Source organism: Lagenorhynchus albirostris, chromosome 8 (genome assembly GCF_949774975.1).
Source record: "Lagenorhynchus albirostris chromosome 8, mLagAlb1.1, whole genome shotgun sequence".
Lineage (NCBI taxonomy): Eukaryota > Metazoa > Chordata > Mammalia > Artiodactyla > Delphinidae > Lagenorhynchus > Lagenorhynchus albirostris.
In genome coordinates this window covers 82,550,630-82,609,143 of record NC_083102.1, presented here as the reverse complement: position 1 = coordinate 82,609,143, position 58,514 = coordinate 82,550,630, and the positions used below count along the sequence as shown (strand labels likewise).

The following is a 58,514-nucleotide window of genomic DNA, read 5'->3' as shown; positions in this document are numbered from 1 at the left end:
CATGCAGGAAAATGAGACTGATAATTCTCTTTAATTATTCACTTTAATTCCTCAGACCCAGTTTATCATCTGGAGTAATGACTGTGTAGTAAAACAGAGTATATTAGAGGCTACTCAGCAAGTTAGTTCCTTTTGTCTCTCTGGCATCTGATATACTTAGATAGAAAATGCCCCCCCCCCCAAAAAAAAAAAAGTGCTGCAGAGGATCTCAGATATAGGTAATGGGTCCTTACCAGAACATAAAAATAGACCCATAGGAGTCATATCAGTGGTGGGATGTGTGTGGGTTTTGTTTTTTTTAAATTCCTCTTCTACCAAACCAGTCACTGGGATCTGACATCTTCATTTTTTTTTCTGAAAGCATATTTAAACTCTCACACTTTATGTAATGAGGATTTCAGTGTAGGGTTTTTCTGCAGAATACCATTTGGTCCTACTAAGAATTGACTGTTCAGATGTTGGAGCATTTGACTGAAAAATCCTTCTTAGCCTTTTTAAAAGTGAATCATAATGGTTTTTTTTAATCAAAAGATTTCTATTTCCCAAATTAATAGGAGATGACACTACTATATAAACACTCTTAAGAAGTTATAGAACAACAACAGCAAGCAGGAATTGTTTTCTTGAAGTTATTAGGCTTTTTTAAAAAATTAGGTTTCTGTTGTTTTCCAAGTTAAGTAATCTTCTTACCTTTTATGTTTAAAAAAATATTAAAACCTTGTCCACTAGTCTATGGCATTTTGCTTCTTGATGTTTAAAATCTTATGTTTATCTGTACATATTTATCAATATTTAAAACGAGGTACTATCCAGTTTGATTACTGCAGAACTTTCATTGTCTACTTAGGCTATTTATACATAATTTCTAATTTAAATTATGAATAAAAGTCAACATTAATAAAAATTAGTATAGTAGAATTAGTTCTTATAAATGATTTGACACTCTTATGCCAACATGCTTCCTAATATGCAATTATTAACTAATTATTTTAGAGAGTTATTAGTTTAACTTTCTATCTGAATTTCACAACTTTTGGTGAAACTTTGTCTACATGGCTAAATGCAATGTCTTCTTTGGATATGTTCTTTTTAAGTGAACAAAGATACTGTAGTTGCTACTGGGAATGGTAAATTATATTAATTCCAAATAAGGATTCTAGATTTAATAATTTTGTATAAATTATATAAAATTCGGTAGCAGAATAAAAACAACTCAGAATTAATGATTTTGGCTATTTAGGAAGCTTATTACAAATATCAGTGAATTATTTTCCTGAATGATGATACCAAGTTTAGATAACAAAAATAATTCTGAAGAAATTTAAAGTTTTAATTTAATTAGTAAGTGAATTCATACATAAATGTAAATGGCATAAATTTTCTATATCTCAGTTTCTGGAATTATCAAGTTACATATTGAAAGATATTTTCTAAAATCTTTTGCATGCACTTTTCAGTCCTTTCTTTACTATGTAGTTTTAAATTAGTACAAGAAACATTGTTTTTAATATTTGTTCAAAAAATAATCCAAAAAATTTACAAAAATTGTTATGTAGATAGTCCAGTAGTTGACTGGATTTTATGAGAGAAAAAATACATAGAGTTTTTTTTTTCATTTATCAGAATCATTAAGAGACTGGAAAAATAAATCCAATACATAATCATCAGATAGCAGGTTAACCTGGGAAGAATCTCAAAATTACAATTGGAAAGGTACTTGGACAGAGCATACTGAAAATTTTGAAATTTACCTTGAAAGTTATAGTTGCTACCCATATTTTTTACGAAAATATTTGGTGAAGTTTACTCAAACATATTTGAATCTTGTGGATTTTTTGGTCCTGAAGGAACTGATTCTGTAACTATTATCTGATTTAATCACAAGGTGTTTTAGTTCAAGTGGGTGTTTTAGGCCCAAGTCATAGCTGAAAATTTCAAGGAGTACTGTTCTAAGCCAGAAGCTTCCTTTTTATTTGCATGATAGTCTTAGTTCCTGTATACATATATAACAAATCATCTCATCAGATTTTATGGTAATCTAAGTGTTTTGCAAATAATCATTCCTACTTGTATAAACTATATATATTTATTAGATTTTTTAAAAATAATACTTGGCCAGTATGCGATAATATTTTACTGTTATGATTTTTCAAAATAACACATCATAATAACATTTGAAATAAAAATAACATGTGCTATGATAGGAATCTTTATTCATTATCTCATTTAATTTGATCTGACATTTGCAATCTTATATGATGTATCCTATCTCCAGTTAGAGAAAATTGAGCCACAGAGAAATTATAATATTAAGACCCAGAATTGACCTAAATTACTTAACTTCAAAGCCCAGAATCATAACTCTTGAAAATTGTATAGTACTTATTATTTACAGTAAAACTTGAGTTAGAAAAAAAACAGAGAATAGCATTTCTGTCTTGGATTCATCAAGGATGGCTCTAGATAATCCTATTTGAACCAACATGACTCTAAGAGAATAATTTCAAACTTATAGTAATCCCTGTAAATCAAGTACTGCAAAAAGTACTCTAAAAGATAGGCTTATTTCTAGAAGAATCCTTAGTACAATATAACAATAAATATAGTATTTATTGTTTTAATTTTTTAAGACTGTGACCAAAACAAGTTGTAATATTTGAGAGGCATAATTTAGTGAAGTGTATTATTTTATATTATAGATGTCTATAAATGTTTTTCTATTATATATTTTTAGCTCCACATATTCTGATAGGATGGAAATGCAGAAGTAAATTAGAAGGATTATGGTAACTTCAATAAGAAAAGGTGTTGGAGATCTCCTAATCTAATTATTTAAATATTTTCTACAGAGCCCTTGGGTTCTGTGGGGATGACTCAGAGCGCAAATGAGATGTGACTGGAAAGGGCAAGGGCCACAGTTCTTGCTAACTTTGACCATAATAGCTGTTCTTTTAACTATCTTCATGTATTGAAATTGTACGTAAAATAAGTACTAGTCTAATGAACTTTTGTTTCCACATAATGAAACACAACCAGATTTAAGTGATTGATTTAACTAGGTTGAATGTGAATCTGCATATTACTCATGTCTGGGGAATCATGGCTTTGTAAACACACCTAGATATCGTGTAAAGTAAGAGTGTGAAAAGGAACTTAATTTTAAAAGTTAACTTTCATCATTCATATTCTACCTGTTGTTGCATTAATCATAACCAAAACTCTAAAACTGGGTTTTGTGGGTAGATACTGTATTTATCAGGTGAGGAAGACTGTGTATCAAAAGAATCACAGCATGTGTCTAGTGGAAAACAGAGGTATGTGATCTGGCTTCCTAGTCCAAGGAAAAGTGGAAGGAAGGTTTATGGATAGAATAGGAAATCTGAGATACTCACTCATGAGTACAAAAATGTCATACAGGTCCTGGCATTCATTTGTGGTACAAGTATGTACTCTTGTCATCTGAAACTGTTTTAAAGTTTTGTAGTTCACATCCCAGGAAATTTTACCTCTGGCCAAGCCTTTCCTTCGGGGGGCTTTCCCAGGGAACACAGCTTTATCCACACATCTGAATAATTACAGATTCTCTGGGAAAGTTCTCTGATTTTCTGACCTGTTTACTGGACATACATCTTATAGCTCAGTCTCAGTTCCTACCACCAGGTTTCCAACATAGTGGAAAGGCATAACGCTCATAAGTTCATCCTAGAAACACTCCGTAGATATGACAGCAAAAAAAGAAACAGAAAAATTCTATTTCCTCTTTCAAAGATAGCCCACATGTAGATATACTCATGAGTTCTACAAATGAGAATAATCTATGAGCTGACACAGCTAATCTCCCTATAGACTCAAGAAAGATATGCAATTAGTGGTATCTTAAAACATGCTTTCTTATTTTCTCTTCTTGACCTAAGTACCAATAATTAGTTTTCTTTCCTGTACCTGTGATTATTCTTTGTTTTCTAAATTTAAGTACTTTAAGCAAGCAGTAAATTACTATAGATATCAATGTCTTATCTATTTTTTATGATGAAGAAATAACAATAAAATATAAAATTTAATCTAATTAGTAGGTAAAATAGATTTTAATATGTAAGAAGCTACACTATTAAGAAAACCAAGCATGCAAGGCAAAAATTTTATATGCTCTAAATAGCTGCATTTGAGAGAAGAGTGGGGACAAACAACACTGGTTTCCAAAGATAAACATAAGTGGAAAAGCTAAGTAAAACATACTGAGTAACCTGAACTTTTCTCTTATGTACTCAGTGCATGTCTTACATAATGTGTTTGTCCCTCTTTTGCTTCAGGTGAATAAAGCTACAGTTGACCCTTGAACAAAACAGTATTGAACTTTGTGAGTCCACTTTTACACAGAATTTTTTTCAATAAGTACTACAGTACTACCCGATCCACAATGTGTAGTTGGTTGGATCCATGGATGCAGAATCAAAGATAAGGAGGACTTACTGTATAGTTAGTTACATATGGTTCTTCCACTGTGCACAGTGTCCATGCCTGTAATCCCTCTGTGTTGTTCAAGGGTCAAATGTATTTGGAATTTTGTAGTGTGAAGCATAAGGTTAAAGCACGATTATAATAGCAATACTTAATCATGCTGACAAGACACTGAAGCATAATTAATGGACTCACAGTCCCCCCTTATCCACAGGTGTTAGGGGATACCTTTTAAGACCCTCAGCGTGTGCCTGAAACCATGGATAGCAGGATAGCACCAAACCCTAAGTAGTCCCCCCTTATACATGATTTTGCTTTCTACATGTTCAGTTACCCTCAGTTGGCCTTGTTTGACCATGGGTAAGTAAAACTATAGAAAGCAAAGCTGCTGATAAAGCAGGACTACACTCATGTGAAATATCTTGCCTGTTCTTACAGGAAAACGTGGAAATTTACATCAAGGTAATGAAAGTGAGTCAGGCAGTTCAAAATTTGAAAAAGGAGGTAAAGTCAATCTTTTTCTGTTGAAAATATCAGTACACGTATGCAGGAATGTTAGAGTAACTCTTATATCTTTGCTTATGCATCATCCAGACAGTGTTAGACTAAGAACTGTCTAGCCATGCAATTCAACACAATAAATTATTGACACTTCTGTTTTCTGATGAGCTTGACTCAACAGCAGTGGGCTGTGTAAACTATCTCACTTCAGTTTTAAGTTCAAAGCAGACAGAGCCTAGGCAGTACCTAGGTCTGCCCATAACTTGACACCTTTGGACTCAGGGTCCTTGCAAGTCATAATAATGAGTTTTAAGGTTTAGAGAGTAAAGCACTGAAGAATATCTTGCCCCCTGGGTTTTCTAATGTACTTTCTTGGGACTCTTTGCCCTTTGGGACCCTTCCCTGTAGTCCATGGGGCTGCCTGAATAAAGGAGAATGATTCTGGGAAAGGTCAGGTAAATTCTAAACTTAGTGATGGCACAGAATCTGAAAAATGGCACATATACACACATATACCCATTTTAGAAACAGTAGTTCTGTAAATTTTAGAACAATTTGGTACAGTCTCCCAAGACTGAACTAGGATGAAATAGAAAACATGAACAGACCAAGCACTGAAATTGAAACTGTAATTTTAAAACTCTCAACAAACAAAAGTCCAGGACCCGATGGCTTCACAGGCAAATTCTATCAAACATTTAGAGAAGAGCTAACATCTATCCTTCTGAAACTATTCCAAAAAATTGCAGAGTAAGGAAAACTCCCAAACTCATTCTATGAGGCCACAATTACCTTGATACCAAAACCAGACAAAGATACCACAAAAAAAGAAAATTACAGGCCAATATCACTGATGAACATAGATGCAAAAATCCTCAACAAAATACTAGCAATACGAATCCAACAATACATTAAACAAATTATACGCCATGATCAAGTGGGATATACCCCAGGGATGCAAGTATTTTTCAATATCCACAAATCAACTGGTGTGATATACCACATCAACAAATTTAAGAATAAAAACCATATGATCATCTCAATAGATGCAGAAAAAGCTTTTGACAAAATTCAGCACTCATTTATGATAAAAACTCTCCAGAAAGGGGGCACAGAGGGAACCTACCTCAACATAATAAAGGCCATATATGACAAACCCACAGTGAACGTCATAATGGTGAAAAGCTGAAAACATTTCCTCTACGATCAGGAGCAAGACAAGGATGTCCACTCTTGCCACTTTTATTCAACATAGTTTTGGAAGTCCTAGCTACGGCAATCAGAAAAGAAAAAGAAATAAAATGAATCCAAATTGGAAAAGAAGTTAAACTGTCACTGTTTGCAGGTGACATGGTACTATACACAGAAAATCCTAAAGATGCTACCAGAAAACTACTAAGCTCATCAATGAATTTGGTAAAGTTGCAGGTTACGAAATTAATACACAAAAATCTGTTGCATTTCTATACATTAACAATGGAAGATCAGAAAGAGAAATTCAAGAAATAATCCCACCTACCATCGCATCAAAAAGAATAAAATAGCTATGAATAAACCTACCTAAGGAGACAAAAGACCTGTACTCAGAAAACTATAAGGTGCTGATGAAAGAAATCAAAGATGACACAAACAGATGGAAACATATACCATGTTCCTGGATTGGATGAATCAATATTGTCAAAATGACTATACTGGGCTTCCCTGGTGGCGCAAGTGGTCGGAAGTCCGCCTGCCGATGCAGGGGACACGTGTTCGTGCCCCGGTCCGGGAGGATCCCGCATGCCGCGGAGCGGCTGCGCCCGTGGGCCATGGCCGCTGGGCCTGCGCGTCCGGAGCCTGTTGCTCCGCAGCGGGAGAGGCCACAACAGTGAGAGGCCCGCGTACCACAAAAAAAAAAAAAAAATGACTATACTACCCACGGCAATCTACAGATTCATTGGAATCCCTATCAAATTATCAATGCCATTTTTCACAGAACCAGCACAAAAAAAATCTTAAAATTTGTATGGAGAAACAAAAGACCCTGAATAGCCATGGCAATCTTGAGAAAGAAAAAAGGAGCTGGAGGAATCAGGCTCCCTGACTTCAGACTATACTACAAAGGTATAGTTATCAAAACAGTATGGTACTGGCACAAAAATAGAAATATAGATCAATGGAACAGGATTGAAAGTCCAGAGATAAACTCACACACCTATGCTCAATTAATCTATGACAAAGGAGGCAAGACTGTACAATGGAGAAAAGACAGTCTCTTCAATAAATGGTGCTGGAAAACTGGACAGCTACATGTAGAAAAATAAAATTAGATCATTCTTTAACACCATATAAAAAAAATAAGTTCAAAATGGATTAAAGACCTAAATGTGAGACTGAACACTATAAAACTCCTAGAGGAAAACACAGGCAGAACACTCTCTGACATAAATTGCAGCAATATCTTTTTCAATCCATCTCCCACAGTAATGGAAATAAGAACAAAAATAAACAAATGGTACCTAGTTAAAATCAAAAGCTTTTGCACAGCAAAGGAAACCATAAACAAAATGAATAGAACAATTTTTATTTCACCTGTCAGAATTGCAAAGGACATTGATATTGAATAATTTTTAGTGGTGCTTATACAGAAAATAAAATATCTTTCTAAAAGAGATGACTTTATCTTTGAGTTATATTTTTTTTGTTATGTAAACAAAACTGGAATTTGACCCTGGGGATTTTCTGTCCCAACTTTTTAATGAGTTGGAACCATAGGTTTCTACAGAGATTCTCCTTTAGTTTCCTAAAGATGGGACAGGATAGTGTTAGCTGGGAGGTGGGAGATCAAGTTAGGAATTGGGGTCAGGGTTCCCACCACTGTTGTAATCATAGTCACTCTGCCTGGTCTTCCATGTAAGAAACTGAGTGAAAAACTGGTTCAGCTGCTTAAAATAAAAACTGCTTAAATTAAAAAATGCAGACCTCATCTTAGCATCTTATTTTATACATGAGGAAATTGAGGAAAAGAGTGATTAAGGGGCTTGCCCATGGTCACCTGGCAAGAGAGTGGCAAGACTTTGGTTTAATCTCCAGTCTACCAGACTCAATTACACCAGGTTGGATCCCTGTATTCTGATAACCTGCAGGTGAGAATTGGGGAATGGTCTATGACAGCTGTCCCCAACCTTTTGGCACCAGGGACCAGTTTCGTGGAAGACAATTTTTCCATGGGTCGGGGAGGGGGGATGGTTTTGGGATGATTCAAGGGCATTACATTTATTGTGCACTTTATTTCTATTATTACATTGTAATATATAATGAAATAATTATACAACTAACCATAATGCAGTATCAGTGGGAGCCCTGAGCTTGTTTTCACTTGCCACTCACTGAGAGGGTTTTGATATGAGTCTGCAAGCAATTGATTTATTATGGTCTCTCTGCAGTCAAACCTCTCTGCCAATGATAATCTGTATTTGCAGCAACTCCCTAGTGCTAGCATCACCACCTTAGCTACACCTCAGATCATCAGGCATTAGATTCTCATAAGGAGCATGCAATCTAGATCCCTTGCATGTGCAGTTCATGAACAGTAGGGTTCGTGCTCCTATGAGAATCTAATGCCGCCACTGATCTGACAGGAGGTGGAGCTCAGGCAGTAATGCGAGCGATAGGGAGCGAATATAAATACAGATGAAGCTTTGCTTGCTTACCCGCCACTCACCTCTTGCTGTGAAGCCCAGTTCATAAGAGGCCATGGACCAGTACTTGTCCATGGCCTGGCGGTTGGGGACCTCTGGCCTATGAAATGGGCACTCAGTAAAATATTACTTAATCAGCTCACCTGAATAAGATCACTTGTATATACTACAGAACACCTGGATGATAGTTTCTACTTAGCAATTACAATGATCGTTTAACAGATGATGTTTCACAAAATTTTTAAGGGGCTGTGCAATTATCCTTTGCATAGGAGATCCTACTTGAGACTATCTAGTCATTACTATCAGGTTTAAATAACTTGTTCCATTGCATTATGACAACCTTGGTCAAAGCCATAGGAGGTAGTATGTTATTTTTCACCCTCCATCCCCAAGCAATTAATAAAAATCCTATCCTACTTGCTCAGGGACATATAAAATTCCATAGGAAAAGTAAATCACTTGTTTAGGCTTCTGATTTCTCCAATATAAACATTTTGTTTACATTGGAAAATCATGTGACACTAATGACTATACAAGTTACCTAGCCACCAAGACCTCAGTGTGAATCAGTTAGTTCATCCTGATTTACAGTGGAAGTATCCTAGGTATTAGGCATAGGTAAAGGGAAATCCTAAAGGATATAAAACAAATAAACTGCCATGAAAGGAGGAACCAAGATGGCAGAGTAGAAGGACAGGCTCTCACTCCCTCCTGCGAGAACACCAGAATCACGACTAGCTTCTGGACAATCATCAACAGGAAGACACTGGAACTCACCAAAAAAGATACCCAACATCCAAAGACAAAGGAGAAGCCACAATGAGATGGTAGGAGGGGTGCAATCACAGTAAAATCAAATACCTCAACTGCTAGGTGGGTGACTCACAGACTGGAGAACACTTATACCACAGAACTCCACTCACTGAAGTGCAAGTTCTGAGCCCCACGTCAGGCTCCCAACCTGGGGGTCCAGCAACAGAAGGAGGAATTCCTAGCGAATCAGACTTTGAGGCGTACTGGGAGTTGATTGCAGGACTTTGACAGGACTGGGGGAAACAAAGACTCCACTCTTAGAGGGCACACACAAAGTAGTGTGCGCATCGGGACCCACGGTAAGGAGCAGTGACCCCAGGGGAGACTGAACCAGACCTACCTGTTAGTGTTGTAGGGTCTCCTGCAGAGGCAGGGTGTAGCTGTGGCTCACCGTGGGGACAAGGACACTGGCAGTAGAAGTTCTGGGAAGTACTCCTTGGTGTGAGCATTCCCAGAGTCTGTCATTAGAGGCAACAAAGAGCCCAGGAAGGCTACAGTGTTGGGTTGCCTCTGGCCAAGAAACCAACAGGGAAGGAACCCAGCCCCATCCATCAACAGTCAAGAGGATTAAAGTTTAACTGAGCTCTGCCCACCAGAGCAACAGTCAGCTCTACCCACCACCAGTCCCTCCAATCAGGAAACTTACACAAACCTCTTAGATAGACTCATCCACCAGAGGGCAGACAGCAGAAGCAAGAAGAACTATAATCCTGCAGCCTCTGGAACAAAAACCACATTCACAGAGACATAGACAATATGAAAAGGCAGAGGGCTATGTACCAGATGAAGGAACAAGGTAAAACCCCAGAAAAACAACAAAATGAAGTGGAGATAGGCAACCTTCAAGAAAAAGAATTCAGAATAATGATAGTGAAGATGATCCAGGACCTCGGAAAAAGAATGGAGGCAAAGATTGAGAAGATGCAAAGAATGTTTAACAAAGACCTAGAAGAATTAAAGAACAAAAAAACAGAGATGTAGAATACAATAACTGAAATGAAAACTATACTAGAAGAAATCAATAGCAGAATACCTGAGGCAGAAGAACGGATAAGTGACCTGGAAGACAGAATGGTGGAACTCACTGCTGCGGAAAAGAATAAAGGAAAAAGCATGAAAAGAAATGAAGACAGCCTAAGAAACCACTGGGACAACATTAAAAGCAACAACATTCACATTATAGGGGTCCCAGAAGGAGAAGAGACAGAGAAAGGAACAGAGAAAATATTTGAAGAGATTATAGTCAAAAACTTCCCTAACATGGGAAAGGAAATAGCCACCCAAGTCCAGGAAGTGCAGCAAGGGCCATACAGGATAAACCCAAGTAGAAACATGCTGAGACACATAGTAATCAAATTGGCAAAAGTTAAAGACAAAGAAAAATTATTGAAAGCAGCAAGGGAAAAATGACAAATAACATTCAAGGGAACTCCCATAAGGTTAACAGCTGATTTGTCAGCAGAAACGCTACAAGCCAGAAGGGAGTGGCATGATACACTTAAAGTGATGAAAGGGAAGAACTACAACCAAGAGTACTCTACCCAGCAAGGATCTCATTCAGATTCGATGGAGAAACCAAAAGCTTTACAGACAAGCAAAACCTAAGAGAATTCAGCACCACAAAACCAGCTCTACAACGAATGCTAAAGAAATTTCTCTAAGTGGGAAACACAAGAGAAGAAAAGGACCTACAAAAACAAACCCAAAACAATTAAGAAAATGGTCATAGGAACATACATATCAATAATTACCTTAAACGTGAACGGATTAAATGCTCCAACCAAAAGACACAGGCTTACTGAATGGATACAAAAACAAGACGCATATATATGCTGGCTACAAGAGGCCCACTTCAGACCTAGGGATACATACAGAGTGAAAGTGAGGGGATGGAAAAAGATATTCCATGCAAATGGAAATCAAAAGAAAGCTGGAGTAGCTATACTCATATTAGATAAAATAGACTTTAAAATAAAGAATGTTACAAGAGACAAGGAAGGACACTACATAATGATCAAGGGATCAATCCAAGAAGAAGATATAACAATTATAAATACATACACACCCAACATAGGAGCACCTCAATACATAAGGCAACTGCTAACAGCTATAAAAGAGGAAATAGACAGTAACACAATAATAGTGGAGGATTTTAACACCCTTACACCAATGGACAGATCATTCAAAATGAAAATAAATAAGGAAACAGAAGCTTTAAATGACACAACAGACCAGATAGATTTAATTGATATTTATAGGACATTGCATCCAAAAACAACAGATTACACTTCCTTCTCAAGTGCGCACAGAATGTTCTCCAGGATAGATCACATCTTGGGTCACAAATCAAGTCTCAGTTAATTTAAGAAAACGGAAATCACATCAAGCATCTTTTCTGACCACAATGCTATGGGATTAGAAATCAATTACAGGGAAAAACACATAAAAAACACAAACAAATGGAGGCTAAACAATATGTTACTAAATAACCAAGAGATCACTGAAGAAATCAAAGAGGAAATAAAAAAATACTTAGAGACAAATGACAATTAAAACACGATGATTCAAAACCGATAGGATGCAAAAAAGCAGTTCTAAGAGGGAAGTTTATAGCTATACAAGCCTATCTCAAGAAACAAGAAATATCTGAAATAAAAAATCTAACCTTACACCTAAAGGAACTAGAGAAAGAAGAACAAACAAAACCCAAAGTTAGCAGAAGGAAAGAAATCATAACGATCAAGCAGAAATAAATGAAATAGAAACAAAGAAAACAAGAGCAAAGATCAATAAAACTAAAAGCTGGTTCTTTGAGAAGATAAACAAAATTGATAAACCATTAGCCAGATCATCAAGAAAAAGAGGGAGAGGACTCAAATCAATAAAATTTGAAATGAAAAAGGAGAAGTTACAACAGACACCACAGAAATACGAAGCATCCTAAGAGACTGCTACAAGCAATTCTATGCCAATAAAATGGACAACCTGGAAGAAATGGACAAATTCTTAGAAAGGGATAACCTTCCAAGACTGAACCAGGAAGAAATAGAAAACATGAACAGACCAATCACAAGTAAAGAAATTGAAACCATGATTTAAAATCTTCCAGCAAACAAAAATGCAGAACCAGATGGCTTCACAGGTGAATTCTATCAAACATTTAGAGAAGAGCTAACACCCATCCTTCTCAAACTCTTCCAAAAAAGTGTGTACGAAGGAACACTCCCAACCTCATTCTATGAGGCCACCATCACCCTGATTCCAAAACCAGACAAAGATACTACAAAAAAAGAAAATTACAGACCAGTATCACTGATGAATATAGATGCAAAAATCCTCAACAAAATACTAGCAAACAGAATGCAACAACACATTAAAAGGATCATACACCATGATCAAGTGGGATTTATCCCAGGAATTCTTCAATATATGCAAATCAATCAATCTGATATACCACATTAACAAACTGAAGAATGAAAACCATATGGTCATCTCAATAGATGCAGAAAAACCTTTTGAGAGAATTCAACACCAATTTATGATAAAAACTCTCCAGAAAGTGGGCATAAAGGGAGCCTACCTCAACATAATAAAAGCCATATATGACAAACCCACAGCAAACATCATTCTCAGTGGTGAAAAACTGAAAGCATTTCCTCTAAGATCAGGAACAAGACAAGGATATCCACTCTCACCACTATTAATCAACATAGTTTTGGAAGTCCTAGCCACGGTAATCAGAGGAGAAAAAGAAATAAAAGGAATACAAATTGGAAGAAGAAGTAAAACTGTCACTCTTTGCAGATGACATGATTCTATACATACAGAATCCTAAAAATGCCACCAGAAAACTACTAGAGCTAATTAATGAATTTGGTAATGTTGCAGGATACAAAACTAATGCACAGAAATCTCTTGTATTTCTACACACTAATGATGAACTATCTGAAAGAGAAATTAAGGAAACTCTCCCATTTATCATTGCAACAAAAAGAATACAATACCTAGGAATAAACCTACCTAGGGAGACAAAAGACCTGAATGCAGAAAACTATAAGACACTGATGAAAGAAATTAAATATGATACCAACAAGTGGAAAGATATACCATGTTCTTGGATTGGAAGAATCAATATTGTGAAAATGACTATACTACCCAAAGCCATCTACAGATTCAATGCAATCCCTATCAAATTACCAATGGCATTTTTTTACGGAACTAGAACAAATAATCTTAAAATTTTTATGGAGACACAAAAGACCCCCAATAGCCAAAGCAGTCCTGAGGGAAATAAACGGCGCTGGAGGAATCAGACTCCCTGACTTCAGACTATACTACAAAGCAACAGTAATCAAGACAGTATGGTACTGGCACAAAAACAGAAACATTGATCAATGGAGCAAGATAGAAAGCCCAGAGATAAACCCACGCACCTATGGTCAACTAATCTATGACAAAGGAGGCAAAGATATACAATGGAGAAAAGACAGTCTCTTCAATAAGTGGTGCTGGGAAAACTGGACAGCTACATGTAAAAGAATGAAATTAGAACACTCCCTAACACCATACACAAAAATAAACTCAAGATGAATTAGAGACCTAAATGTAAGAGCAGACACTATAAATCTCTTAGAGGAAAACATAGGAAGAACACTCTTTGAAATAAATCACAGCAAGATCTTTTTGATCCACCTCCTAGAGTACTGGAAATAAAGACAAAAATAAACAAATGGGACCTAATGAAACTTCAAAGTTTTTGCACAGCAAAGTAAACCATAAACAAGATGAAAAGACAACCCTCAGAATGGCAGAAAATATTTGCAAATGAATCAATGGACAAAGGATTAATCTCCAAAATATATAAACAGGTCATGCAGCTCAATATTAAAGAAACAAACAACCCAATCCAAAAATGGGCAGAAGACATTTAAATAGACATTTCTCCAAAGAAGACATACAGATGGCCAAGAAGCACATGAAAAGCTGCTCAACATTACTAATAATTAGAGAAATGCAAATCAAAACAACAATGAGGTATCACCTCACACCAGTTAGAATGGGCATCAGCAGAAAATCTACAAACAACAAATGCTGGAGAGGGTGTGGAGAAAAGGGAACCCTCTTGCACGGTTGGTGGGAATATAAATTTATACAGCCACTGGAGAACAGTATGGAGGTTCTTTAAAAAACTAAAAATAGATTTACCATATGATCCAGCAATCCCACTACTGGGCATATTCCAGAGAAAACCATAATTCAAAAAGACACATGCACCCCAATGCTCATTGCAGCACTGTTTACAATAGCCAGGTCATGGAAGCAACCTAAATGCCCATTGACAGATGAATGGTAAAGAAGTTGTGGTACATATATACAATGGATTATTACTCAGCCATAATAAGGAACAAAATTGAGTCATTTGTTGAGACGTGGATGTATCTAGAGACTGTCATACAGAATGAAGTATGTCAGAAGAAGAAAAACAAATATCGTATATTAATGCATGTATGTGGAACCTAGAAAAATGGTATAGATGAACTGGTTTTCAGGGCAGAAGTTGAGACACAGATGTAGAGAACAAATGTATGGACACCAAGGGAGGAAAGCCGCAGTGGGGTGGGGATGGTGGTGTGCTGAATTGGGCGATTGGGATTGACATGTATACACTGATGTGTATAAAATTGATGACTAATAAGAACCTGGTGTATAAAAAAAATGCCATGAAAAATGGTTATAATTTTGTTATACATTTGGGGGGAAACCTAACTTTCCTTATTTTCTTAAAGAATTAATTAATATAAGTTTTATTATTATAGTCACGAGGATGACAAAAATATTGGTTGTGTGTCTTTTCTGTCTATAGCCTCCATTCTGTTGGCATTTTTGTTTTCCTTTGCCAGGGGCATTTTGAAGCAGGGAATAATTTTTTATAAGTACAAAGCACATTCCATTTATCAATGTCAGGTCAACCCCATTTTAAAAAATGCTGCTGCAAACAAAATATCTCAAAGGAACAGGTTTTTGAACACTAGAATAGCAAATTCTTACTAACTTTGTTACAGAAGGATCTACCAATTCCACTAAGAGTTTTCTTTCAATCTTTATGAAAGGAGCATATATTATATGAAGATACCAAAGATAAGACTGACTAGGTGAAATACATACTGACACAATCTACATATTTTAACAGAATTGGCATGAGTCAGCTGTCCATGACAAAATGAACAATATTGCATTTGAATATGTTAAAAAATTCATTTGAGACTAGTAAGAGACCAATGCTGTGACAGAAACTAGGTATCCTCTACCTTACATATTTTCTTCAAATCTTTTTTACCTCACAACTATCTAAAAGTCAGTTACTAAAAATTAAATTGAAAATACTCTTCTTTAAAATATTTCAATGTTTTCAACACTGTGCATAAGAAAGAATTCAGGCATGAACTCAATATTCCTGACAGTGGAATTTTCTTTTAATGGTGCTTATAATTTTGATGATATTAGAGACTATTCTAGTATTATTTTCCCAACTTACCCATGCTTTTCTGTTTTAACAGATAGCTTATAAATGATTAGAAAGAATGATTTCTTCGCAGACTCATCAGATCATTTCCTATAAAATCTCTATCTTTCTATTTGTGAAAAAGGAATAGTAAAGAAAACATCTGTCACTGTATTTGCTTAGCATTTGGATGGAAAAGACATCAGTCCACCCACATGCAGTTTGCAGAACTCCAGGTAGGGTGCAGACAGTTGGTTGTGTTTGAGTGGAGAAGCCAGATAGAGGATAAAGATGCCCGTAAGTGTCCCAAGCTGATGGAAGGTAGGCAGGGGGTGAGAGTACAGTAAGCATATTCTCCTTAGTTAATATTTCAGTGTGTTAATCATCCATAGAAAGAAAATTTAAAAGAGGAGAAATTTAAAGAACTGCTCTATGTGACAATATGTATTACTTCTACCACTGGTAGGTAGTTCAAATTAAGAAAGGACAAAACCTAGAAAGTTTGTATATTAAAAAAAGCATCTGTTTATTTATAACTGGCAAAATGATCTGTTTCAGTTGCATGTTTACTTTGATCTTTTTCTACTGGTATTTAAGTTTCTGCTTTATAATCTCCTTCCAATGATAGAACCAGACCTTCTGGAAACCACGTTCATCAGACCTGGGAGTTTGAAAGAAGCAGGTGCTGAACCTTAGCTGTCCCCCTGAACAAGAAAAATGGGCTGCGATCGAAACTGTGGGCTCATCGCTGGTGCTGTCATTGGTGCACTTATGGCTGTGTTTGGAGGTATTCTAATGCCAGTTGGAGACATGCTTATTGAGAAGACAGTTAAAAAGGTACAAGTATTATCAAGAATGTTTCTTGTCATCCTGATTCATTCTATCTTCCATCCCTTTTTGGCTTAGGGTGCCTGTTTTATATTTCATTGTAACTGGCAATTCTGTGTCTTCGACACAAAGGTGATAATGAACAATTGAAACTCTACATGATAGAGAAATGGTCAAAGCATGATGTATATTCTATATGAATGCACTGTCATCTTAAGTCTAAATATCCAAATTTTGATAAAAATCTATATTAGGTATGCATATTAAAAGAAATAATTGCTTTTAATTATGTCCAAAGAGTATGTTGATATGTTTTTTGCATACATATATACCATTTTTTATTGAAAGAAATATTCTTTAAATTTATTGGCACACAGTTGTTCACAGCAGTCTCTTATGATTTTTTGCATTTCTGTGGTGTTGGTTGTAACTTCTTTTTCATTTCTGATTTTATTGATTTGGGCCATTTCTCTTTTTTTTCTGATGAGTCTGGCTAAAGGTTTATCAATTTTATTTATCTTTTCCAAGAACTAGTTTTTAGTTTTCTTGATGTTTATTTTTTGTATCTATTTCATTTATTTCTGCTCTTATCTTTATGATCTCTTTCCTTCTACTAACTTTGGATTTCTTTTTGTTCTTCTTTCTCTAGTTCCTTTAGGTGTGAGGTTAGGTTGTTTAACTGAGTTTTTTCTTGTTTCCTGAGGTAAACTTGTATAGCTATAAATTACCCTGTTAGAACTACTTTTGCTGCATCCCATAGGTTTTGGATCATCATGTTTTCATTTTCATTTGTCTCTAGGTAATTTTTGATTTCTTCAGAGATCCACTGGCTGTTTAGAAGTACATTATATAGCCTCCACGTGTTTTTCTTTTTCCAGCTTTTTTTTCATGTCGTTTAAGACTCCCTTTTAATAAGATTATTGCACAGTCTGCACATAATAAAAGGCACTCTGGTCTAGTGTGGTGGAGTACATATAACTGATGGGTGATGGGATACAATGGAATAAAAGGACTAAATAGGGAGAGGAGTGAAAGTTGCAAACTGTAAGATAACTAGTTGAGTTACTGAAGGAGATGTATTCCTTAGAAGAATAAAAAACAGAGGTTTTAGAAGTGATTTGATATGAACATCAGATGTATTTCAAAGGTCAGTGCTCAGAGAGATTTGATCATTACTATAGAGATTACAGATAAAACTAAGCAATAGGTTCACTTTCTAGAGAGTCTGAATGTAGAGACAAAAAGACGAGAAACTGGCCAACAGTAGGAGTCACATCTCTGAATTATGTGTAAACCCAGTGAGCCAAGTGTCTTACCCCTACCTCAAGAGCACTTAAGCTAATGCTGTTATTTCACAAATATATACAAGTTTTAGTACTGGTCAGTTTTTGTTTACCATTGAAATCATTGCAGATTACTTGCTTCATTTAATGGACTAATACCAAATTGGGAACGTTATTACCTGCATACAAACACTATTTTTTTTTTAAAAAAAAAGAAGAATTAAAGTGCTTAATTTTAGCAGATCAGAAAATCATCTCATGATGTTATCTAATTTTTAAAGTATAGATTTGGTACTCTACGATACCTTTCAATTCTAAAAGATGGTCCCCAGAATCCAGCATTTGAAATGGCCTAAAATAGTCCATACAGTTTACTTCACATATATATATATATTCATATTTCTTTACTGTTTATTTCCAAGGGATTTTTTTTTTCTTTTTGCGGCACACGGGCCTCTCACCGCTGTGGCCTCTCCCGCCGCGGAGCACAGGCTCCAGACGCGCAGGCCCAGCGGCCACGGCTCACGGGCCCAGCCGCTCCGTGGCATGTGGGATCCTCCCGGACCGGGCCACGAACCCGCATCCCCTGCATCGGCAGGCGGACTCCCAACCACTGCGCCCCACCAGGGAAGCCCCAGGAATGCTTTTTAAGGACTTCATGATTTTTATGCGTTATAGCTGAAAACTTTTTTTTTTTTACCAGTATTTTAGACTATGATTCCTGGTAGATTTTTCTGGACCAGCAGGTTTATGCAATCTTGCTAGACAGACTAAAAGTCAATGGCATGAGCTGCCATGTATGTGGAGAGTAGAAACTACCAAAGGACTTCAGAAAAAGGACAAAGTTTTGCCACTATTTACAAAGGATAATTTGTCACCTTGACATTCTTCATATCACTTGCAAATGCTTAGTGAATACTGTATAACACAGGTAATTTAAAATAAATTTTAATTTAATTTCCTTATGATATTAACTGCAGAACACCAAGAAGCAAATTAAAGATTTCTTTCTCTCAGCCTGTACACACATGCATGTGCATAATGCATACACATATTAGAAAAATTTTTGGACGTGGAAACTGCTTGTAATTGGTCCCAAATAGAACAGATTTTGGTAGTGAGTGGAGAAGATGAAAACTATTTTCAGTATGTTTCTGCTTTTTAAGGAAGTTTTGATTTCACTGGATGGAGAATAAATAAATAATTAAATAGCAGAAAAGGAAGTGCTACAGGATTTTACATGTTATTGCCACATAACTGGTTTAGACAGTAATGCTAAGAGCAAAGTAGTTAAAGCAAGATGGGAAGCAAGTGAGATGAGAGTTCTCCTTCTAAGGGGTGGATAGGATTTGTATAACAGTAGCCAACGTTTATTGAATGCTTGCTATGTGCTAACACTGTTCTAAATGCTCACATTTAATAAATCCTATAACAACGCATGAGGATAAATATTTAATTACACCATGTTCTACTTATTTTGACTTTGAAAAATACTAATTTCGTATAGTTCAACTTAATATTATTATTACCCCATTTTACAGATAAGGAAACTGAGGTACAAAAAAATTAAATAACCTGCCCAAGTTTAAATGGTTAGCACATGACCAAACTGGGGATCAAACTCATAGCATCTTGTTTCATTGTTAACCACTTCACTCTAGGCTTTGAGTAAAGAAGCCAATGGACTTGGTCAGGCTGGAAGTAGGGTAAGGAAATCAACTCATAGATTAAAATATGCTACACATGATACTGTCTCCTGTACACTATAAGAGCCTTGAGAAATGGGACAATATATTTTTGACATATGTGCTCTACATACTTCATGCATAGGACGATATCAAGGACATTTTAATAGTTATACTAAAGTTGCCAGTCATGTGGATGAGTACTGTTTTCCTGTAACAGCAATAATCAAATGACCATGTGACTAGATAAAAACTATTACTCTTCCCAACGTCTGCTTTCAAATTAGCAAATGTAGCAAAATAGAAGTTTCAAGGTAAACAAAATGTAGCAAATGTAGAAGTTTCAAGGTAAATGTCTTTCAACTCAGCTGGAGACCAAGTCATGTGAGAGTCATCAGGCTGGAATCCAGTCATTACTAGGGCTGAATCAGCCAAGTGCGAGGAGCTTAAATTATATTAATTTTTCTATACACATAATTAATACCTTTGTACTTCAAATTTAGCAAAAGATTTGCAAAATAGACAGATAGTCCAAAGTCAATTTAAAATCAAGGCCTCTGAAATTCACAAAGGACATAAAAACTTTTGCTCCCTTTAAAATTAGAGGAACTGATGATAAAATAATCTTAGTAGTCAATGAGGTCTATACAATTTTCTAGTACATATAGTAGTGTTAGGATCAGAAGAAATGCATTCCTATTCTGACTGTTTCAGTATTTTTTTCTTTGTGAACAAATCGTGGTGTTATGCAAACCACACAAAATTGTAGTAAAAGACCTGATTGTCCATTATCTACTACTAAACTGTCATACAATATTGAATCAGACATCTGTTTTCTGTAGGACCTACTTCTACCTCTAAAAAATGGATGGAATTAGATGACCCTAACTCTAATAGCTGATAATTCAATGCATTCATTTCAACTCTTTGCGTTTCAGCTTTCCCAGTTGAAAAAATATCTCCAGATGAACAAATAAGGCAAAGTGATTCATGGCTTTTAGAAAAAAGACATGATATGCTTACAATGCCTTTTGATATTAAATGCATAACCATTAGAATGAGGAAGTTTTCTGTCCTGCCAAGTACGTTCTGTCACAGTCCCTTTTCAATTCTTTAAGTACTTATAGAGTTCCTTTCATTAAGAACTGAAATAAAATATGTGCCTTGAGAGGTACATGGTAAACAATTGATATTATATTAGTCCTTAAGATTCTTATATCACTATTGTGAGAGTAATAATGTGTAGGTTCGTGTGTTTTCTTGAAATGGGTAAATTAACACAGATTTCAACTTCAGTATTGATTTCATCTTCAACACCCTCATAAACACCTTTACATTTAGAGGAACAGCCGTAATACTTTATCTATGTGCAATATTGTCTTAATTTTCAGCTTACTATGGAAATAAGATTTTTAGGAGCACTAAAGCATTTTTTAAGGATAATTGGTTGTAAAAAAGTAAGATCTAACATCACTTTAGCAGCTCCAATGTACCCAGTGTAAAAGGATGGCAACAGCACAGGGTTTTGTGAAGGCATTATACCTGATGCCCTGTTCTTCTCTAAGGAATTCCCTTATTTCTCCACTAAGTAATAAGTAAAGTTTCCTGAAGATATGAAACTTAACTTGACTTCTACCAACTAAGTGCAGAGGTGACAGGAACAAAAAATAGTAAAAACACGGTGTAAAAGAGGACCAGCCTAAGGGTCAGAGACTAGGATCCTCGTCATGATTCTACTTCTAGGTATTTGCCTCGGTTACCCTTGGGCCAGACACCTGGTTTCTCAGAGCCTCAGCACGCTCTCCTAGAAAATGTACTAATGTCCAATGTCCTTTCCTGATCCATCATTCTATGAAAGCAGGTGAAGGAAACAAACAGGTCAGACTGTCCCTGTATTCATGGGTCTTGTTAGGCTCATTTTGTGTGAAATACTTTTCTCCCTCTTCCTCTAGCACTAAGGTAAGTTGGAGCTTTACACCTGGGCATTCCTCCCAAGGTACTTACTTGGAAACACTGCCTGCTACAAAGTCACCTTTGTCTGCGTTAGCTACTAGAGCTTCAGAGGCTTGCTGCTCAGAGAGTGAAAGCCTTGGAAGGAAACCACGAGACCATCTATAATTCCCTCGTTTTACAGATACTGAAATTGACCCAAGGAATCTGGTGACTTTCTCCTCAGTCCCAGCTCCTAAAGCACAGGAGCCAATTTCTAATGTTGGGCTTTCTGATTCTGTCATTGGTATTTTTTCTGTATCTGTCTTTACTACAAGAAGCATCAAAGATTTTTAATGGATTTCACAAAAGAATAATAGGACATGTCCTTTTTTCATTCTTTTATCTAAAATGTAGTAACCTAATAGTAACGAATCAGACTGTTGTAATTTTTGGAAACACGTACTAATAGATTTCTGCAGATGTACTGAGAGTTAGGAAAGCCTCATTGAGCAGGGTTTGGAAGGGGAGAAGCGAAATTTGTGTTTTTCTTAGTCTGACAAATGTTAAGTGATAATCTTCCCTGGAACTGTCCAAGATTTGAAGAAAATGAAAAAGCTTCCAATACTACTACATTTTTCTCTCAGTTTTTCTGTTTTGCCTCCTCAGTCTAACTCACTGAAGGCAGAGGAGAGGTTAATGTTTGACCTGATAAGAATTTTTTGGAAAAAGTTTAATAAAATTTGCTTAATAAATTGTGTTACGAACTGTCGCAATATTGCCATAGGGTCACTCTAAAGCTTGCCAGTGGCTGGCCTTACAATCGACAGACATGTCTACAATATTACACACTGATTCTCTTTGTAAAAGGTTAACTAAAAGAGATTGCTATCGTAACGTGTTGAAAACATTTCTGTTCCAAGCGTGTGGCAGGCTGCAAAGGTTCTCATGAGCAACGTACTTGAGCTTATTGCTTTCGGTGACTAACTAAAGGTTTTCAACTCCCACAAGTGCCCATATTGACTACAAGTAAATAACCCAAACTTGTTTTCTTTTTCACAGGAAGCTGTCCTTGAAGAAGGTACAATTGCTTTTAAAAGTTGGGTTAAAACAGGCACAGACGTTTACAGACAGGTTTGGATCTTTGATGTACAGAATCCAGAGGAGGTGGCAGTGAACAGCAGCAAAATTAAAGTTAAGCAAAGAGGTCCTTACACGTACAGGTGAGCGAGTCCCCATAAAAAGTGGCATTCTTTCCTTGACCATATGTGTTTCTGAAAAAGCTTCCACTTGACAACTGCCATTGTATTGAAATGTACTTATTATTTTCTTGCCATTAACATACATTGAAATATTCTGTTTCTGCCTATATAAAACCCTAATCTAAGGATTTAATGATTATAAGAAATACAGACTTTATTATGAATTTACCAGCATCAATTAACTGCTCTACATTTAAGAAGTTACAGGTGCTTTACACTTGTAGCATATATTCTCAACAACTCTAGCAGTGTGTACATGTCAATCCCGAACTCCCAATCTATCCACACTGCTATATTTAAAATAAACAAGGACCTACTGTACAGCACAGGGAACTCTGCTCAATACTATGTAATAACCTAAATGGGAAAAGAATTTGAAAAAGAATAGATGTGTGTGTGCGTATATAAATATATATATATATATATATCAATCGCTTTGCTGTACACCTGAAACTAACACATTGTTAATCAGCTATGCTCCAATATAAAATAAATATTAAAAAATAATAGTAATAAATAGAATTTAAAAAACAAGTCTAAAATATACATGCTAAATAAAAAACCATCTATCACAATTTTAAAACCAGAGCACTTTAAAATCCTAAAATCGAAAGCGTAGGTTATATGAGTGGTTCTCCAAGGGTGGCTCCTGAACCAGCCACATCAGCATCTCCTGGGAACTAAGTAGAAATGCGAATTCTCAGGCCCCACCTTAGACCAAATGAATCAGAGACTCTTGGTTTAGACCCCAGTAATGAGTTTTACAAGTACTCTGGGGGATTGCAATACACACTCAAATTTGAGAACAACATTAAACTGATTTTATGTAATTACAAGGCTGCTAAGGATTTCTATTCAAACTATTTTCCAGGTCTTAAGGGTGTTTTTATTCATCCAGTAGTTTCATTCTTATATTTTCTCCAGTACTTAGACTGAATAAGCTATACCTTTATCTACATTCCTTAACAGTTTAACACATTCTTGAATAGAATCTTAGACATTAGCACTAGGGGGAAATAATTAGCCAGAACCTTTCATTTTGTAAATTTTGAAAACTCATTCCAGGGGATATGAAGTGATTTACCAAGTTCACACATACCTAGGGACTGGTAACTCTTAGATTTTTGTGTCCATTTTCTCCTATCTAAGTTATAGACTATGTGTCTTTTCTAACTATTAAAGTAAGAAAAAGAGAGACTGAGGTGCTAAAGACACTAAACTTAACCAAGGATTAGAAATACACTTATGGTGCCCATATGGGAACAGAATTAAGTCCTGCTGTATGATTTGTTATAAAAATGTGTGATTTTTCCTCAAGAATAATTACAACTAGTTATATGCCATGATCAAGTATTATCACAAAATTTCATATTTGTAATGATTTCTTCTAACTCATAGTTTTACTTTCTTATCTGTTTCAGATGGTCTATATAATTTCTTTCCTCTCCATTCATTAATATATTTCTAGATTGACAACTCACACTCAAATATAATGAAATAACAGTAGTTGGGAGGGTGATGCCTGCTGCCGCAACACATGAGCACGCCTGTGAGCATAAGCACGCATGCCGAGCGCCTGGGTGCCTATTCTGTCCTAGTAATTATCCCCACGTCTCCTGTCTCCAGGCACATCTGTGACTATTCACAACTCTGTCAAAGACGGCTTGGTTTTCACTGTTACAAAAACAAAAATAACCCTCACCCTGGAAAATATTTTTATTTTTTCATGGTCTATAGTTCTTATGTTATTATCAAAAGCCTATGTGAGTATTATCTTGGTCCAAAAAAAAGTTGTAGCTATGATGTGTACCTATGAAAATCTAGAATTCCCACATGACCAAATAAGAATCTAAGCACGGTTGTTTAAATATTTCCATCCTGGCCTGAGAGGGCAGGGAGCGCAGCTGCGGGGTCCAAGCAGCGGGGGGCGAGCCCGGAGACCCCGGCCCTGGGAGCCTTCACACAGCCTCTGCACAGATAATGCTGTGCAGTTTATCAGTCAATAAATAAATATACTCTAAGAGAACTCAGTATGTGTGAGAATATTTGTTAGAATTTGAGAGCTGATCAAGTTTTTTGTTTAATTTTTTATTTGTTTGGAAGGGGTTATGTTTTTACTTTTAAAGATATTAACTGGAGTATCAGAAAACATAAACATAATATTGAATCCTGTGCTAGTCCTGCTCTGATAGGTGACAGTTAATATAAATTTTATTTTTAGAGGCTTTAACCTATCTCTCTAAGGGATGAAAGGGGGTGGGTTAGATATAATTGATTTACTTGGAGAAGCAATATGGGGAGGATTGGAGAAGAGAAGTTAGAAATCTAACTTCCTTTAGTTTACAGCTAAAGTATGTAAACAATAAACTCCTATTTATATAACAATGTTAAAGGAATTTATGATCAACTGTGAGTCATCTTTTCTCATGATGTCGACAAAACAGAGTCCTTAGTGTCTGCTTGGATGCCTTAAATGATGGGAAAACGACTGGTCACCTTTCAGAAAAAGTTAATAATTTGAGAGTCTTCCATGTGTTGAGTTGAACCTGCCTCCCCATCAATTACACCCTGAACTCAACTGAAATTGGAAGTGGAGGAGGATGTCCCTCCTTAAACAAAATGGCTGCTAATGTGAGCTTGATGAAACTTTGACAAGGTGTGACATGGGTCAAAGCATGAAATTACCTGGATAGACATCTTAATTATTATTCCAACCTACACCATCTCTATGAAGACCCAGTAACTCCTTCTGAATATTCTCAGATCCAACATAAGTCTTTTTTTTTAATTACTTTGCTTTGGCAGGAGTACATAGAATGCAAAACCTGAGGCAGATTCCTCCCTTTGACCTTATTAATACAAATTTTACAATTTGTATGGAAACACTAAAGACCTTGAATAGCCAAAGCAGTCTTGAGAAAGAAAAATGGAGCTGGAGGAATCAGGCTCCCTGACTTCAGACTATACTACAAAGTTACAGTAATCAAAACTGTATGGTACTGGCACCAAAATAGAAATATAGATCAATGGAACAGGATAGAAAGTCCATAGATAAACCCACTCACCTATGGTCACCTAATCTATGACAAAGGAGGCAAGGATATACAATGGAGAAAAGACAGTCTCTTCAATAAATGGTGTTGGGAAAACTGGACAGCTACATGTAAGCAAATGAAATTAGAACACTCCCTAACACCATACAAAAAAATAAACTCAAAATGGATTAAAGACCTAAATATAAGGCCAGAAACTATAAAACTCTTAGAGGAAAACAGGCAGAACACTCTTTGACATAAATTGCAGCAATATCTTTTTTGATCCACCTCCTAGAATAGTGAAAATAAAAACAAAAATAAACAAATGGGACCTAATTAAACTTAAAAACTTTTTGCACAACAAAGTAAACCATAAACAAAATGAAAAGACAACCTTCAGAATGGGAAAAAAATATTTGCAAATGAAGCAAACAACAGGGATTAATCTCCAAATATATAAACAGCTCATGCAGCTCAGTTAAAAAAAAAAAACCACCAACAGCCCAATCAAAAAATGGGCAGAAGATATAAATAGACATTTCTCCAAAGAAGACATACAGATGGCTAAAACGTACACGAAAAGACACTCAACATCACTAATAATTAGAGAAATGCAAATCAAAACTACAATGAGGTATTGCCTCACACCTGTCAGATTGGCCACCATCAAAAAATCTACAGACAATAAATGTTAGAGAGGGTGTGGAAAAAAGGGAACCCTCCTACACTGTTGGTGGGAATGTAAATTGGTGCAGCCACTATGGAGAACAGTACGGAGGTTCCTTAAAAAACTAAAAACAGAGCTACCATATGATCCAGCAATCCCACTCCTGGGCATATATCTGGAGAAAACCATAATTCAAAAAGATACATGCACCCCAGTGTTCACTGCAGCACTATTTACAATAGCTTGGACATGGAAGCAACCTAAATGCCCATCAACAGAGGAATGGATAAAGAAGATATGGTACAGATATACAATTGAATATTACTCACCCATAAAAAAGAATGAAACAGTGCCATTTGCAGAAACATGGATGGACCTAGAGATTGTCATACTGAGTGAAGTAAGTCAGACACAGAAAGACAAATATCGTATGATATCACTTATATGTGGAATCTGTAAAAAGGGTACAAATGAACTTATCTACAAAACAGAAATAGAGTCACAGATATAGAAAACAAAGTTATGGTTACCAGGGGATAAGGGGAGGGGGGAAGGGATAAATTGGGATTGACATATACATACTACTATATATAAAACAGATAACTAATAAGGACCTACTGTATAGCACAGGGAACTCTACCCAATACTCTGTAATGGCCTATAGGGAAAAAGAAGTAAAAAAGATTGGATATATGTATAACTAATTCACTTTGTTGTACACCTGAAACTAACACAACACTGTAAGTCAACTATGCCCCAATAAAAATTTTTTAAAAAAACACCTTTCTAAAACCTGTATATATTCTTCTTTTTTTTTCTTTTGGCTGCACCCTGCATGGCATGCAGGATCTTAGTTCTGCAACCACGGATAGAACCCATGTCCCCGGCAATGGAAGCGTGGGGTCCTAACCACTGGACCGCCAGGAAATTCCTTATACTCTAATTTTTAAACCAAAAATTCAGTGATTATGTTCTCTTTTTAAAAGTACATTCTAAACACAGGCCTCAGTTTAAAGGATTTTTTTTCTCTTAGTGAGTGCCATCTACTGGTATAGTATTGTAAGTACAACTAAGTAAACTAGAATTGGGTCACAATTATTTTGCTGTTATCTCAATTATTATATACACATAAATGTTCCTGAAAATTAGAGCATTTTAATTTTAAATGTTAATAATATGTAATATAAGTTTAAAATACAATTATCTAAGAGGAAATAGTAATTGACTATTAATAGACTGTCCTGGCTGCTGTTTCAGATTTTTATATTCTTTGTATGTCTACAGTACTCCAAGAATAGTAAATAATAATGCTTTGAAGAAATTATATTAAAAGTAAAACATATTTATATCTTTTTTGAATTCTCTTTTGAGATATTAATGTGAGGTATTAATTAATTTATTCATTCAAAATTTTTTGTTGAGAACTTACCAAGTAGCAGGCACTGTGATTGGGAATTAAAAAAACACTCATAATACCAACCCTACAGGTATTGTACCTGATTGAAATGTGTGGCTTTTTTGGTTTGTTATGTTTTATACATTTCAGTCCCATGTTTTTTTCAGTCTTTATCTTAGTTAAATAATAATAGATAACTACTGTAGCCTCAAATAATTGACATTCAAATATATGATAATGCAATGTCTACCTTATTTCATCTCAGTAAATATCTTGTACTGGCAAAAGATTTTTTTTTCCATAATATGACCTTTCACCACATTCCTAAAAAGTAGTTGGTACTTTGCCTAGAGATTTTAGAGCCAGGAGCTTAGAGCTAATAAGTATACAATATATGAGGCAGAGATGGAGGGGAATTGATCTCTTAAGTGGAAATTATATTCCATTAGTTATCCTTCTCATTAAAATACTGGAAATTATGAAAAAAACAGTGCTGGCAAGGCTGTGCACTTTGAACAGTCTTTCTAATGTAAGAAGACATGCTTTTACTGTTCCCTTCCTTAAACCTCTCTGCTGTCTCCTCCTGACCCTCAGGATAAAAAGCTAAATATCTGAGTACAGGACACAACCCTTTTGTGTTTGAGATCTTGTTTATTTTAGTGGCTTTATTTCCACCACTCTCCTTACTCTAACTCTGTAAACCAACCATAGTAAAATGTTTGCAGATACATGTGTTAGCATATGGTATTTGTTTTTCTTTCTGACTTATAAAGCAGAAACTAAGACACCATTGTAAAGCAATTATACTCCGATACAGATATTAAAAAAAAAAGTTTGCATATCTAAAATTATACCATGTTCTTACTCCTTAATGTTCTACATGCTACTTTCTACCCTATTTTACCTAACTAAACTTCTCCTTGTCATTCAGACCACTTGTGTGGAATTGTATCTTGTCCATTATCCCCCCATAACCATCCCAAGCCTGGGTTTGTACCTGTTCTGTGTTTTCCCACAGACTCTGTGTAAACTCCTATAATAACGCGTACTCCTTCTCCCCTGCTCTGCACCTCTAAGACACCTCCCCACCCACCCCTCCCCACCTTCTCTGATTTGCTAGAAACTCAGCATTTGCTTATATATCATTTTAACCTACCTGTTTAGCCTAATTTCTGACATAGTCTGTGCACTCAAAAATTATTTGTTGCATGAATGAACGGCATTTGAGACTTAATGTTCACTTGCAACAATTATTTTGAATTTTATTTACTTTTTTTTTTCAGAGTTCGTTATCTAGACAAGGAAAATATAACCCATGACTCCGAGACCCACACAGTCTCTTTCCTACAGCCCAACGGTGCCATCTTTGAACCCTCACTATCAGTTGGAACCGAGAATGACACTTTCACTGTTCTCAATCTGGCTGTAGCAGTGAGTAGACAAACAGCGAAATTACTGGTTTTGAAATACTCTAGAATCCTCTGTAATTAATCTCATGATTAGAGCTATCATTAAATATTATTTTTGTCATTTTTATGAAAATGTGTTCATTTGGCATTATTTTGAATTACGGTCATTTGGAAAGATGACAAGATCATAGAATAATCAACTGAATTGAGAAGACCACTTAAAGTGTATCATTTTAAAAAAGTAGGATTTAACTTTGAAATCTTCTTCCTGTGGCTCACACTGAGACAGAGAAAAGTAATCATTCAGAGATGAAGAAAATTACACTTTTAGTCCTGGAAAGATTTGGCAGTAATTTTAAAGAAACAGTTGAAAGTTGTTTTATTAAACTTAATTGTACTATTTATCCATTTCTTCTTAAAAATCTGATATAGCTATTGGTGTCTTAAACAGTGGTTTTTTTTTTATAGGCTGTGCCCCATCTCTATCCAAGCGCATTTGTTCAAATAATAGTCAATATCTTTATCAAAAAATCAAACTCTTCTATGTTTCAAAAGAGAACTTTGAAAGAACTATTATGGGGCTATAAGGATCCATTCTTGAGCTTGATTCCATACCCGGTTCCTACTACAGTTGGTGTGTTTTACCCTGTGAGTACCAAATATGAATGTCAATATTGTTAAACTTTAATTGGATAAATATAATGGCATTGTTAATTCATAATTTTATCATTTAGTGTGTTAACCCTATTTCTGATCTGGGAATACATATTCTAAGTTTTTTAAGTCTCCATCTCACATGGGTTTAGCTTTCCTGGTTGGGAAAATTTACTTATCTGAATTTAACAATTAAATTTTTTTTTAACAATTTAATTTAAAATTAAGAAACTGAACATTTAATCAAGTTTCCACTCTTTGATAAATATACAACTGTCTAAAATTAGATTGTAAGCTGGCAAGGCTTTGAGCACTGTTTTTGATTTCCTGTCTAAAAAAATCAAGTTTAATGCCACATTTTTATTTATTTATGTTAAATATATTCGTCATGTCATTCTTCCTTCTCTAGACATCCTACAAATTTGTTGTACTGAATATTTAAAACTTACCCAAAATTGCACACAATGAGACTGATACATCAGCAATGTCATATTTTCATAGAATTAGTTGAAAAGAATTTCTATAATCTACAAAAGTTATGAAATGGCAGTTTGGAGATTAAGAAAAATGTGAACTTGGTGATGTACTTAGTTATACCTTAATGTTTCAAGTTATAAATAGGATAATCTGACTAGTGAATTGAAATTTTGACCATGATTTCACTTGGCACTGTATGTGACATTAGTTATGCTCTCCAGTTCACTGTTGTTATTTTACTGTAGATGGTTTTTTAGGATTGCAAGGTTATATATCAATTAAGAAAGCATTAAGGGATAAAAAATTCAGTTACTAGTATTAACTAAATACTCTGAATTCTTTCGTTGGCTAATTCTGTTTTTAATTCTGTGTACCTAATCTTTAGTAACAACTTATTAGAAATAATAACGTTGAGAAAACTTCTAGAAATCTGTCACAGTTCTCATAGGTTTTGTTCACTATCCCGTCACCTCAATATAATAGGAGGAGTGATCAAAATGGCCTTTCTGGCTTAATTACGGCAAAGAGTGATAGAGTTGGATCACATCAGCTTCTTGTATTTGTTTTCTTCCTTTGCTCAGCATCTAGCACTTATTTCTAGGTACCTTTCATATTCTGTCTTTTTAAAATGTTAAAGACCAATAATTTTAAAACTTTATTGCATATATATTTCAAATTACATAAAATAATTATAAAGAGTGTTCGAGAAATGCAAAAGTGAGTTAATTACATATTTTATAACTTGGAAAATATGGCTTGTTCTAGAAGTAATTTTTTCTTGTATGCATCTTTTCAGTACAATACTGCAGATGGAGTTTATAAAGTTTTCAATGGAAAAGATGACATAAGCAAAGTTGCCATAATTGACACATATAAAGGCAAAAAGTAAGTATCCAGGCAAAGTGTGTATGTGTATGTGTGTGTGTGTCACTAGGATACTCTAAGGCAGGTAAGAAACTTATTTAACAACTGGTAATGCACAGGCACCAACCTATGGAACAGACCTGCCTGTATCTCAGCCCTAGAAACTCCTGTTCTGCCAGGTGTTAACCCTTTAGTTGTGATGACTAGTCACACTAGTGCATAGGTGCTGAGTATCTGCTCCACCTGAGGGTTGACGTTTATGCACAGGGTCTCTTACATAAAGAAATCTAAAGGGACTACTTCCATCTCTGCTGCATAACAGGCACTATCAAGCACCCGTACAATTACATAACCACAAATGAAAAGGAAGAAAATCAACTCGGTGTCTAGCAGGTTGAAAAGTATATATTACTGGGTGTTTTTTTTTTTTTAACTGAGCATGGAATATAAAAATTGCTCATTCCAGTAACGTGACTAAATGTGCCATAAGGTGGAAGCTCAATGTATCCATGCCAATGCTTTCATGACCTTCCCTTTCAACATTTTCTTGAAATAATTTTCTATATTGATAACTCAGCTTTTTTAAACCTTTATCAATGAAAAAATGGAATTAGTATTTCAAGTTCTAAAATTGACATATTAAACTTGAAGACAAAGAGCACGCCTCCTGTGAAATAGTAGTAAAATGAGATATGTTCACATAGCCATGATTTCCTATCTTTCCCTAGCTCCTGCCTGTTTATCTGGAGTATACGAAATTCATCATATGTCTAAAATAGGAAGAACCCCAATAAATATCAAGGGAGAAAGTCTTTCCTCCTTAAAGTTAAAATGAGTTTTAGATCAGTGATTTCCTGACAAAGAATAAAGTAATCAAAATCAAGACATGAAATATTTTAAGTAACTCTTGCCTCACACTGAGTTCCTATCTAAAAATTGCTTAAAACAGTTAAACGCTCACTCGTGTAGTCCTTTTTCTTCCACAGAGTCCACAGTCACATATTTTTTATAGAAAAGTCTAATGGAGGAAAACAAACACTTCTAAATGCTCACTTCAGGGGAATCACATCTCTGTATTGAGGAAAATGAGCATTTCCTCTATTTCAATATTACAGATAGGTTTTAAGGAGACTTTAAGATTATGACAAGGTTAATTTAACTGATCGTGGCAAGACTAAGCATGATTAATCGCTTATTCTGTTTAAAAAAGAAGCAATAGCTTGCCTTGACATCTTACTGGATGGTATGTTAGGAGTGTGAAAAACCCATTTTCCATCACCAAAAAGTGGCTGAGTGTGCAGAGAAACTATCACTACTGTTGTCTTTATTGCTTCCATATATATATATATATATATATATATATATCTTTTGTAGATGCCAGAGCATAAATTAATAAACTCTGTCCTACTTAAATGCCAGTTATTGCAAGAGTTAAAAGAAAAGGAAAAGTATAAATTATCTATGTTTCCAATCTCGATTGATCCAACATCTGCTTCTCTTTCTTTCCTCCTCCACACTCCCCTCTTCTCCCTCATACTGAGTTTACATCAGTTATCCATTTACTATCTTCCTCCTATTCAGTTTGAATGCAACATACTATGAAATAATCCCACTGGGAAAAAAACTTTCCCCTAAAAGATCTAAGTGTCTGATAAATGTTTCTCAATTTTCTTTTCTGCAGAACTGTTTCTGTTCCATGTTGTTTCTAACAACATTTGGCAGTTTTTATTTTATAATCTGATCACTTAATGGTTTCAGGCACTTCATTTAACTCAACAAAATGGAAACTTCAAACAAAACATGGATCAAATGATTTAGAACATTTCTTAAACTTAGCCTGTCACATCTAGTCTAATCAATATTTATTATTTTAGCAGAAGTACTGAATCATAATAGACAAAGTGATGTGAGAAAGGTGCCCTTGAAATAAGAATATCATTTTCTATTTTTTTTATTCCTAAGGCATCTCTCCTATTGGCCAAGTTATTGTGACATGATTAATGGTACAGGTAAGGGCATATGTTTTTTGTTGTTGTTGTTGTTGTTTTGTGTGTGGTACGCGGGCCTCTCACTGTTGTGGCCTCTCCCGTTGCGGAGCACAGGCTCCGGACGCGCAGGCTCAGCGGCCATGGCTCACGGGAGCAGCCGCTCCGCGGCATGTGGGATCTTCCCGGACCGGGGCACGAACCCGTGTCCCCTGCATCGGCAGGTGGACTCTCAACCACTGCGCCACCAGGGAAGCCCAAGGGCATATGTTTTGTGGTAATAATCACAATGAAACCAACTCCTTTCTCCCACAAATCCACCTCCATACCTACAATGTTCTGGGGGTTGAGTGTATGTGTTTGCCTATCTTTGTATTCCTGCAACATAATTCAGAGTCTCTGTTCTTATGTAGGTTTAGTAAATGTCTGTCTAATGTGATGGAATTTCTCAAGATTAACCATCGAGGATGAGCCTTTACTGCATTTCTGGGGAAACGTTTGCTTTGTACTAACTTAACGAACTCCTTCCTGACCACAGAAGTAAAGGGTTAGAAAACCTTAGAGTAGTGGTTACTGTTCACATCTTTTGTAAATACTATAAAGATAATAATTTAAAATTAAAGGAATTAAAATATCAGGATAATTACAAAAGGTAAGACATACCTCCAAAGATTTCAGGCTGAGTTAGAATCAGTGAACTTGTAAGCAGAGCCACCTATTTAGAAGAAGATGGTCAGAAAGAGAGAGAAAAGAACAACAACAGCAACAAAAACAAGGTTACATGTGTACTAACCATGAAAACTGTATGCAAAAATGAACATTCTGAATTAGAGTTAGGAAGAAAGTACTGTGTACTTAGATTTAAGCGTGGTTAGATCCAGCTTATTATTCTTCTTGAAGTAAAGTAAAGAAGTAAAGCATAGGCATAAAGTCATATATGCCTATGAGTTTAAGAATTAAGATTGTAAAAAGCAATGGGAATTGAATACCAGGAGGTGAGCTCTCAGATGCTAAAAAAAGCAGAAGCAGAGCATGATGTTTACAAAGCTAGTTAGGCAACACTTCATAGGAAAGTAATATAATGAAAGTGAAAAATGTTAAATACAAAGTTATGCAAAAGGTAGGGAATAAAAAGCAAACATGGGGAATGTTTACTTTTCCAAAGGTATTACTGAGTTTTGCATGTTGATTTAATTTTTTAATACTCTCTTGAAGAAAAAACAGCAAAACCACGGTTGAGTTTGCTTTGTAATGCTTTGAGTCATGGAATTGGGTGAAGAAATTCCTTTCTAAGTAGTTCATTTCTGCCAATAAATTGTCAAGTGTCCCAATACCACTAACTCTAGTAATTTCATAACCATAAACTTCATACTGTATCCTTAGATACAGAGAGAAATATATTGTGCTTCTCCTAAATAGTAAAGGAGTCTTTATGGGTTTAAGAAAAAAAAAAATTCAACACTTTTGTCCAAAACTGAGAAGAAAGAAGTTTTAAAAATGAGGTAGAGGATTTATTAATGACAATAACATAACTACATGAGTATCATGCATGAAGTTAAAAGTATCTAAGAAGAAAATAGATGTAAAACAAACTAGGAACAGAGGTAGACTGAACAGGCCAGAGGACTCTGATGGCATCCCTGTGAGAGAGATTTCTGGTTATGGCACTAGGGAAAAGAGACCAATGAAATGGAAAAGGTTCCAAGGAGTTTTAACCATGATTTAGAAGTACTTCCTCTATCTTCTTCAACAAACTTAAAGAGACAGGAAAGGAAAACACTGATTTACATTTGAATGCATTTAAAAAAGAGCCCTGTTAATATCAGCTATCTTATGATCATGACCCATGGTAATTGCTGGTGTCATTAATACATAACCTTCGATGATATTTCAAATGATTTTTTAAAGCTTTTCAATGTATTCTTTTCTTTTACGGCTAAGGTGTTGGGAAGACAGTTGTAGGCAACGCCCATTCAGGGACCTGTTTGGGGAATTTAAGCTAATCTTTAATATCTCATTCTCTCAATGCTGATTTACTGTGATCATCTGTTGTATTTCACTTATCACAAGAGTATAAGTGAAATGTAATAAGATCACAAGGTTAGTGCAGTTATAAGAAAAAGAGTGTGGTATTCATAACTGAAGGATGGGTCTTACTGGTTTGAACAAACACATTCAGTAGTGGCTCATTTTGGTAATATTGATTTGTGGAGCAAATGGAGGAATTACCTAACTATTTCTTCTTATATCCAGTGTGTGCATGGATCATAACCATAGTAGAGATTCAATAAACTCAACAAATGCCCTTTTTAGTTTGATGTGTATATTTTTCCAACCATTTTCAGGAAATTCTATTTAGTGAGAGAACTTCAATAAATGATTTAAAAAATATGAATCAGCCATTAGGGCAGATGAATGAATCACTGTTAAAAGTAAGAAGACCATTTACCAAAAAGGAGTTCTAAATGAACCTCATGGTAAGAAAAGTGCTACTCTATAGATAGGGTGGGGATTTCAAAAACAAACACAATCACAGTTTTAACAACATATGGTTTTGCCATTGTTTTTTTAAACTTTCATTTATTTTTAAGGAGTAGGAAAATTTAATATGAATGGATACCAGTGAATGTGTATAGTATATAGACTTGTTGAATACGGTAGCTACTAGCCATGTGCCACAATTAAGCACTTGAAATGTGGCTAGTAAAAATTGAAATAGGCTGTAAATACACACTGGATCTTGAGATTTGTTAGTTTTTATATTGGTTACATGTTAAAATGATATTTTGGATATGGTGGGTTAGATAAAATATACCTGATACTTATTTTATTTTTAAAATGTGGCTACTGGAGAATTTTAATGTTATATATACAGTTTGTATTCTATTTCTCTTAACTATGCTGGAATTAAGATTTCTAGATTTTTCTAGGACACATATTTCACCTAATCCCTTGCCACTTGCTTGATTTTTAAACAGATGGCGCCTCATTTCCACCTTTCATTGAGAAGACCCGGGTATTGCAATTCTTTTCCTCTGACATTTGCAGGTAAGACAAAGAAACTGATATGTTCCTATATATCAGAATTCTTTCTCCAAGTGAAAAAACACAGGCATAGAAGATCATACTTGATAATCATATTATTTGAGAAAAATAAAATACATTTAGGCAAGTTTTTCTTGACATATTAAGAATAAATACAATATGGAATTCATAATATGTTTATTAAGTCTTTAAAAAATTGAAGGTTGCAGAAGGATACTTTGCATAACGAAAATCATTTTCTCCTTCTTCATTTCTAAGCAAGAACATTTCTTTTCTCTTACTAAACTAGTAAAACAGTGAGGCGTGGCTCCACCTGAGCAACCTCATTCTCAATGTGCTCACAGAGTCCTCACAGACGTCAATGGACAGACGACAGAATATCAATAAGGCAACAGAGATCCTAAATGACACAATAGAACAGTTAGACTTAATTGATATTGTCAAAACATTACACCCAAAATAACCAGACTACACATTGTTTTCAAGTGTACATGGAATATTCTCTAAGGTAGACCACATACTAGGACAAAAAATAAGCCTCAACAAATTTAAGAGGTTAGAAATTATTTCAGGCATCTTTTCTGACCACAATGGCATGAAACTAGAAATCAACCACAGAAAGACAAATGAGAAAGTAATGATTACATGGAGACTAAACAACATGCTACTAAAAATACAATGGGTCAACAATGAAATCAAAGAGGAAATTAAAAATACCTTGAGACAAACAACTATGAAAATACAACCATACAAAATCTATGGGACACAGCAAACGCAGTCATAAGAGGGAAGTTTACAGCAATATAGGTCTTCCTCAGAAAACAAGAGAAATCTCAAATAAACTAACTTACCACCTAAAAGGATTAGAAAAAGAAGAAGAAACAAAGCTTAAAATGCACAGAAGGAAGGAAATAATAAAGATCAGAGAGGAAATAAATACAATAGATATTAAAAAAATAATAGAAAAAAAAATCAAGAGCTGGTGTTTTGAATGGATAAACAAAAGCGACAAAATTCTGCCCAAGCTCACCAAGAAGAAAAAAGAGAGGACTCAGATAAACAAAATAAGAAAGGTACAAGGAGAAATAACAACTGACACCACAGAAACACAAAAAATCATAAGAGAACACTGTGAACAATTAGATGCCAACAAATTGGACAACTGAGAAGAAATGGACAAGTTTCTAGAAATATACAGCCCACCAAAACTGAATCAAGAAGAAATAGATAATTTGAACAGATTGATCACTAGAAGTAAAATAGAATTGGTAATAAAACAAACAACCAAACAAAAAACCTCCCTGCAAACAAAAGTCTAGGACTGAATGGCTTCACTAGCGAATTCTGCTAAACATACAAAGAAAAACTTATACTGATCCTTCTCAAACTCTTCCAAACATTGAAGAGGAGGGAACACTCACAAAGTTATTCTATAAAGTCACTTCCATCCTGATAACAAAACCAGGCAAAGGCATTACCAAGAAAGAAATTACAGGCCAATATCTTTGATGAATATAGATGAAAAAATCCTCAACAATATATTAGCAAACTGAATCCAACAATATATAAGAAGAATCATACACTATGATCAATTGGATTCATTCTGGGGCCACAAGGATAGTTCAACATAGGCAAACAATCAATGAGATACACCACATCAGCAAAAGAAAAGACAAAATGTCACAATAGATATGATTATCTCAATAGATACAGAAATATCATTTGATAAAATTCAACATCAATTCATGATAAAAATTCTCACCAAAGTGGATATACAGGGAACATATCTCAGCATAATAAAAGCTATTTATTAGAAACCCACAGCCAACATAATACTCAAAAATGAGAAGCTGAAAGCCTTCCTGTTAAATTCTGGAACAAGACATGCCCACTGTCACCACTTATATTCAACACAGTATTGGAAGTCCCCATCACAGCGATCAGACAAGAAAAAGAATCAAAGGTATCCAAATTGGAAGGGAAGAGGTAAAACTCTCATTATACGTAGATCACATGATACTCTATATAGAAAAACCCTAAAGACTCCACACAAAAGCAAGGTAGCAGGATACGAGATTAACATACAGAAATCTGTTGCATTTCTTTACACTAACAATGAAATATGAGAACAAGAAAGTAAAAAACCAATTTCTTTCAAAATCACATCCAAAAAATGCTTAGGAATAAACCTGACCTAGGAGGTGAAAGACCTACACTGAGAACTATAAAACATTGATAAAGGAAACTGAAGATGATTCAAATAAATGACTATATCTCATGCACTTGGCTTGGAAGAATTAATGCAGTAAGTCCCCTACATTCGAACGAGTTCCATTCCAAGAGTATATTCGTAAGTCCAATTTGTTTGTAAGTCCAACAAAGTTAGCCAAGGTACCCAACTAACACAATTGGCTATACAGGACTGTACTGTAATAGGTTTATAATACTTTTCACAGAAATAACACATAAAAAACAAACAAACACAAAAAATAAAGAAAACATTTTCAATCTTACAGTACAGTACAGTAGTACCAGCTACATACCACCGCCACTTTTACTCTTACTTTTGGACATCCTGGGCTTGAAATACAGATACTGCACTACTGTACTCTATACAGTAGTGTACAGTAAAGTACACAAAAGCACAACCACTTGTGGAGGATGCACACACATGACAATGTATGCCACACAGGTGAACTAACTTATGTGATTGGACATATGAATGCATGTTCGCATCTTTGAAAGTTCACAACTTGAAGGTTTGTATGTAGGGGACTTATTGTATTGTAAAAATGGCCACACTACCCAAAGCAGTCTACAGACTTAATGTGATCCCTAACAAATTACCCATGACATTTTTCACAGAAATAGAACAAATAATCATCAAATTTATATGGAAACACAAAAGACCCAGAATTGCCAAAGCAATTGTGAGGAAAAAGAACAAAGCTGGAGGCATAACCCTTCCAGACTTCAGAAAGCTACAGTAATCAAAACAGTGTGGTATTGGCAGAAAAACAGACATATGGATCAATGGAACAGCACAGAGAGTCCAGAAAGAAGCCCACGTATCTACAGACAATTCACCTTCAACGAAGGAGACAAGAATATACAACGGAGTAAAGAGTCTCTTCAGCAAGTGGTATTGAGAAAGCTGGAGAGGTGCATGTAAATCAACGAAGTTAGTACACACCCACACAACATACACAAAAATAAACACAAAATGGCTAAAAGACCTAAATATAAGACACAACACCATAAAACTGCTAGAAGAGGACCTAGGCAAAACATTCTCTGACATAAATCATAGCAGTGGTTTCTAAGGTCAGTCTCCCAGGACAATAGAAATAAAACCAAAAATAAACAGAAGGGACCTAATCAAACTTATAAGCTTCTACACAGCAAAGGAAAACATAAACAAACTGTAAAGAGAACATAAAGACTGGGAGAAATTATTCACAAACAATGTGACCCAAAAGGGCTTAATTTCCAAGATATACACACAGCTCATACAGTTCAGTGTCAAAACAAACAAACAAACAACCCAATCAAAAAATGGGCAAAAGACCTAAATAGACATTTCTCCAGAGAAGACATACAGATGGAGAACAGCCACTTGAAAAGATGCTCAAAACTGCGAATTATTAGAGAAATGCAAATCAAAACTGCAGTGAGGTATCACCTCACACCCGCCAGAATGACCATCGTCAAAACGTCTAAAAATAATAAATGCTGGAGAGGGTGTGGAGAAAAGGGAACCCTCCTACACTGTTGGTGAGAATGTAAATTGGTGCAGCAATTATGGAAAACAGAATGGAGGGTCCTTAAAATATAAAACTACGGTTACCAGCAATCTCACTCCTGGACATATATCTGGAAAAGACAAAAACTCTAATTAAAAAATATATATGCACCCCAATGTTCATAGCAGCACTATTTACAATAGCCAAGATATGGAAGCAATCTAAATGTCCATCAACAGATGAATGGATAAAGAAGATCTGGTATATATACACAATGGAATATTACTCAGCCATAAAAAACTGAAATAATGACATTTACAGCAACACAGATGAATCTACTGATTATCATAGTAAGTGAAGTAAGACAGAGAAAGACAAATAGTGTATGATATCACTTATAGGTGGAATCTAAAAAAATTGTATGAACAAACTTATTTACAAAACAGATTCATAGACACAGAAAACAAACCTACAGTTACCGAAGGGGAAAGTGGGAGAGAGAGAAACTAGGAGTTTGGGATTAACATATACACACACTACTATATAAACAAGGTCCTAGTTTATAGCACAGGGGACTATATTCAATATCTTGTAATAAGCTATAATGAAAAAGAATCTGAAAAAGAATATATATGCATATATTTGAATCATTTTGCTGTACACCAGAAACTAACAGAACACTGTAAATCGACTATACTTCAATTTTAAAAAATGTCCAAGATGGTGATACCACAGTCACAGAACTATGTTCATGTGCTCTGCTGACACTACAGCATCTTTTCAAATTGATGGGGTCCAGTAGCTATCACACAAGCACTGGCACCCACACTGGTATGCTTGCATCCTAGCTCTGTTTCTAGACACTGTGTGGTGTGGGCAAGTATTTAATATCTCTGAATATTTTCCTTATCTATAAAATTGAAGAGAGTAGCATTTCTTCATACAGAATTATCTGGCCATTAGAAATATTATGTATTGAGTTCCAGTACGTTGCTGAGGTTATGGTGGACACTTGGTAAATGATGGCGCATAGGAGACATGTATCAAAACCCACATGCACACACCCTAGGAAGTGAGCAGCACTTCTCTCCAGGATTAAGTTGTGGAAGATTGAAATTTTATTTTCTTTCATTTAAACTGGGCACAAATAGAGGACTTGAGGAAGTCATATATTTACTCTATAAAGGAAACTAACTCTGAGAAATGTCCTCAGTATAAATACTCCACGGTAGTTCACAAGCAAAAATTATTCTCAGAAGCTTTTGAAAACAAAGGTAAGAAGAGCTCATACTCAGGTACTGAGTTCTGGTGTGTCTTAAAATATCACAAGAACATTTTTCCTAAGACTTAAGCAAGAATTCTAACAAGATTATATCCAGTTTTTCTAATTTAAAAATAAGAAAAACAGAATCTCCATAATGAAGTTCAGTTTTCCAGAATGAAGGTCTTTCTTATCTGTGTTTAGATCATTCTATGCTGTGTTTGGAGCTGAAATTAATCTGAAAGGAATCCCTGTGTATAGATTTATCCTTCCATCCTTGGCTTTTGCATCTCCACTTCAAAATCCAGACAACCACTGTTTCTGCACAGAAAAAATTATCTCCAAAAATTGTACCTTATATGGTGTGCTAGATATTGGCAAATGCAAAGACGGTGAGTAAAAGGTCTTGATGTCACAATCCATGGCATAATATGCATTTTTCTTTAAAATGTAAATTTCACCTAGGTTTCCTTTCCACCAGAAATTTAAAGTGAGAAAGTAAAAAGGGCAGAAAGTAAAGGTGATGATAAGATATTTTTGTTCTGATTTTTGTACCGCTTTCAAGCTCCCAGTTGTTTCAGTGTTGCAAAGCTTAGTTATTATTAGGTAAAACCCTACTGATATTTCCCTGTGCTACTTTGGAAAATGTCTCTTTAGGTCCTTTGCTCACTTTTTAATTGGGTTATTTACGTTCTTGAGTTGTGTGAATTCCTTGCATATTTTAGATTTTAATCACTTATGGGATATGTGTTTTGCAAATATTTTCTCCCATTCCATAGGTAGGTTTTTCATTTTTTGATGGCTTTCTTTGTTGTGCAGAATCCCTGTGCTCCTTTTAGATTTAGGGTAAAATGAAAATAATTCTCAGAATACTCTGAGCATCCCAACTCACCCATCTGACGTTTTTCTAACTTTTTCTACCCTAGAAAATGGTAAATAAAAATAAATATATTTCAGGATGTCTCTGAAAGAAGAATTGACTCAAACACGAAATTTGGAGTCTATCTTATTTTGCTCACCTTTTTCATATTGGAGTGGGTGAGAATAAAGAAAGAAAAGCCTCTTAAATTCTCAGTCCACAGACATATAACTCCCTAAAACATGAAGGTATGTGGTTGTAAATTTGTGTTCAGCAGCTAAGCTTTACATATTGAAAATAAACACCTAAGAGATAAATGACAGACATCAACTGAATGGTTAGTAGGATGATGCAGAAGCTTATATTTTATTTTTGCTCAAAAGTGATTAGATGTAATAATTTTCCCTCACCCTCATTCCCCATTTAGTATTCAAAGCCAACTTTGCATTTCTTTTAACTTAAAAATCTATTTTCAAGGAAATCTTTTGAGTGCTACGCGTAATGAGGAAAATGATTTATCCCAATTGTCTCTTAAAACTTGTTTTCAGGAAAACCTGTGTACATTTCACTTCCTCATTTTCTACATGCAAGTCCTGAAATTGCAGAACCTGTTGAAGGCTTAAGTCCAAATGAAGAGGAACATAGCACGTACTTAGATGTTGAACCTGTAAGCAAATACATTATTGATCTGATTGGTTTAGCATTTTTTTAAATGAAAGAAAAATTAAGTTCTTCCCTTTCTGTCAATCACATTTATTGATGATATTTACTGCATCACAATCTTGACAAATTACTTAAAATTTTTTATTGAAGTATAGTTGATTTACAATGTTGTGTTAATTTCAGGTGTACAGCAAGTGATTTAGTTATATTTATATGTATTTTTTTCAGATTTTTTTTTCCCTTATAGGTTATTACAAAATACTGAGTATAGTTCCCTGTGCTACATAGTAGGTCCTTGTTAGTTATCTATTTTATATAGAGTAATGTGTATATAATTACCTACTTTTATTTCAAGGAAAATCTCATTGGTTTCTTCCTGTTGTTACTTATGAAATGTCGAGGTAATTCTATTTTAGTTTTTTCAGCATATGGAACTTTATAATCCTTTTTAATTGTTTGTAGGTCAGGGATAGTAATGATGGGTATGATTCTAATTGGCTTAAAACAATTTGGTATAAATTACAATTTTACTGTCATTTTATACTTAACTGTAAGTATTGCTTATATGAAGGGACACTGTAGATCATGAGGGATTAAAAGATTTTATGGGTATATGCGCACTTGAGGCAAGATCTATTATACTTAGCGTCAGGAAAAATCTATTAAATTTCCTATAGTGTAACAGTTTCAACTTTTAATTTATTTTAATATTCTCCTCTTCAAAAGTTAAACGTGCCAGACATGGCACGTTTGTGCCAGACATGCCAGAATTTTAGTAGTCACATTTAATTTTAACTAATGATAGAAGTATTATAATTATACTGATGACACATGGGTTCTGACTGAATATATATTTGACCATATATAATTTGGGATTTAAATTGACTATATGAGTTCTAAGTTTCACTGCTGTTGTTGTTGATTCCCCAAAACCAATTCAGATAAATATCACCTTGACAGTAGGTTGGGCAAAGAAATTGTGTGTGTGTGCATATATACATGTGTGTATAGGTCTGTATACACACATGCATATACACATAAAATGTAATTATGAAGAGTTATGTACATAATATTTAATATGTCTAATTAATTATTTAATAAACTTCACAAGTTTCAAGTACTACAGTTTTCCCTTAGGTTCTATATAACAGTAAAAATAAGTTTTAGATATTATAAATGAATTATTTAAAGGAAGTTGGTAATTATTTTAGTTTGTTCTCTTTTTAGATAACTGGATTCACTTTACAATTTGCAAAACGCCTGCAGATCAATGTACTGGTTAAGCCAGGAAAAAGCATTGGGTGAGTCTCTTGAACAGGTTCATTATGATTTTTAGTATTTTCTTGCCAGAAAGTGAGTATATGTATGAAATTAAGTGGAAATAATATAAAATTTCAACTTTTCTTTGACTTAATATCATGAAATAATTACTGTTTATAACTTTCATCTGTAATTTAGAATTATATCTAGTGTGTATTGAAATTGTATTTACACATATTCTGGAATTAGTGTATGATGGCGTTTCTCATTTTGCTAGCTGTCCAAATATTTCCAGGACAATTGTTTCTAAAATTCAATTTTAGTTTCCTGGGTATAAATTGTCGAAAGGGAAAATACATGCTTAGAAAAAGTCAATCTAATTAGAAATATGTATTAGAAAGATTTATAAGAGTGAAAGATGTCTGATAAACAGCCATAGTAATATTTAAATGATTCATTACAAGGAACAAAAATCAAGGAACTTAGCAAGTTTAAGAGCAACTAATTTCTGAACATTTATTTACACTAGTAATTACTAACATTTCTGTTATATATGGGTATTATATTAGTATATATTGTTATAATTATTTTCAATGTTTATTACAGAGCATTAAAGGGTCTGAAGCAGAATTATATGGTGCCTGTTCTTTGGCTTAATGAGGTTAGTATTCTTATCTCTTAGTCACCAAAAACTGTAAACTTCCTTGTATATAGAAACAGATTTTAGTGTTTGAAAATTGAATACATATGTATAGAATTTGAAGTTGTATGTGTTTCCATTACCTATATAGGTGAATTTATATATTATTAATTATATAATTAATTATTCTGAGAGAACGAAGCCACACAGAAATATCAGGTTTATGTTAGTTTTCAGTGTTTTTATTTCAGAAGGATGAAGTACTTCCTATAATTTTACATTATTTTCATAATACAACTAGTAAACACTTTTTCTTGTCATAGTGCTTGTGTTAGGAAAGAGTCATACATACACGTAACTCCAAGTAACTCAATGTGAATACTGTAGTGCTAATAAAAGCAAACCAAACTTATAAAGACCAGGTAAGAGTAGGTGTCTGCAGTCTATCTGAGTGCCTAACAAGATATTTTTAGTACAAATCACAGAATTGATTAGCCACAGAATGAGGAAATGCACTACAGAAGTCTTCAGAGGAAAGAAACTGTTGGCCTTTCCAATTTCCCTCTGTCACTAGGAAACATCCTTTGGAAAACTGGAAAATATTTCAGTAAGACCTTTGTATAGATCAATGAAGTCAGTGTATTGGAGAGGGCTATATAACATGTTTCAAAGGAAGATTATATTTCTCTCTCTAAATATTCTACCTTGGCATTTACTGCCTTCTTTGACATGAAAAGGGAATTACACTGTCTTTTCTTATAGATAAAGATGACTAACATCTATGCAGTGTTTCGAAAAAAGAGTGATACATAAATGGAGAGTTTTGAGTAATTTGCTCCACTAATCAACTGAAATAATGCTAATTGTTAACTTGATTACAGACTGGCACAATCGGTGATGAGAAGGCAGAAATGTTCAGAAATCAAGTGACTGGAAAAATAGAACTCCTTGGCCTGGTAGAAATGATCTTAATCAGTGTTGGTGCGGTGATGTTTACTGCTTTTATGATTTCATACTGTGCATGCAGATTGAAGAGTGTAGAATAAGTAAGTATATAACAAAATATATATATGGCCTCAGTAATGTTAGTTTATATATTACTGTTTCCATTTTATCAAACAGGAGTTATAAATTAGGCTGCAAATATTTCTGGACATGTCTGGCCAACTATCATTGTTAATACATCCTCGAAGTTTTGAGATACTAAATGTAAATTAAAACATAAATGAAACCTGAATGAGTAATAAGGCCTACTAATATCAAGCAGATCACTATATTTCATCTTTATTATTGGAGGAATGGGCTAAAATATGAAATTGTCACCTTCAAAGTTAGAATGTTGCACAAAAGCTATATATGTACTAACTTTTCTTTTCCTAATTATTTCTAGCTAGTTAATTATTTTAAAATTACAAATAATTAATTTAATAGATCAATGACCAGGAAAGTTTATGTAAAACTGAAAATGGTAGCTATTTGGGGAAATTAGAATTTACAAGGGAAAAGAAAATAAAAAGGAAAATTAAATAAGCTAGAAATTAATGAGAAATGAAAACTCAATCAATGATAGAACTAAAATTAGGTAAAAATATGCTATTTTTAAATGAAGATAGCATATTAATATAGAAACAGGATTGTTGCATATAGTCATGCTGTCCAAAATCACAGCGTGTACTCTAGATGTTTAGTGTGGAAGCCCTGATGAATTATTACAATTCAGGAGCTAGAACTGAATACAACAATACAAGAAAACAGAAGACAAAAATGTTCACACAGTAAAACCAAATTACTCAGAGTTTACAGGAAAATCAGCTAAATGTAGACAGATTTGAGTTTTGACAAAACTGTAGAGGTGTTTCAGGCCTCTGTGTTTTAGGTATTACTGCACAAGCCCCCTTGTACATAGAGGAATGAATGCCTGACCCTATCTTCCCTAAGCCTTTCTTTACTAATCATACTTGGCATAGGTATGGCCTATGGGGGGTAGGGGGGGAATTTGTCACTTACCCATAGTTTCTGTCCCCCCTCCCTTCCCAGGAACCTCAAAAAATATACACAATCAAAATAAAAGCAATATACTTGGTATGAAAAAATCACAACTTCAAAACAAAAGTCTTCTTGTTCTACTTCCAATCAGCCTGTTGACTGTAACCTGTCATGTAGAAATTCTGGAACTGCCACTGGTAATTACTGAGCTTTTATTATGTGCCAAAATCATGCTAAATATTTTACATGAATTATCACAACTAATCCGTAATAATATTTCATGAGTTTCCAATAATCAGGGATTCATTAGCATCCATTCTATCTTATGGAGTCATCCCAGAAAGTTAAAAATTTAAACTGTACAAAATTGTCCATTTTCACAGTGTGAATCAGTCAAACTGAAGATGAAGAAAAATGAAGTGGAATTTTTGGACAATATTTTTTTGGATATGAAATTGAGAGCTTGAGACTAGGAAGGCAACTCCATTTTTTGTTCTGATTATTTCTGTCACTATTCACTCAAAAGAGGACTGAATAATTCTGCCTACAATCCATTTGAATAGGTATTCAAAACGCTAACCTAATATATTCACATTATAACACATAAAGGAAATATTGCATCACCTTTAAGACCTGTCATTAGTCCAGTAACAAATAAGTTATGATTAAACAAAGTAATTCATATGAACACATACAATAGACAAAAAGATCATCCACTGATAAGCCAAATTACAACAAAAACTTCTTCTAGTGGGAAAATATGCTTTTCAAAATGAAGTATGAGTCATAAATTTTTTCTGTATAGTTCTCTACTGAAATTACATGAACAATTTCATCAGTGCTTAATGAGCCCTGAATGCCAATTATCTTGGGTCTGTACATGGCTCTATTAAGGTGAAAGACTGAAAACTTTCTAGAGTGCCTTTGTCAACAAGTATATTGGTTTGGCTTAACATCTGACTGTTACAGGGAAAAGCTACTGCTCTTTACACAACAATACGTCTTTTTTCTTTACAAATAGAGAAGAACACTGTTCTCTGTAGATTACTTGATTTACTAGATTTAGAAGAATTACAGATATAGATTTCCTTAAAGAAGCTTCAGTTTTGAATATTATAATAATTATGCCTTTGGGAAGATTTATAAACAATTGAAAAATAAAGAGATGGATGTACAAGAGGGAGTAAAGCAAAGATGGTGGAGCTAAGGTGTGATTTTGCTCAATGGATCACAAAGAGAATAAGCCAATAGTCCTTTCGAAAGTAGTAGTATATACACCGCTAAATGGAGGATGGTCTGAAGGGACAGCAAAGAGTGGAAATGCTCATCCAGAGCAGATTTAACGAGCTACCCCTCCTTATCTGGCCACACGCAGCTCTTGAGAGCTGGGAAGCAGCCTTCCATGTATCCTGGAATGGGAAAATAATTGCCTTATCCATGAAGTTCATCAGAGAATTTTTTCTGCAGCTTGAGAAATTGGGCTAATTACTAGAAAACATGACATCTGCAGTAATTAGAATTTGAATATTACCTGTTTTATTTTTCCACGAGTTTTTGATAAGTACTTACCTTTCTTCTGCTTTCCAGGAAGCAAATGAGTCTTTACATTTATGCACCAGCTACATCAGGATCTTTCTTAATATCGACCTACAAAATAAAGATTTAATATGCTTTATGTTTGCAAAACACACCTTATCTTATAGTTGAAGAACTGGTGGCACTTTTTTTTTTTTTTTGTACTGAGAAGCAGCACATTTCTAAAGGATTATTAAGATGTCATTAAAATCCATACTTTGAATAAAACAGCACCTTTTAAAATTCAACATGTTCACAATGGAATGGATTTCAGTTTCTACAGATGTGGCTTCAGCATTATCCAGTTATTTTTATTTGGTACTGATTCACTGATTGGTTCCAGTTTGCTAAATTCAGCAGATGGGTGGATGTTCTAAACAAATCCTGGACCCTGAACTCTTGTCTTCCTCATCAAAGGGAAAACATCACTACCCTCATCAGTGCCCCTGCAATACAAAGACCCCAGGACTGTCAGGACATTGCATTTCATGAGTATCAACTATTTTGAAAGACATTTAAGAATGGAAACTAAATGACTGGCCTATGAACCATTTATTAAACATTATTTAATTTTCTTTCTCTATTAAATCCTTCACACAGCATGAGCAAGCCTTATCACCACGCTCTTTATAACAATATGGCTCACATTTTTGTCAGTGATAATGCAAATGAACATGTTTAGGGACTTTGTCATTTTCCACATTCTGCAGCTCTTCTGGAAATCTGAGTAGATTTTGATCTTTTCACTCAGTTGCATATAACTTATGCTTGGCAACTTCAGAATGCTGTGCTAGTATTAAGAGATGTAAATGATAATAAAGAAATTATTGTGTGGGAGATTACAAAGAGTAGAATGTCCATTCATAGTTATTTGTTATAATAATTCTTGCTTTCATAGTCGCCTCAGAAAGACTGGTTTCAAACATTAAAAAATGTTGCTCCTTAAATTCCTGTGCTTTTGTCCAGTTCCTGTTGTGTCACAAAACATTTACTCTGGTTTTCTGACCGATGAATTCTATCTGAATTTTTATTTCTTTATGCATCTATATTTCCTCATGAAACATTTCTGAATTCAATCTTGACCACTTTTTCCTTTGCTAATTTTTTGAGCCAGTTGGGGGAAAAGGAAATAAAAAGATACTTGGTCATGCTTTAGAGTTACAGTATTTAAATTCTAGACTATGAACTATATTTCCTTTTTATTAGAAGACATATTGTTAGGTAACCCTGCTTTCTTTAGCAGGGGTTCACTTATGGCAGAGAGCACTAGGCCCCCTAAAAAGGCCCCCCATAGAAAGAGAAGATGGATCACATTCTGCCTATGTTTACACACAGAGGTTTCTAGGATAAATTATTAGTAACTGGTTTGTCTAGATACTAAAATCAAGAATAATTAATCTCCTCATGCTAGCTGCCAGGGTAAATACTGAAAACCCCAAACTAAGATACCACCAGTTTGGAAGGATTGTTGGAAAATCTTGAAGATACTCAAAACATACTGATGTAATAATGTCCTCTCATTTATTGGGAACAGAAAAAAAGTATCCCCCTAAGATATGGACATATGAGATCCTAAACATCCTCTTCTGATACTTGAGTCTACTTTCGCCATATTAGGATATTTGTGGACATGTTGATCTAGGAGGAATATAAAGGATACTTCTTTAAATCTTAAACTAAGTAGGGCTGAATGATGTAAAGTAGAAACTGTTCAGAAGAATTGGTTGAGAAATTACATATCCACCTCATGGCAGAACTGTATAACCAATCAATTTTAAATCTTCATACAAAAATGCATCTCATAGTATATAGATATCAGGAAAAAGGCTTTGATTTATGTGTCTATAACTAAATATATGAATATTCTAATCTTTACCATTCCTCACCATGTTTTCTCTAAATTCTATATATTATGTATGAGGAAGGATAATTCATATTCAAAGATAAGTGAAATACATTAAAAATACCCAGTAGAAAAAAATAATACTTCATTTAATAAATGGGAGATAGATTTTTCATATAAAAAATGGATTTGGATGTGTGTGTGTTTCCGTGTGCATGTGCGTATGCTGAATTGGGAGTGGGCGCTTTTGGGAATGTGTTAAACGTGACTTGTTTGACTTAGAGAAAGTGTCATTGTACACGTGAATGAATTTGTATGTTTTATTCCATAGAAAACTTGCACCATTTTGTAAAGTGGCACATTTTCATTCCAAGGTATGTTTAATCACCACAAAACTATAGTTGTTCAAAACTTAAGTTTGAAAATGTATAGCATATGCAAAAGAGTTAACATAAGTTAGAGAATCTATAGCATCTTAAAACGGGTGAAGGCTTACTGTTGCTGACAAGTACATGAAAAGAGCTATACAGTTTTCAGTTCTCAGAAAAAGAGAAGAAAAGGGGGTATCATTTCAGGAAAAAAATGTACTAATAAGGCAAATTGGTTATCCCTGAAAATTTGTTCTTGTGAAAGTGCTGGATATTTGTATTTGGATTTTTACATGTGAAATAATCTGTCAATCTTAACCCATTTTCAATGTCTGAGCTACACATTAATTATCTTTGGAGCTCGAGTTTGTTGCAGCTGTGTTCCACCTGTCAGTTCAGTGTTTCCGGTTGAAGTTCAATGTATTAGAGACACTGTGGCTGCTCTCTCTTTGTCTGCCTCTTCTGGCCCGTCTACAACTCTAAATAACCACTCCACTCACTCCACTTAAACGATCACTGTCCCTTACCCTTTTCTGCATACACTAACAGAACTACCTATGATTGTTTTTCTGAGTTATTTGCAGTGAGCTGAGCTAATGAACTAAGAATGAGTCAGTGTTGAATATCTGTATCAAATACATATAGGCATACTCTGCTTTTTCCTTTTCTGGCTCAAAGGAAGCTATGTTTTTAAATATTTGTGAAAATAAAAACCTTATTAGATAAATGATTTGCTTTTCATTTATAATTTTTGAATGTGCTTGACTTCAATATTGTTTGATATTGCTACTATAATTGTATATTAGCTGTTTTTGTCTATGAGTTATTGACATATTAACTCCCATTTTCTTTTCCCAACTGTTCTCAGATGCTAGTAAGCTTATGTGTACATACTTCAGAAATGTTCCATTCTACACACTCATGAAGGAGAACTGTGACATACCTAGGAAAACATAAATGTTTTAAAGTTTTGTTTCTTTAATTGTGTGAAATCTGAGTCGGGTGCCTCAGCATAACCTGTGAACTTGTTAAAAATGCAGAATCTCAGATGCTAACCCAGATCTACTGAATCAGAATCTGTAGTTTAATAGGATACCAAAGCGATTTCTATACGCAAGAAATTGAAAAAGCCCTGATTTAAGTCATACTGAAATTGGACCACTGTGTAACAGTTTTATTTGACCTGTTGCTGGTAATAGTTTGATATATCAGCAGAATAACTTAAGAGAACAAAGCTATATAAGCATACTGAGATGAGAAGAAATCCATCAGACTTTAAAATTTGCTATAAATATTCTACTAAGTTCTGTCATTTGACTGTTGAACTTGTAAATGCTATTTTCAGATGGTAATAGAACTATCTATATGGCAGAGTAGAGGGTGAGATAGTACTAACTTTATACTCTCTAAATTTTCTAGAATGTGTTCTTTGATCTGCTTGACAATATTCATGACAAATATTCATATTTACTGCATGTAAAGTAGCAGATAGGTCAGGGGCAAGTAAGAGATATTAACACTGGAGATATTCCCCAGAATCAGTCTACATAGTTGAGGACTATGGTCATTATGAAAAGATGGGTCTACATGAAAGGATAGGAAATAAGTGGTGGGTCATTTTATAAACTCCACCTCCTAAATATTAAAGAGGAGAATTTAGTTATTGGAGACTTCTGAGGAACTGTCTTAAAATAGAAATCTGGATTGTGAGAAAGTATTAAATATCTTCAGATTTTGATAGAGACCAGGGAGCAGGATTCTAAAAATTTTCTTTCTTCCGAAACTTTTTGAAATATTAACATACGTTAGTGTTGCACATTTTTCCATAGATATCTGAATAATCATTTAAAATTAAAGGTCCTATAAGATTGAGAGAATTATCTGTATTGATCATCAGCCACTTCCTTTTGCCCATCCCCATTCCCTTCCCACCCCAGCCTGCCACCAGCACACATGTAGCATGTTTCTAGAAGTATAAGGAGGGGTATCAGTGGAGTAACCAACTCAGTGGGCAGTTCAGTCACTAGGATTCAGAAATTTCTTCTACAAATAATTTCTTGCTGAAATGTGTTATTTTTCTGTATTATTTATATTTGCTGTGTTATTAATGAATATTTAGCTCTGGTTCCAGTTGAAGATGGCAACATAGGAAGATCCTGAACTCAACTTCTCCCACACACACTTCAAATCTACAGCAGCATAAGGAACAATTTTCCCTGAATAAACTAAAAACTAGCTGATCAATTCCATGAGACCCACAAGGGCACAGAAAAACTGAGAAATGACTCTGTTAAAGGGCTCACATGCTCAGGCTCACCTCCCCCAGGGTTAGGTACAGAAGCAGCAGAACAAGAGGCACCCAGACTGTATATGAAAGAGGCTCATTTGCTAACTTTAAAATGTCAGACTGAGGTGCAGGCATCTCATTTAGTACACATATAGGCGCCTGCTGGGATACTTTTGTGGGACAGAGGCTGGTGACACCATCTTCACACTCTTCCTCTGCCCTGTTCCAGCAGGTGGGTGCCACCTCCCCCTCCCTCCATGAGCACCATGCTTATGTACCTCCTCTGCCCCATTCCAGCCAGAAGATGCCGATTTCACACTCTCCCTCTGCAGTGCTAAGAAAAACCAGTATCTTCCATAATGGAGTTTTACATGAATTTAATAATTCAGTTTTTATACCTGATGCCCTGGGTTTAGAGGATGATTCCCAGGGGATACCCCTCACCTGGCTCTAGAGGCCAGAGGGCCTTGTGTTCCTGAGTCTCATGGGACTCTAACAATCAGAGTGACAGTTCTTGGCAGACTACCATGCCGAGGACACTGCACAAACAAGAGACTGAAACACTCCCATTCCTTCTGTGATAGAGGCGTATTTGCTTGCCCTGGATCTTTGACCTGAGGGGCATAGGACCTGAGTCCTATGGACATACTCTCAGGGAACATAGGCTGGTGAACACCAGCTCAGTTTTCTCCCTCTGCCTCACTATAGCTCACTGGTAACTTCCAGAAAAGAACTATTTTACTTGTCTGGAGCCCTGATTTTTGCAACTTCCATTCAGAGCACATCTCCAGAACACTTGGTTTTGGAGGCCAAATTGGCATAAAACTATGATCCCACCAGACAGTATAAACCTGCATAATTTAAGAGCTGCAGCATAATTTAAGAGCTTCCAATCAGCCTGAATCTAAGTCCTTGGTGAGTTCCTCCTATTTGGGATGCTGACAGGTCTTGCACACGTGCAACTACTTTAAGCTATTAAAACTAAAATTAGCTGCTTGAACAATCACAAATGTGTCAGAGAAAACCAAGAGCTAGGGCACAGATGAATGATATGGTTCATTTCCTACACAAGACCCCTCCTTTAAGACTGAGAAGGAGGGCTATTACATCTCATGCACAGAAACCAACACAGAGAAAAAAGCAAAATAAAGGAATATGTTCCCCCCAAAAGAACAAGATAGAACCTCAGAAAAAATCTTCATGAAATGGAGATAAGTAATTTACCTGATAAAGAGTTCAAAGTAATGGTCATAAAGATGCTCCTTTAACTCAGGAGAACACAATGAGAACTTCAACACAGAGATAGAACATGTAAAAAAGTACAAAATAAAAGTCACAGAGCTGAAGAATACAATAATTAAACTAAAAATACACTAAGCAAAATTTAACATCAAAATAGATGAAGCAGAAGAAAGGATCTGTGAACTCAAAGACAGGGCAGTGGAACTTACCCATCAGAATACCAAAAAGAAAAAAGAATGAAAAAAAAAACTGAAGACAGTTAAAGGAACTTATAGGACAACATCAAGTTGACTAACATTTGCATTACAGTAGTCCCAAAAGGAGAAGAGAGAAAGAAAGGAGCACATACCTTATTTGAAGAAATAATGACTGAAAACTTGCCTAAGTTTCGGAAGGACACAGACGTCCAAATCCAGGTATACAAAGAGCTCCAAAAAAGATGAATCCAAAAAGATGCTGATCAAGACACATTTTAATTAAAATATTAAAAGTAAAAGACAAGGAGAGAATCTTAAAAGCAGCAAGAGAGAAATTTCCATACAACAGAACCCCCATAAGACCATCAGCAGAATTTTCAGCAGAAACTTTGCAGGCCTGAAGGGATAACCATGATATATTCAAAGCGCTGAAAGAAAAAAAAAATTTCCAACTAAGAATATTCTACCTGAAAAAGTTATCATTCAGAGGTGAAAGAGATAAAAAGTTCACAGACAAGAAAAACCTAAAGGAGTAATTTGCAGATGATATAATACTCTACTTAGAAAATCCTAAAGCTGCCTCCAGAAAACTACTAGAGCACATCAATGAATTCAGTAAAGCTGCAGGATACAAAATTAATATACAGAAGTCTGCTGCATTTCTATACACTAACAATGAAATAGCAGAAAGAGAAATTAAGAAAACAATCCCATTTACTATCACATCATAAAGAATAAAATATCTAGGAATAAACCTAGCTAAGGAGGCCAAAGACCTATGCTTGGAAAATATAAGACATCAATGAAAGAAACTGAATACCACACAAACAGATGGAAAGATATACCGTGTTCCTAGATTGGAAGAACCAACACTCTTAAAATGACCATACTACCCAAAACAATCTAAGATTCAATGTAATTCAATTCAATTTGATAGATTAATTCTATCAAATTACCTATAGCATTTTTCACACAACTGGAACAAAAGATTTTGAAATTTGCATGGAAACAAAAAAGACCCCGAATAGCTAAAATAATCTTGAGAAAGAAGAACTGAGCTGGAGAAACCATGCTCCCTGACTTCACACTATATTACAAAGCTACAGTCATTAAAACAGTATGGTACTGGCACCAGACACATAGATCAGTGGAGCAGGATAGAGAGCACAGATATAAATCCACGCAATTATGGTCAATTACTCTACAAAAAAAGGAGGCAAGAATATACAATGGAGAAAAGACAGTTTCTTCAACATGTAGTGGTTGGAAAACTGGACAGTTACATATAAAAGAATGAAATTAGATCATTCTCTAACACCATATACAAAAATAAATTCAAAATGGATTAAAGAGCTAAATGTTACATCAGAATCTATAAAGCTCCTCAAGGAAAACATAGGCAGATCAAACTTTGACATAAATCATGGCAATTGTTTGTGGATCCATCTCCTAGAGTAATGGAAACAAAAACAAAAGTAAAAAAAATGGGACCCAATTAAACTTAAAAGCATTTGCATAGCAAAGGAAGCCATAAACAAAAGGAAAAGACAAACCATGGACTAGGAGAAAATATTTGCAAACGATGTGACTGACAAGGGCTTAAATTCCAAAATATAAACAGCTTATACAGCTCAATATCAAAACAAAAACAAAAAAAAAAACAATCAAAAAATGCACAGAAGACCTATACAGACATTTCACCAAAGATGACATTCAAATGGCCAACATCCAGATGAAAAGATGTTCAACATCGTTAATTATTAGATAAATGCTAATCAAAATTACACTGAGGTACCACCTCACACCAGTCAGAATGGACATCATTAAAAAGTCTACAAATAATAAATGCTGGAAAGAGTGTGGAGAAAAGGGAACCCTCCGACATTGTTGGTCAGCATGTAAGTTGGTGCAGCTACTGTGGAAAACAGTATGGAGTTTCCTCAGAAAACTAAAAATAGAATTACCATATGATCCAGCAATCCCACTCCTGGACATATATCTGGAAAAGACAAAAACTCTAATCAGAAACAATATGTGTTTCTGATAGCCCAATGTTCATGGCAGCACTATTTATCATAGCTAAGACATAGAAGCCACCTAAATGTTCATCGACAGATGAATGGAGAAAGAAGATACACACACACACACACACACACACACACACACACACACACACACTGAAATATTATTCAGTCATAAAAAAGAATAAAATAATGCCATCTGCAGCAACATGGATGGACCTAGAGATTATCATACTAAGGGAAGTAAATCAGACAGAGAAAGACAAATACCATAAGATACCACATGTGGAATCAAAGAAATTATACAAATAAACTTATTTACAACACAGAAATAGACTCACAGACATAGAAAACAAACTTATAATGACCAAAGTGGAAAGGGGTGGGGAGGAATAAACTGGGAATTTGGGATTAACAGATACACAATACTATACATAAAATAGATTAAAAAACAAGGACCTACTGTATAGCACAAGCAACTATATTCAATATCTTGTAATAACCTAAAATGAAAAAGAATCTGAAAAGAATTTATATATATACGTATGTGTGTGTGTTTGTGTATAACTGAATCACTTTGATGTAATGTGAAACATTGGTAAATCAACTATACTTCAATAAAAGAATAAAAAATAAAAATAAAAATAAAACCAGAAAAAAATAAAGAAAATAGACTAAAAAAAAAGTCAAAAGAATAAATTATCACTAAACCAGTCTTACAAGAAATGTTAAAGAAATTTTTTAAATGAAAAACGGGTGCTAACTAGTAACAAAAAAACTTATGAAAATATGAACCCCACTGGTAAAGGTAAATATTTACTGAAGGTAGTATAAAGGTTGAAAGTCAAAAGTAGTAAAACTAACTGTAGCTACAATAATTACTTAAGGGATATACAAGATAAAGATGTAAATATGACATCAAAAACATAAAGCCAGTGGGGAGAGTAAAAATGTAGAACTTTAAAATGTGTTCAAACTTAAGCAGTTATCAACTTAATATAGACTGTTATAAATATGTTGTTATATGTGAACCTTTATAGGTATGTTATAATGCTGTTGTATGTAAGACTCATGGGAACCACAAAACAAAAACCTGTAATAAGTTAGGCCAGTATACTGCCTAACTTAGGTATATACTTAACAGGTGTATATAGAACATTCCATCCCAAAGCAAGAGAATTCACATTCTTCTCAAGTGCACATGATCTTGAGAATAGATCATATGATAAACCACAAAACAAATTTTAATAATTTTATGAAGACTAAAATCATATCAAGCATCTTTTACAACAATGGTATGAAATTAGAAATCAATTTCAAGAAGAAAACTGGAAAATTCACAAATATGTGCCAATTCCCCAACATGCTACTGTGCTACTGAACAAGCAATGGGTCAGAAAGTAAAACAAAAGAGAAATCAAAAGACATCTTGAGACAAATGAGAATGGAAATACAAAATACCAAAACTTATTGGATGCAGCAAAAGCAGTTTTAAGAGGGAGTAAATAATGATAAATGCCTACTTCAAGAAATAAGAAAAATCTCAAACAACCTACCTTCACACTTCAAGGAACTAGAAAAAGGAAAAAAAAATGAGGTTCAAAGTTAGCAGAAGGAAGGAAATAAAAACAGAGCAGAAATAAATGGAGACCAAAAGACAGTAGAAAAGATCAGTAAAACTAAGAGCTATGAAATCAGTAATCTAAAACCTCTCACTAAATGGAAGTTCAGGACCTGACAACTTCATCAGTGATTTCTATCAAGCATTCAAACAAGAATTGATACCAATCCTTCTCAAACTCCTTTAAAAAATAGAAGAGGAGGAAACACTCCAAACTCATATTACAAGGCCAGCAAAACCATCATACCAACACTAGACAAGGAAGCCACAAGAAAAGAAAATTACAGGCCAATATCTCTGGTGAATATGGATGCAAAAATCCTCAACAAGATATTAACAAATCAAATTCAACAACACACTGAGAGAATTATGCACCATGATCAAGTGGAATATATTCCAAGGACACAAGCATGGTTCAACATGTGCAAATCAATCCACGTAATACACCACATTAACAAAATGAAAGATAAAA

The 58,514-nt window shown here is 34.8% G+C and overlaps 1 protein-coding gene across 1 annotated transcript; it reads left to right on the top strand.

Moving 5' to 3' along the window:
• Nucleotides 1–16,589: 16,589 nt before the first annotated feature.
• LOC132524789 (platelet glycoprotein 4-like) lies at nt 16,590–45,948 on the top strand. Its single transcript, XM_060157201.1, has 12 exons — nt 16,590–16,794; nt 22,745–22,905; nt 29,326–29,473; nt 29,920–30,099; nt 31,379–31,467; nt 33,409–33,455; nt 36,410–36,479; nt 41,685–41,872; nt 42,888–43,006; nt 44,230–44,303; nt 44,869–44,923; nt 45,784–45,948. The coding sequence occupies exons 1-12, from the start codon at nt 16,675–16,677 to the stop codon at nt 45,946–45,948; spliced, it is 1,416 nt and encodes a 471-aa protein (XP_060013184.1). The 5' UTR covers nt 16,590–16,674.
• Nucleotides 45,949–58,514: the final 12,566 nt, after the last annotated feature.

Coding starts and splice junctions, on each gene's coding strand:
- LOC132524789 (XM_060157201.1), top strand. CDS start 16,675: ATGGGCTGCGATCGAAACTGTGGGCTCATCGCTGGTGCTGTCATTGGT. Junction 22,906..29,325: donor AGAGGTCCTTACACGTACAG/GTGAGCGAGTCC, acceptor TTTTTTTTTCAG/AGTTCGTTATCTAGACAAGG. Junction 31,468..33,408: donor GACACATATAAAGGCAAAAA/GTAAGTATCCAG, acceptor TTTATTCCTAAG/GCATCTCTCCTATTGGCCAA.